The sequence below is a fragment of the Macaca mulatta genome, chromosome 16, assembly GCF_049350105.2.
Source record: "Macaca mulatta isolate MMU2019108-1 chromosome 16, T2T-MMU8v2.0, whole genome shotgun sequence".
Classification (NCBI taxonomy): domain Eukaryota; kingdom Metazoa; phylum Chordata; class Mammalia; order Primates; family Cercopithecidae; genus Macaca; species Macaca mulatta.
In genome coordinates, this window is record NC_133421.1 from 46,144,264 (window position 1) to 46,215,183 (window position 70,920).

The following is a 70,920-nucleotide window of genomic DNA, read 5'->3' on the forward strand; positions in this document are numbered from 1 at the left end:
CTTTCTTGCATGTCTTTCTAGGTTTCTTTTGCATATTCAAATGTGAATAGACAAATGTTTACTCCCTCCATCTTTATACAAATGGGTTAATATTATATACTCTTCTGCATCTTAACTTATTTCACTGAACAATTTACCTTGTTTTGTTTTGTTTTTGGAGATTTTTCTTTTCTTTTTTCTTGAATTTTCTTTTTTTATTTGAAGCTTCGCTCATTCGCCCAGGCTGGAATGCAGTAGTGCAGTCTCAGCTCACTGCAACCACCACCTTCTGGGCTCAAGCGATTCTCCTGCCTCAGCCTCCCAAGTTGCTGGGATTACAGGTATGCGCCACCACGCCCAGCCAATTTTTATATTTGTAGTAGAGATGGGGTTTCATGATGTTGGCCAGGCTGGTGTTGAACTCCTGACCTCAGATGATCCTACTGCCTCGGCCTTCCAAAGTACTGAGATTACAGGCGTCAGCCTCCGCACCCGGCATGAACAATTTATCCTGTTATCAGTACAGAGCTTTCTTTTCCTTTTTAACCATGTTATCTAATTGATCAGTTGTTGATTCACTTTCTGATCTTCTACTTTGATGACTAACTCTTGTATATGTTTCATTTGCTTGTATACAAGCATATCTATAGGATTATTAATTTCCATAGGTGGAAACATTGGGTCAAAGGAGTGTTGCAATTAATTTTGATAGATAGTGCCAAATTATTCTCCCTATAGTTTTACGAATATGTCTTCCCAGTTTTACCAATATATGAATAAAAAAGCTGTTCTTCATACCTTTGGTAATCTAACAACAGGTAAAAGTTTGTATATCCAACAGTAGTTTTGCATTTCTGTTAGTATTAGTGAAGTTGACATTTTTTAATAGTTTGAAGAGCAATTTGTTCTTTTCTGTGGTCTGCTTTTTGACTTGGTTGTTGATTTTTTTTTTTTTTTTTTTTTTTTTTTTGAGACAAGGTCTCCCTCTGTCACGTAGGCTGGAGTGTAGTGGCTTGATCTTGGCTCACTGCAGCCTCTGCCTCCCCCGTTCAAGGGACTGCCCTGTCTCACTCACCCGAATAGCTGGGATTATAGGCGCACGCCACCATGCCCGGCTGATTTTTTTATTTTTAGTAGAGACGGGATCCACCCACCTCAGCCTCCCAAAGTGGTGGGACTACAGGTGTGAGCACCGTGCCCAGCCACAGTTGTTGATTTTTTTAGTGTGATTTACTGGAGCTTTCATAAGGAGCCCCTCATATATTATTATGCTGTTTTCATATGAGTTGGACTAATTTTTGCCCATCTGGCTAGTCTTTATTTATATTGTGCTTTTGAAAAAAACTTTTTTTTTTTTTTTTTACTATGCATGGGTTTTTTACTTCATTTTGTTCAATTTATTAATCTTTCACGGTGTCTGTATTTTGAGTTATTAGTTAGAAAGGCCTTCACTATTCCAAACTTCTGTTTTGTTTTGTTTTGTTTTGTTTTTAAATGACAGGTTTTCATTCTGTTGTTCGGGCTGGAGTGCAAGTAGCAGGATCCTAGCTCACTGTAGCTTTGTAGTCCCGGGCTCAAGTGATCTTCCTGCCTCAGCTTTGAGAGTGTTGGGATGACAGGAATGAGCCACTGCACCTGGTGTAAACCTTCCATCTTATTACATGTTTTGCATTTGTCTTTCCTATTCTGGTTTGTTTCACTCATTCCATTCTACCCTCTCTATTAGCTTAAAAAAAAGTTAATGTTACTATATACTTTTTTCCTCCTTCTGAATCCTCTGAAACTCTTAGGATACTGTAAATTCACTTGTCCATCTCCTGACATGTATTTTATTTTTGTCATGTACTTTCATTCTCTGTTTCTTTAAGAATTATAGTGGTTTTGTCAGGTGTTTGTTGAGGATTATGCTTGTCACTTAAAATGAAACAGTTTGTGTAAATTTGATGTCATTTTTCTTTGAATTCTATATAGAACTTCGTGAGAAACTGAAACTTTTCTGGGAAAATTTCTGATAAATTTGTTTTCTGGCAAAATTATAGGGACATTCCTTTTTCTCTCCTTTCTCTTTTCTGTCCTCCCTCCCTCCCTTCCTCTCTTTCTCTCTTTCTTTCTTTCTTTTTTTTTTTTTTTTTTTTAGCAGTGTATCACTTTGTTGCCCAGTGAGCCAAGATCAATATGCGAGAGTGCAGTGATGCAGTCATAGCTCACTGCAGCTTGAAACGCCGGGTTCAAATGCTCCTCCTGCCTCAGCCTCCTGAACAGGTGGGACCACAGGCGCACCATGCCTGGCTAATATTTTTTCTTTTTCTATTTTTTGTAGAGACAAGCGGTCTCGCTTTGTTGCCGAGGCTGGTCTTGAACATCTGGGCTCAAGCTATCCTCCTGTCTTATCCTCCCAAAGTATTGGGATTATAGGCCTGAGCCCTTGGGCCCAGCCTATTTTTATATACTTAAGTCAATTTTGGTGCGCTCTATTTTTCCAAGACTACTTTGTACAAGTTGCTGAAACTGTTGGACTAACATTGCCAATAGTATTTATTTATTTATTTATTTATTTTTGAGATGGAGTCTTGCTCTGTCACCCAAGCTGGAGGGCAGTGGCACGATCTCGGCTCACTGCAGACTCCACCTCACAGGTTCAAGTGATTCTCTGCCTCAGCCTCCCAAGTAGCTGGGATTACAGGCAGGCACCACCACGCCCAGCTAATTTTTTTATTTTTAGTAGAAAGAGGATCTTGCCATGTTGGCCAGTCTGGTCTTGAACTCCTGTCCTCGGGTGAACCACCCGCCTTGGCCTCCCAGAGTGCTGGGATTACAGGCGCACACCACTGCACACGGCCGCCAATAGTATTTTATTATTATTTTGTTAATTTTGCTGGCATTGGTGGTTGTTACCCCATTGTTATTCCTGATGTTGGTGAATTTTTTTTTAACTTAATTTTTTTTTTTTTTTTTTTTTTTTTGGAGATGGAGCCTTGCTCTTGTTACCCAGGCTGGAGTGCAGTGGCAGGATGTCGGCTCACTGCAACCTCCGCCTCCCTGGTTCAAGTGATTCTCCTGCCTCAGCCTCCTGAGTAACTGGGATTACAGGTGCACACCACCACACATAGCTAATTTTTTGTATTTTTAGTAGAGACGGGGTTTCACCATGTTGGCCAAGCTGGTCATGAACTCTGGACCTCACGTGATCCACCCGCCTCGGCCTCCCAAAGTGCTGAGATTACAGGCGTGAGCCACCACACCCGGCCAGATGTTGGTGATTTGTGTTCTGGATTTTTCTGTTTTAATTTTAATTTTTATTTTTTTGACCAGTCCAAATAGAATTGCTCAGTTTTGTTGACCTTTTTAAAGAAAGTTTTGGGCTTGTTAATTTTTTATGCCATCTCCCTGTTTTCTATTTTGTTAAACTTCTGCTCTTTATTATTTCCTTCCTACTACTTACTATGTGTTATATTTTCCTCTTCTTTTCTAACTTATAAAGGTGGAAACTTAAGTCTTTTCTTTTAGATATTCTTTTCTAATGAAAATATATATGCTGGAAGTTCCTCTCTGTTGCTTTTATTGAATCCCACAAGTTGTGTTTTTTTGTTTTTGTTTTTGCCACTGTTGTTGTTGTTTTGAGACGGGGTCTCAATTTGTCACCCAGGCTGGAGGGCAGTGGTGTGATCTCGGCTCACTGAAGCCCCAACCTCCTGGGTTCAAGCGATCCTCCTGTCTTAGCCCCTCAGGTAGCTGGGACTGCGGGTGCACGCCACCTTATCTGGCTAATGTTTTGTATTTCTCGTAGAGTCAGGGTTGCACCATGTTGCCCAGGCTGGTCTCAAGCTCCTGAGCTCAAGCCATTAACAGGCGTCAGCCACCACTGCCCCAGCCTACATCTCAAGTTTTGATAAATTTCATATTTGTTGTCATTCCGTTCAAGACATTTTCCACTTTCCCTTGTGCCTTTCTCTTCACTATCTTAGTCTGTCTTGGACAGAAGTAGAAGTCTTCTGCTGTTTGTTCTTAACATTGATTTTCCCTCTTACTTCTCTTCTGTTTTTTTGTGATTATTTTTTAGTGCTGTATTTTAATCAGTTTAACAATGCAGCAGTTAGTATTGCATTTAAATTTAATTAATTACATTAAATTGCCTTAAATTGCCTTTTGGCCATATCTCTTCCTATATAGATAAGTATTTATATTTACATAGTGGTTGCTGTAGGGATTATAATTTTCTTATCAGTAAATTGAGTCTACTGAGTGTGTCCCTTTTTTGTTTTTTTTTCTTTTTGAGACAGAGTCTTGCTGTGTTGCCCAGGCTGGACTGCAGTGGCAGTATCTTGGCTCACTGCAAGCTCCACCTCCCAGGTTCAAGCAGTCCTCCTGCCTCAGCCTCCTGCGTGGCTGGGACTACAGGCACACACCACTGCACTCAGCTAATTTTTGTATTTTTAGTGGAGACATGGTTTCGCTGTATTGGCCAGGCTGCTCTGAAACTCCTGACCTCAAGTGATCTGCCCGCCTTGGCTATCCAAAGTGTTGGGATCACAGGCGTGAGCCGCCGCACCCGGCCTGTGTGTACCACTGAACACGAAATGTAGAATGAAACCCTAGAGACTTCTTTCACCTGTTGCGTTTCCAGTCTTTGTTATAGTTTTATCAGAAAGCTACACACATTCACAAACCAACCAGTGTTTTAATCTTTAATGTAAATGGTCATTTGCGTTGTAAATGAGTGGGAAGGCATTAACGTTTTATATGTTCATTATGTATTCAGTGTGCCTACGTGTTTATCGCTCTTCATGTTTTTCTTCAGTCCTGAGCTTCCTTCTGGAATCATTTTCCTATTACCCAAGGAAAATTGTTTGGTGTTCCCTTTAATGGGAATCTTTTAAAAAATGTTTTCTATCTTTATTTAGTTATCTACTTTTTCGTTTGATAACTTGCCTTTTGTTTTTAAAATTTTCATTTCTTTCCCTTAGTTTTCTGTAGTTTTATTAATGTCCCTTGGTGTATATCTTTCTTTACTTTGATTTATAGTGGTTCTTCAGTCAGTGGCTTTGGGTTTTCTGTTCTGGAAAATTTTTAGGTATTATCAATATATAAAAGAATATTAATATTGATAGTGAATCTTGGTATACATTTAGTGAATAAAATTAATCTGTAGGAAACTCTTTATATTTTTAACACCTTTAGTTAGTTGGATTTTGGCCCCAATTATACATTTTGGGATGATGACTTTGTTTCTCATATTCTGCTGAATTCCTATCACCCATTTATTTGTTTTCATTTTTCTTTACTGGGAAACAGTAAAATTGAAGTAAGGCTGTTTTGTAACTCGCTTAAAAACCTTCAGAAAAATATATTTCAATACAACTTTGGGAATTCTTTAGATTTGGTCACTATTTGCTGTCACACAGGATCCTGGTGTTGGTACCATTTGATTGGGTGTTACATATTTGTATCCATGTTCCTTTGAAGGGTCAGTATGTCTGATGTCCCGAGTGTCTATTTCTCATTCTGTTTAATGGTAGATATTCATACACTGAAGCTTTAAGGCTTATTTTTCTTTTAGTTTCTAATTTTAAATTATGATCTTTCCCTTGTTGAATGGGGCTATTTCTTTTTAAAATAAATACTACAAGGGTCCCCTGTCTTACAAAATGAGCAGCTTAGGCCTCTAATACTCTGGTCCTTGTATATGAATTACTTAAGAGTGTGTATCTGTATATCCTTTGATGCTGAATGCTTTGATTTATTTTAATGACTAGCAAAAATTTTGAGATTATAAAATTGAACATTTTTCTTCCTAGGTGTAATAAGCATATTGAAATGTTCATTTTCTAAATGAGAGATGATGTGTATAAAATTTTAAAAATGGACTTTGAAGAGTGTGCAAATAGAATTTTCTTATTGCTAATTATAGACTTATTGCTAATTATGATGTTATCCCATTTGGTAGTTGAGAAAAAATGTCTAACAATTTAATAAGATTGTATAATCTTTACATTTGCATGGAATTTGAATTTTTTATAGTGATTTTTATCTAGTTTACACCAGTTAGATGTGGCACCACCAACTTTTAAACACCTCAAATAACTCTCATCTTCATACTTAATTATGCAATGGTACAAGTGTTTTAAACAGAAATGTGAGATGCTCTTTAGTAATGCTTTGAAAAGTGCATGAGTCTAATACTGACATTTCCTTTCATGTTTTTATTTTTTTCTTTGTTTGCTCTATCAAATATAATGTGCAGGAATTTTTTCTTATTGAACTGCAGAGATAAATTTTTAGAAAACTGTATACCTTAATACTGATGGTATAAAAGTCTTCTTGCTTTCCCTAGTGGCATAAAGTAACACTTCAAATATTTACCTTTCTATTCTTCACTGGTACAATCATGGCTCACTGCTTCCTGGAAGTCATGGGCTGCAGCAGTCCTCCTGCCTCAACTTCCTCACTAGGTGGGACCATAGACACATGCCACCAGGCCTGGCTAATTTCTTTGACTTTTCTCTAGAGACAGGGTTCACCTGTGTTTCCCAGCCTGGTCTCAGACTTCTAGACTCAAGTGAACCTGAACCTCCCGCTTTGACCTCTCAAATTGCTGAGATTACACGTATTAGTCACCACATCCGGCCTAAATTTCTTATGTGCCATGGTACTGCAAAACGCCATAATTAGGGGCAGCTGGATGGAAGGTGTAGGAGGACACTGTAGTGCCTTTTCAATATTTCTGTATATCTAAAATAATTTAAACAGAAAACATTTATTTTAAAACATGAAGGGGGTTATCCTTCCATAAGGGTAGAGTACAAAGGCAGGCTCACGGTGTTGTTGGAATTCAGAATGCTGGTGGCAGGACTGGGGGTGCTGGGAGGGGCTGGACATGGTTGACTTTGTGATCTGGGGACTAGTGTGTTCCATGCGTGAATGTCTTTCGAGGTGCACACTTTCTTAATAAATTTTCATAAGTTTAACAAAAAATAAAATGAGAATGTGAAGCTGGCTCGGGTTGTTCAGAAGGGACGCGGACCCAGCAGCTCTGTTCGAAATCATAATGGGGGAACCAAGGGCCCCCTATATCCAAGTCCGTCGGGAGCCGGGGCATCGAGTTCCACTCCAGGAATCTCCAGGAACCCTGAGGTCTTCCCTGAGCCGGGGCCGGGCTGGGCACACCCTGAGTGTCCACAGGGTAGGTGTCTTCCCACACAGCTCCACCAGGACAGGATGTGGAAGAACGAGGTGCCCACGGTGGGGAAACTAACCAAATGGGCCGCTGGAACCGGGCTGGTGGGCCTGGAGGGGCCTGCCTGTCCCCCTTGCAGAGGGTCGTCCTGCCACTTGAAGCCAGCACAGGCCTAGGTGCCGAGAACCCTTGCTCCAGTTTGGCTGAAAGGAAAACAGTCGTGGTCAGCGTCTCCACTGAGCCCATGCAGGCCTTTCCCGGCCAGGCCCCACCTGCCTAGGTCTCTGGAGTCCTCAGGGTCTCTGTGTGGCCCCGTGGTCTGACACTGAGGACGCACCTGTAGTCTGCTGATCCCAGGGGAGAGGTGTGTGCCACCTGGCATGGGGAAGCTGTGGGGGGATGGCAGGTGGCTCCTGGGACTGCCCCCAGGGTTCAGACTGGCTGGGGGCTTCCTACCACACACCCTCGTCCCAGGACTATTGGGCCAGGGATACAGCCCCCAGTGAGAACTCAGGTGGGAAGGGACTTGGATGTCACCCAGCCCTTTGCCACCTCACATGGGGACCCATCTCCACAGTGGGTGATTGGACCCGGACATGGGTCACCCTCTGCCCTCCTGGGCTGCCCAGTCCATGCCAGGACTGACCGTTCCCACATCTGGCTGAATTCTTGGCTCTAGCTCTCACCCGGGGTCCCGCTTGTGCCCTCTCCCTGAGTGCTCTGGGGTCAGGGACACCCGATTCCCTTGTCTCCCTGGCTCAAGGCTGGTTGTCCTGGCAACCTTGGAGGAGCGTGCAGCAGTGAGGGGCCTCTGCTGCTGTCTGAGGCTGTGGGTGCTTGCAGGGAGGGGTGGGGTTTCCCACAAATGGGTCTGGCTCATCTAGTGCCCTAGAGGGTCCTGTGATGGGGCGACAGAGACACTGTGGAATGTGGGAGGGGGCTTGTTGGAGGGTCATGCCCACATCCTCCTCCTGCGGGCACAACACATCCAGTACACACGCACTGAGCGCCTGCCCTAAGGACCGGTGGCACGCCTCCTGTACTTTCTTAGAGTCCAGGAGGAAGAGGAGGAGGAAAAGGTGAAGAGGAAGGCCCAGGTAGTAGGGTTGCGGGTCTGGGGCACTCCCCCACTATTGACTGCCCCAGAGGGTGACATGGGAGGGGACATGGCACTGGAGCCCACCTGGGGGTGGCAGGTCCCCTTGCTTCCTTGTTAGTTTCTTCATAGAGGCCCTAAGATGCTTGAGCACAGCGTCATCATCCAACTCCCAGGTATAGAAGAACTGGTTCCGAAACCGTGCCCACAGGCCACACCTGGACGTCTTCGTGAGGCGCTCTAGGGACAGGGTGGACATCAGGCCAGGAGAGTTCCCTGGGAGGGGGCACAGCTGATACCCTGTGACCACTTCAGTCTCCCACTGGGCCGTGCCAGAACCTTCTGTGGCCACCCCAGGGGTCCAGATGTGCACAGGAGCCTGTGGCTGGGGGACAACCTGGGCAGGGAAGTGCTCAGGACACGCCTGACTTTCATCTGGGCCATGTGGGGGGCGGGCTCGGTGTCACTGTGCCTTGCCCAGCCCACCTGGTCAGACCTCCCTCTGGGCCAGAACAGAGGATCATGAGGACAGTGTGAGGAAGCTGCCCTCGGGTAAATCGGGGTCTGACCCCAGGGCTCCCCACGCCCCACTGGGCACACGGAGACTTACTCCTCTGAACTTTAAAGGCAATGCTTCTCATCGGCATCAACACCTGTTCTCCTTCCAGCAAATACACGTCCCACAGGCGCAGGATGAGCCCAAGAGAGATCTGTGGGGATAGCGGGTGTGGGAGACGGTAGCCCTTCCAGGCTGGGGTAGGTGGCTCGAGCTGAGCCCACTGGGGCTTCAGTCCCCAGAGTCAGTGACCTTCCCCATGAGGGTTTCCTGAGCCCTCCAGGACGCTGAGTCAGACAAGGTCTTGCAGCTCCTCATGGGGGGCACTCATTGGAGTGGGGGTGTGGCTCCTGGAGAGAGGGGCTTGCCCAGGGCTTGAGGCTTCCCTGATCCCTGCCAAGTTGGGTCCTGGCCCAGTCTCCCTGTAAGGCGGGGTCTGAGTCCCAGTTATTGCCCTGGGATGACCCCCCTTGGGCAGAGGGTTTTGTTTGGGTGTCCTGTGGGGACCCCCCTGTGGGCAGAGCCTCCTGTGGGCTGTGGGTGAGCCAGAGCCCCGGGCTGGGGAAGCAGGGCACTGCAGGGCAAGGAGGGTCCCTGAGCCAGGGTCTCCCTGTGCCTTCTTACCCCGTCATTCAACATCTGGAGAAGCCAGCCTAATGAGGAACTCTGCGCGAAAAGACCTTCCTTGTCCTGATGGGAGGAACAGAGATGCTCAGGGCCCCCTGGGCTGCCCTAAAAACCTCCCTCTTCCAGGGCCTCTGAAGACCCTTCCCTTAGTGCAGAACAATGGGCGGTGTCCAGGGCTCCCCACAACACCGTCCCCTTCCCACACTCCCGGTGGACACACTGCCCTTTGCCCTGCTCTGCGGGAGCTGGGCCCCCATCCCTGTGCCTCTGTCCTATAGACCAACTCCCGGCCCATGGAGAACCCGACATCCCAGGTCAGCCAGTGGCTGGGACTCAGCCAATCACCAGCGCCACGGGATGCATGGCCTCTGGAGAAGAGCCCAAGCTTGCTCACCAGACGCCATAAACTCACCAGACGCCACATGGTCTTGGGTTGTGACGCGGGGACCACATGCTCCTGATGGTCTTGGAGCCCCTGGACTGTCCCGCCATTTGGGCTGTGGAATCCTGAGAAACCCCCAGCCCATCACGGAATCAGAGCCTTTCCCCAAGATGTGGAGCCATCAGCTGGAAGAGCTTGGCAGCTGGAGAGGCCCCCAAACCGCAAGGCCTTTCACCCTCCCATCTGGTGACCCAACCATGCAGCCTTTGCCCTGGGGACGTGGGGCAGGAACATCCCCTGGAGTCTGGCTGCAGGTTTCCCTAGAGGCCTCCTGGACCAGGGTGCAAAAAGGGCAAGCCTGACTTGAGGCCACCACATGGCGGCCAGAACAGGGCGGGTTCTGGGTTTCCTGGTCGTCTCCTGGAAGTGGGGTCGGGCCAGGGGACACAGGATGGGGAGATGCTGCCACCTGGGCTTGGTCGGCCCATTCGTGGGCACCAAGGGCAGCAGGAGCCTGGGCAGCTGGAGGGCAGGAGGACTCTCAGTGAGGGGAGAGTGAGCTGCACAGAATCAGAGCCAGAGGGCGTGGCAGCAGGACACAGAGGGTGGCCACGGGGAGGATGACATGCCCTCCACTGATGGGGATGAAAGGCGTCTGACTTGGGCTTTGGGGGTCAGCCGCGGACTCCTGTGGGACCCTCAGCAGAGACACCCTGAAGACTCCCAAGGAGCTGGCTACACAAGGAAGGTGTCTTGGCTGAAAGCCGAGATCACCTGGCCAGGGTGGCCGTCTCTGGGTCTGGCTGCATGAGGTCCCTTGGGCAGCTGTCCACCTACCCTGCAGGGAGTGCCTCTCACTGGCCAGCAGCTGCACCAGTGCCCAGAATGCATCCTCCTCAGGCAGATACAGGAGAAACAAGGCCGCGATGGGGCTCAGGTCCCTGCAGTAGCCCACCTCCTGCAAGAGCCAGAGTCACCGTGAAAGGACATCACCTGGGAGGACTGAGGTCACCTGGGAGGACTCATGGCATTGGAGAGGGCAGAGGTGACTGGGGAGGCTTCCTCTGAAGAAGAGGCTTCCTCAGGGTGCAAATTCATTTCATGACAAGAGCCAAGTCCATCAGGCACTTCAGCACCTTGTCCATACTAACCTTAAAAGAAGCGATGGCACCCCACCAGACACCCACTCCTGTGAATAGGGAAATACTGCCCGGGAACGTCACTGCCGGGAATACTCACCGGGTTATACTCCGAATATGCCAGGAGGATGTAGAATAGTTCCCGCTGCCTAGGAGACAGAGAAAGGAGGCTTTTGTTTGTTTTGTGCAGATGCCGTTGGTTTCACTTTGTCCACAAAGCCTAACAACGAATCCCATTTCAGGTTCAGATGATTCACCAGATAAGCAGTGAGCTTCTCAGGGCCTTTGAAGAAATATTTCAGTAAAATCCACATCTGTGACATGCAGATAGCCCAGTCGTACAGTGGCTTGCCTGATCCTTTTCACTCTGAATGATTTTCTTTATTTTTTTTCAGTTTGCACACACACCAGTTCAGTCTTTGGATGTACAGTTCCTCCACGGTTCTAAACCAATGGGCAGAGTCTCCCGGCCACTGCTCCAGCCCCTCCTGGAGTGACTCCTTCATCTTCCAAGTCTCCAGGGTGGCCCCTATGCACCCAGCCTCTCCCCAGTCTGTCAACCCTTGGCCACCCAGACTACTTCTCAGTCCCTATGATTTGGTCTTTTCCAGAATGACCCAGGAAGGGGAATCCTACGTGGTAGCTTATTGGGGCTGGCTTCTTTCCCTCAGCAAAATGCATCTAGGATCCACCCACATTCATCCGGCCATCACTGGCTCGATCCCTTTTCTCACTGGGTCTTCCGTTTGGAGGGAGGACCGGTCTTGCTCTCCCCATTCCCGTGTTGAAGGCCATCCCCGATGTCTCCGTGTATGAGTGACAATGAATTAATCAGTGAACAACTTATGTGGATGTCAGTTTTCAAATCAGTGGCTTCAATATCTGAGACACTTTGGGGACACGTGGTTGAAGTCCATTGAGCTTTGTGAGTCACTGCCCAACTGGCTGCCAAAGTGGCTGTGCCATGTCACGTTCCCAGCAGACAAGGATGACAGTTTCCAGGACCCCTTATTGCCCCAGCATTTGGTGATGTCAGTGTTACCTCGGGAGGCTCTAGGGCCCTCTGTCCTGCCACCCTCCCGTGAGTCCTACCGTGGGTCCCCGTGGGTCAGGGAGAGCACCTTTCACCATTGTGCATGATTTTGTTTGCTGCCTTCTGTCTCCTCAGGATCCTCCTGGGTTCTGGCCCCACGTGTTCCAGTCTGGCCCAGGGCTTGGAACCAGGGAGGTGCTTATTTCGTGGTGCCAGCTGTTCCCTGGGCCAGGAGAGCTCTTGGCAGCTCTGTCATCCCTCCTAGGTGACCCTGGCTTCTGCTCTGGGGAAGGCCCCATCCCTTTCATTCACTCCATGTCTGCTGTGATCCTGTGGCTCCCATAGGCTTACTTGGCTCTGTATCGATCCCTGAAGAAGATGTGAGTCCTTAGTGTCTTGCTTATGTCCACGTTGATCTGGTGGATGTGTTCAGATGACCTCTTGCCCTTCTCCTTCATGACCTGTAGGGCAGGGCCCAAAGGAGGAAGCAGCCTCAGAACAGATGGAAGACTCCCGGCCCCAAATGGCAGTCCGCCCACAGTCAGCACTCCGGGAAGGAAGGAAAGCAGGAAGGTTTCCTTCTGCACAAAGCTGCTTTTTGGCTTGTTACTAAAGCCGGGGAGGGTCACCAGAGCTGAGTTTGTCTGTGGTGACTATGTCACCGTCCGTGCCCAGGATGTGCATCTGACCATCCCATTCACCCCCCTGGCTGGGCTTGATGCTCCCTCCAGCTGGAGACCTGGGCCCCTGACACGGCCTGTCCTGTTTGTTGTGCTCTGCCTGAGCGTACCTTGTATGTTCTGGGGTTTATCGACTTGACTTCCTGTATGTTCAGCAGGACTGACCACACTTGGCCCCGGATGTTCATGGGAATGCCCTTATATACTCGATCTATCAGCTGTGGGCAGAAAACAACCTGGTGTCACAGGCCACGGGGCGACCCCTGTGAGGACCAGAGCCCGAGGATTCTGGAAATGGTTGGTTTTGATGCTGTGATTCCTCGTTAGAGGTGACATTAAGCTGGGACACAGTCTCCCTTCCCAGGATTGAAAAAGTGGATGGACACTCAGAGTCGGGACTCTGATCTGAACATTTTCCTTCCTTTGGGTCACCAGGGCATCTCTAGCCTTGAGCTCCGGGTGGTCCCAGCCCTAGATTCAGATTCCCTCCCAGCAAGGTGATGCTTGCACAAATTGGCAGGCAAACCACCGACCAGGTCCACAGTCCTCTGGGTGAGGACAGTGTGCCACCCGCTCTCTGAGAGACTGATGGCGCCAGGCCACAGCCATGGGTGCCCGTCCCCTGTCTCTGCAGAGAGTGGTTCCGGGGGCCTCTCCCTCCACACATTACTTTTTTACTGTTCTTGTATGTCTCCCATTGTCCCAGCATTTCCATCCACTTGCTCTTTCGTGTTATCTCCCGTCGCATTTGCTGTCAAATGAGGAATGTTGGCGTTAGGGGAGCTGCCAGGCTTCCCTGAGCCGCCCATGAATGCTGGGTCTTGGGCTCTGGAGCCCTGGTGGACCCAGCTGGAGGGAACCAGGGAAGGACAGACCCTAAGGGCTGAGAGCCTTTGTGCAAATGAGCGCCAGTGGGCTGGCTTTGGGACCCCGGGACGTGCCATCCTCAGGCCACAGACACAGCAGTCTTAGGTCAGGTCCCAGCCTCTGTGTGGGGTCCTGTCCACCCCCAGGCCACAACTGTGGTTCTCACTTTGGAATGTTATCAAACTGCCCAAGTTACCGCAACTTGGGGTCAGATCCAGCAGGGACTGCTGCCCCTCCCAGTGAGAGCATGTTGCCCTCACCGGCCACCGCCCCGGCCAGCTGCCTCCTCTGCCTCACCGACCACCCGTCCAGTCCCCACCCCCCTGAACCAGCCCCTCCAGGCATCAAGTTCTTACCTTCACCTCCCGAGCAGTGGCAGGAGGCAGCTGTGTCTCACTGTAAGGCAACCCAGGCAGAACTGAGGACCTGCACAGGGCCTGGAGCTGCCCCAGACTGGGAGCCAACCCCCAGAAAGGACAGGCTCTGTCCCTATCCAGCTCAGGGCTCAGCCCAGGAGAAGACACAGGGAAGGGAGGACAAGGGCCTTCCTGTGGGGCTGACTCCCAAGAGGGGCAGGAGCTGGGAGGAGAAGGAGTGCGGGGCCAGTCTGGGCGGGGTTACTGGGGCCCCTGGCATGGGGGGCGGTCAGGCTGCATAATGGAGCTGCCTGTCCTGGACTGGAGGTGGTGCTTTCCACTGGAGCTGAGAAAGGTCAGGCCTGAGATGGCATGGGGGCTGCCCAGGGTGGGCGACAGGGCCCTCACAGGAGTCCCTCAGGGAGTGACTGCATCACCCCATCGGGGTCAAGGGAGCCTGCCCTGAGACCTGCCCGGTGTACTCCTGGTGTACCAGGGGCCCATCCCACTTGACAGCCCCAAGGCCCTTGCAAGTTCTGACCTCCCAGCCTCCACCTGCCTCTCTCTGCACCTGACCCACACACCCTGCGTTTTAGAAGTGGCACCGCTCATCAGCTCCCTCCCACCCTACCTCCCCCGGGATCCTCTGTCTCTTCATCCTGTGATCCCTAAGGGATGGTCTCCTGGCTGGGCTCCTCTTACCTGGCCCCAGATCCCTTCCCAGCACCAGACCCAGGGTCTGTAGCCACAAGCCCTGCTGCCTCCCTGGCCTTAACATGAGATGCCCAGAACGGGACCCTGCCCGTCTTCTCCCCCATTCCCCTAGGGCCACAGCCCCCACTGTCTCCATGCCTTTCCATCTTCCCGATGGGGGCAGTGAGGGCTGTAGCTCTAGGGAAATGAGGGAGGACAGGGGCAGGTGGTCCCTCAGAGACCTGCTGGACAACAGCCCTGAGGCTAGGCCAGGCGTCCCCTCACCCTGTGGCCACAACACATGGATCTCACTGGGGTTGTCTCCAAGTAGACATGGCCAGACCCTCAGGCTGCCGCGCTCCTCTTGTGCTGACTTGTGGACAGAACTGCTGAGAGTCCAGGGGCCTGACCTAGCCCAGTCTCCATTCCCACCCGCTCCCTAGATGGGCCCCGCACCTCTGGCCTAACAGCAACCTCAGGCTGGACCTGCAGGGGAGCCAGGGAGGAGTTCTGACCCTGGAAAGGAGGTTGACCTGACCTGGTGAGACAGTCCTGCCTCAGAAAGGCCTTTCTGAAAGCAAACCCATCCCTGAGCTGAGACAGGTGCTTCAGGGGTGAGGGGAGCACAGAGGACTCACTGCAGAATCCCGAAGCGATCAATGTTGTTGTAGATTCCAACAGGCTCAGGCCCCATGTCCTCGGGCAGCCCAGCTCGGTGTCCCTGCAACCCAGAGGGAGGCTTGGTGAGGGGTCCAAGGTAAAGAGTGCAAGGGCCTGGAGGTAGTGGCCACCCGTGCCCACCCTGTGCTCCTAGGGAGCCCAGGACCCTTTGACCAGGGTGCACTGGAAGAAGCCTCCCTCCAAGGAGCAGACCGACCTGTACCTTCTCATAGTTCATAATGATGTTCTCTCGCTCCTGTGCCCGCAAACTATCTGCATCCTCTGCGATTTCCATCCTGTGAGCCAAAAATCATCTAAAAGTTACATTGTACCCGAGAGCTTCAGAGAACACCTGAACCGCTCTCATCGGGCTCCCAGATGCTGGCTGGCTGCGTAACCCCCATTCCACCACCATCCCCAGGTAAAAAGGGGCCAGACTCAGTGGCCCACACCCGCATGAGTCTCTGGAGTCTCAAGCCCCAAGCAGGGGTGGGCATCATCCCAAGGACTTGAGGACAGTGCGACCTGGACAGAGAGTCCAGTTGTCCCCAAATGCCATGAAATGGGGATACACCTGCCCCAGCAGGTTGAATAGTGTCCACCTGCCAAGGGTGAAGGGCCGATGGTGGGCTATTCCAGGGATGTGGAGGCAGACTGGGTGCAGCGATCAGAGGTCTCTGTACAGTTGGCCTCCTGAGATGCTCAGGGACCACAGAGATGCCCAGTTTCCTACAGGGATCAAAATATCTACTGACTGCTCTGTTCTTCTCCGCTCATCACTTTGGCTCCCGTGGCCCTTCAGTCTGAACAGTGAAGCCACTTTAGGAATAATGCCAGTTGAGCAGGAGGGTGTTCGGTTTGGGGGATGAAAATGATCTATTGTGCTAGGGGAAACCCTCACTCGGGGAGGGACTGTGGACTCCAACATTCTGAGCTGTCCCTACAGGAGGGGGCTTCATTTTCCCATGTCACTGAGGAAGGACTGTGGGTCCTTGGTCCCGGAGAACACCTGGATGGACCGTCCCTCCTGGGAACACTTGGGGCAAAAGGAGGGCAAGGCCTCGAGAGGACCAGACAGAGCAAGAAATACGTGAAGAGAACCCCAGTGCCTGGACCCCTTTGAACAGAAGGGAAGAGGGTCTCCCCCCAGCCAGCCCTCCAGGGCTCCTTCATTTTCCACAGCTGCCCAAGGGCAGAAGGTTCCCCAGGATAAGGGACCTTGTGTGTTCAGTGGGGCCCACAGCCACCATCAGGACCCAACATAGAGCACAGAGCTGTTCTGAGGACCCTCCTATCCCCCCACCCACAGTGGATCCATCCCAGTGACTCTGCCAGGACCAGGCTCTGCCCCGTCGGGATGGGAAAACTGGGAAGACTTGGGACCTAGGGCAGGGAGGTCACAGGGTTCAGGCCTGAATTCCAGCACAGTACACAGCAAGGCTGAGAGCAAAACCCAGGTTCATGTCTGGATTCCCAGGCCGGTTACCGCCTCTCTGACCCCAGACGTCTCACCTGTCGAATGGCTACACTAGGGAATGGCACTCACTCTATGAAGCCACCATGAGGACGAAAGAGCCAATCGTCTACACTGGCAGTGTAGAACGGGCGACCGGTGAGTGCTCAGGGATGACCCTCCTCGGTAGCTGCCCAGAGGCCAACACCGCCCACAGCATAGCCACTGTCCCCAAGTCAGCCTGGAGGGAAGACAGCAGGTCGCACTCACCTGATTCTGATGAATCAGCTGACCTGCGTTATGCCTCTCAGGTAGAAAACCTTCGAGTCCACAAAACTGTTCCCAGATACCACTGTGCGTGTGTAGCTGATACCACTGTGCACGTGTAACTGCTGTAGAACACAGAGGCAGGCCTGAGAGCGGATTGGTGCTAAGCACCAGTGACACTCTGAGGTCATGGCACGCATCACAGTGGGGCCTTGCCCGGGTCAGCAGGGCCCAGAGACGGGGTCCTCCACTGCCTGAGGCGGCCACATGCCTGCCTGCAATGTGTTTGTGTGCACGCGTTCACAAGTGTACATGGGTAAACACATCTGTACACGTGTGTGTGCCTTCTCTGGCCAGGCCTGGCTGCCCCACTCGTGTGCACCCAGTTCCTCATCACTGTCATCCTCGAGGTCCAGGACCAGTATCAGAGCATCCACGGGTGTTCACTAACCTCAGCCCTCCTCGCCCAGGGTGGTCCTGGATACACATAAGGGTGGAGGGAAGTGACCACTACTGTTGAATCTCAGAATACAAATGCTAATACTATTACCTAGTGGTCTTTTGCGTGTCTCTAATGGTATCTCTTTTTTAATTTCTGATATTTTAACTGAGTATTTCTCTCCATGACCCTTGAATGTTCTAGCTAGAGGATCCTGTGGGGAAAGTGCCAGGCACACAGTAGGGCCTCACTCTATTCTAGACATGTTATCTAAAATCTGGTTCATCTGTCCTTCCTGCCAGGGCCTAGGGGATGCCAAATTCCAGGCTCCAGAAAGAGCTTGGGATAAAATGAAGCTTCAAGGGGTGGACTTTGACCGGGGCTGAATCTGCCTGTGCCATACAAATGGAGTCTCAAGTCCCGAGATAGGGAGTCCAGATGCCTCAATGCAGGGACCTCTGATTGACACCTGCTGCCCTGTACTCATTAGCAACCTCACTCACCCTACTCTCAAAGCACACTTGGCCGTCATAACCGGGAGCTCTGCATCTGTGGATTCAGCAACAGCAGATGGAAAATATTCAGAAAATAAATTGGATGGTTATGTCTCTACTGAACATGTGCAGACTTTGTTCTTGTCATCATTCCCTAAAGAATACAGTATCACAACCGTTTATGTAGCATCTGCATTGTGTTACAGATCATAAATAATCTAGTAATGGTCTAACGTCTATGGGAGGATGTGCATAGCTTATATGTAAATACTAGGCCATGTTATATCAGAGATTTGAGCATCCATGGATTTTGGCATCCCCAGGACCCTAAAACTAATCCTCCATGGATACCAAAGGATGACTGTATAAACTCACTCAGGAAGTCTTCTTATTGGAGGAAGGGCCCAGGTCAGTACAGACAGGGACATCGTCCTTGGACTACTGTCCATCCGTTCATCCATTTATCCAGTGGCACTACCCTCTAGGACTGTCCCAGTGACAGCCCTAGCAAGTGGAGACATTAAAAAAGACTGACTCACGTTGTCCAGCTTTGAGGTCATGGAAGAAGTTGCACCAGTGTGAGAATAGGGGGTCAGTTTCCTCCAGGATCCAAAGAGCATATCAGGGCCCCTTGGGCTGAGGAAAGGAGCGCAGCCTCTCCAGCAGCCACACGGGCTGCAGTAGGATGGGGCTGGAGCTGGCCATGTGGATCACCTGAGCCTCATGAGGGCAAAAGAAAGACCAGGGGGTAGAACAGGAGCATGGGGTAGCTGGATGCCTAAGGAGAAGGCACCTCAGGGAAGGGGTACTAGTTTGTTTTCACACTTCTGTAAATACTCGAGACTGGGTAATTTATAAAGGAAAGAGGTTTAATTGACCTGAACTTCAGGGAACTTACAATCATGGCAGAAGGTAAAGGGGAAACAGGCACCTTCTTCACAAGGCGGCAGGAGGGAGTGAGTGGAGAACGAGGATGTGCCACACTTTGAAACCATCAGCTCTCCTGAGAACTCCCTCACTCTCAGGGGAGCAGCACGGGGGAAACTGTCCCCAGATTCAATCCCCTCCCACCAGGTTCCTCCCTTGACACAGGAGGATTACAATTCCAGATAAGTGTTGGGTGGGGACACAGAGCCAAACCTATCCGGGTCTCAGCCTGTCTTGCAGCTCCCCGGGGCTGAGGCTGAGTACAGATCTGCTGGCCCTGCCATGCAGCACTGGGGGCTCTGCCTGTGCGCCCCCATCTGCTGCTTCCTGGGGTGGTGGCTGCTTCCTCAAGAGGAGGTTGGATCTGCTCTCCTGCCCACCCCTTTCCAGGACCTTGTGGAGCCCTGGCCACGTCCTCCCAGGGTAAGGGCAGGAAACTGGGCTCCTTGCCCTTCTTGTTGCTTGGGTGACAATCCTGGGGTCATTCGTAGGCCCCATCACTCTTCCTCCTTCTAAATGGAGAACATTTTGGCAAATCTTTCCGGCAGAGGCCGGGGGCTCATCCCTGCTATTTGCTGTAGCTTGGTAAAGCCAGGTGAAGACATCTGGACAAGCAGATAGTAGAGTGGCCCCCAGGAAGGGTGGGGCGAGGGTGCTGGCCTTTGGGCTTGCCTGGACCAGGCTGGGAGGGGGCAAGGTTACTAGGAAGCAGGGTTGTGAGGGCTAAAATCAGGAGGCGGGAATAATGCTGGTGGAAGATGGGGTGTGTCCTGGCTTGGGGTGGGGCATGAGAGCCAAGGTTTGTCAGCACACAGAGGAGTGGCTGACTCATGGACTAGAGGCTGTGGAACTCAGTGGTTGCCCTTAGTTCCTGGATCCTGGGAGACCTCTGGAGCCTGGGGCTGGGGCAGCCTAGGGGTGGAGGTGGTGGGAGACAGGGGTAGGGGTGGGAGAGGCCTTGCATGGTGAAGGGTAGGAAACCAGCCAGGGGCCAGTTTGCATTGGCGGTTCCCATCTCCACCCCCAACCCCAAGCCCACCCCTACCCCCACCCTGCTGCAGAGACCGGCCTGGGCTGGTGTCCTCTGCTTTGGCCTCAGCAGATGGCACGATGGAAGCTGGCAGCCCCATGGGTGCGCCACTCAAGCCAGCTGTGACTTGCAGTTTCTGCTTCCTGGAGTGTGGGGCGCCCACCCAGGAGAGCACGGGCACACCTCACACCCCTCATTTTGAGGATGCTGGGAGGTGGAGGACCAAGGGCCTGCAGCCCTGTGCTTGTGCTGTGACGGGTAGCCTAGGAGTCCTGTGTCCGCCCATCCACGTGGGGCCCCAGGAGCCTGAACAGTGGCAGGCAGAGAGATGAGAAGGGAGAGAGAAGTGGAAAAGAAGGAGAGAGAAAGAGAGATGGGAAGAAGGGAGTGAGAGAGAGAGAGGAAGAGAGATAGGGAGAGAGACAGAGGAGGTTGAGAGGAAAAGGAACAAGAGAGATAGGGAGAGAGACACAAAAGGCAAAGAGAGAGACAGGGAGAGACGAGCATGAGTAGGGGGTCAGGTCACTGTTGATCTCAGTTCCCAGTGAAAACTGGAGCTCGCCGTCACCTCACTGCGCATGCCATGAAGTCTTCTGCCTGCTGCTTATAGCCCAAGAACCCCTTCTCCGGGAGAGTCAAATCTTTGACCCTTGCCCTTTCTCACTGGAGTTTGCTTGTGTCTTCTGATGAACTGCGATGTCTCACCTATCGCCTTCCTGGGCTCAAGGATCCATGAAAAGCCGACACCTCTTTTAGGGAGGCTGTGCAGTGCATTCATCTCACAAGGCTCCCCAGGAAGCTTGCGAACTTGGCTTGAGCCCTAAGCAGCTGAGTATGTGCCAGGCCTCTGCTTCTGTCTTTCAGTAAGAGGGAGAACCAAGAAAGACACTGAAGCATGGTCTGCAGAGAAGGCACTTGTGCAAACACCAGGAGAATGAGGGGCCTGAGTTGTCTTCATTTCTCCTAAAAACACGCGTTCCCTCCCTGGCCACCCTAGTGAGGGCATGAAGCGCAGCGTGCGTGTGTTTCTGTGTGTGTGTGTGTCTGTGTGTGTATGTGCGTCGTGTGCATGCAGATATATGCATGTGTATGTATGTTCGTGTGTGTGTGCAGGTATGTACATGTGAATATACTTATGTATGTGCATCTGTGTCTGTGCGTGCATGTGTGTGCCTGTGTGTGCGTGTGTGTGCAGGTATGTACATGTGAATGTACTTATGTATGTACATCTGTGTGTGTGTGCATGTGTGTGTGCAGGTATGTACATGTGAATGTATGTATGTGCATCTGTGTGCATGTGTGTGGGGGGGCACGTGTGTGTGTGTTGCAGGGCTTTACAGTGGACAGGATGTGGGAGGACAGCTGCAGCTCCAAGCAGCAAGTCTTTCTGATAGAATGGTTAAGATTCCCTGGACCACAGAAAGAGTGTTTTCATTTGCACCCATTTTTATTAGTATTTAAACCTGTATTTTTTGTAGCATGTAAAGCTTAAGTTGCTTAACTATTCTTACAAACATTTAAATCATTGGTCCCGAAACTTTTTGGCACCAGAGACCAGTTATCTTGAAGACAACTCTTCCACGGACCTGGGAGAAGGGGAAGGGATAATGCGGAGGTGATTCAAGCCCATTATATTTATTATGTGCTTTATTTCTATTATTATTTCACTGTAATATATAATGAAATAATTACACGACTCACCATAATATAGAATCAGTGGGAGCCCTGAGCTTGTTTTCCTTTAACTACATGGTCCCATCTGGAGGTGATGGGAGACAATCACAGATCATCAGGCATTAGGTTCTCATAAGGAGCACGCAGTCTAGATCTCTGGCATGAGCAGTTCACAGTAGGGTTCATGCTCCTATGAGAATATAACGGCACTGATCATCTCACACAAGGCAGAGCTCATGGGGTAATGCGAGGGATGGGAAGCAGCTGTTTCTACAGATGAAGCTTTGATCACTGGCTGACTGCTCACCTCCTGCTATGTAGCCTGGTTCCTAACAGGTCAGGACCCCTGATTTACCCAGCAAGATACACACGTTTTATGTCAGTTGAAATTATTCATCCTGCACCACCCAAAATTATCTTGCATACCTACACCCACCCGAGGGTCCCATAGTGCACATTGGAAGCTGTAGACAGTAAGCCTGGAGCTCCGTTGCACGTTCCATCCCTTCACCATCTGTGGGCTAACAGGCTGTGTTAGTTTCCTAGGGCTATTTTACAGGACCACAGACTGGGCACTCTCAACAACAGAATCTTATTGTCTCACAGTCCTGGAGGCCATGAGTCCGAGATCAAGCAGGATGGGTCCCTCTGAGGCTGTGCAGGAAGGCTCTGTTCCAGGCCTGTCTCTTGGCGTGTGGGTGGCCGTCTTCTCCCTGTGACTCTTGGTTAAGGGTGACTCTGGCCAGGGCTCAGAAGAGGAGAGCTGGACAGAATGTCAGTAGCATATGAAGGGGTTCGTGTGTAGTGTCTCATGCCTGGAATCTTAGCACTTTGGGAGGCCAAGATGGGAGGATCGCTTGAGGATGAGGCTTCAAGACCAACCTGGCCAACATAGGGAGACTCAGTCTCTTAAATAAATAAAAATATGAAAGGGAAAAGTCATTCAGATGAAGCCTCAGATGGCAATGAAGAACATGTTATTGGAAACTGGAGGAAAGGTGATGCTTGTCATAAAGTGACAAAGAACTTGGCTGCATTGTGCTCCTAGTGTTTTCTGGAAGGCAGAGCTTGCGAACGGTGAACCTGAAATTTGGCAGAAGAAATATCTAAGCAAAGTATTGAAGGAGTACCTCCATTCTCTTGAATGTTTCTAGGAAAATGAAAGAAAAGAGGAATGATTTACAGACAGAACTTGTAATCAAAAGAGAAGCAGAACTTAAACATTTGGGAAATTTTTAGCCTTCTCAGCCTGTCCATATTGAACAGATAAGAAAGTGTGTTTGGGAGAGAACACGAGGGTGTGGGTCAGGAGGCCTGTATGGATCAGGGCTGTGCTCTTCACCAGGACAATGGAAGAGAAACCCTGCAGGCAGTTTGTAGATCGCTCAGGCTGCACTCTCATCACAGGCCCATGGTGCCAGGGCACTGACAGCAGTACGGTTTCCAAGAAAGGCCCTGGGGCGCCCTGAGGACCTTGGGACTTGCTGCCCAGCACTCCCTGACATCACTGGTCCCCACGTTCTGGTGTGGCACTCCTTGACTCCTCCAAGTGTTGCTTAACGGGCTCCTGTCCAGGGGAGAAGTGATGTCCCCCCTCCAGGGGACACAGGCAGAAAACCCTTTGGCAGCTTCCATGTGGTGCTAATTCTGCAGGTGTACAGATTTTGCTTTTCCCTTATAGAAATGGTGGAGTCAATGAAGAAAGTAGCAGGGATGGATGTGGAGCTGACAGCTGAAGAAAGAAACCTCCTCTCTGTTACATGTAAGAATGTGATTGGAGCTAGAAGAGCCTCCTGGAGAAGAATCAGCAGCCTTGAACAGAAAGAAGCAAACAAGGGAAGAGAAGACAAGCTAAAAATGATTCAGAAATACCGGCAAATGGTGAGACTGTTGTACCATAGTCCCCCCTTATCCGCAGTTTTAGTTACCAGTGGTACAGTACAATAAGATATTGTGAGAGAAAAAGAGACTACGTTCATATAACTTCTATTAGAGTACATTATAATTGTTCTGGTATTCATCTTTCACTGTGCCTAATTTATAAATTAAACTTTACCATGAGTATGTATGTATAGAACAGAATATAGTATATATAAGGTTTGCTATTATCCATGGTTTCAGCATATTTACTCGGGGTCTCAGAATGGATCCCTCTCAGGTAAAAGGGAACTATTGTATTTTCAAGAAAAATGATGAGTGTTTTTGGTTAAATTTGTCTCGTTCTTTTTTTATTGAAAGACTCAAGTTTCTTTAATCCAATGTCATAGTTTTTAATCTTTGGGTTTTATGCAACAGAAATTATCTGGGGGAAGGAGGTTGTTGTTTCCTGAATATGTCCTAATTTTTGCCTTTTATTTTTATGGTTCTAGAAAATGTCTCTGAAAAGGGAGGCTTGTTTGAGTGTCTGGCTTAGTTCTCAGGCTTATGTCTGTTAGTAATTTGGCCATAGTCGTTGGCATTTGAGGTCACAGTCTAGTACTCAGATGACTGTATATATAGTACACATTTTACATCTTGGTAGATTTTTGTCTTTTGCTCACGTGGATTAGGCTATAGAATATTTCAGGGCAGAGATGAGTAACTTTTTCTCCTGGAAGCTGCAGTAGTGGGCAAAAAAGTGAGACCCTGTCTCTAAAAGTAAAGTTGTAAGCTGGGATTGATGTTACCATTACCATGAAATATGTTGGGTGAAAGAATTTCAATGACCAATAGACAAGTTTTGTGTCCCAGTGGAATGAGGAAGTGAGAAAGTTGAAAAAGCTGAAGAAAGAAGTCCATGAGTTACACTGTGGGACTTGGGCTAGCTAGGAAAGGGAAGCAGGAAGCAAAGACAGCAACTGATACATTGGGAGAAGATGTGAAAAGTTCGAGTCTGCATGTGTTACATGAGATACATGCATAAAGAAGGAAGGAAGGAAGGAAGGAAGGAAGCAAGGAAAAGGAAAATATAAAGAAAAAGGAAGGAAGGGAGAGAGAAAAAAAAAGAAAGAGAGAAAGAAAGAAAAAAGCAAAAAAGAAAGAAAGAGTGTAGATGTCTTGATCAGTTCCTAAATAGAAACAACAAGAGAAAAGGAATTAAAAGAGGAAGCCATGGCTAAGAGTGGAGCATTACAATATAAGACTTCTAGTATGGAGCGGCACAGTTAGGGGTATGGACAAGTGCAAGTCTTGGAGTAGAAAGCAAAGAACTCTGTTGACGGGAACGTGGCCACACCATACTTTGGTGTGATCTCAGGTATAGGATAGTTTGCCTGTAGATAGTCAATGAATGTGGGAGAAGGGCCTAGAGATCTATTGATGACAGAAATGGAGAAATGGAATGTAGAATATCGGCTTTTGAGGAAGAAGGGTTTGGAGAAACAGGAGAGCAGTCATTGAGTATGTGAGGAGCTAGGAGAACATGGAAACCTTTCGTCTCCTACAGCAGTCTCTATTTGAAAAGCTATCAGGGAGATAGTTGATTCAGAAAACAGTTTTGCTTAGCTAAGATAAGGATGCAATTACGGAAAAAAGACTGAGAGAATGTTTTACAGAAATGAGGTTCCAGGGACATGAGAGGAACCTAGAAAGGTTCAACAGTGGTGCCATGAGTTCACAGAAAATAGAAAGCAAGTGGCCGGGGCATGGTGGCTCATGCCTGTAATCCCAGGACTTTGGGAGGCTGAGGCGGGTGGATCACAGGGACAGGAGATCGAGACAATCCTGGCTAACATGGTGAAACCCTGTCTCTGCTAAAAATATTTTTAAAAAAGGGGAAAAAAGCCGGGCATGCTGGTGGGCGCCTGTAGTCCTGGGTCCAGAATTGGTGGGTTCTTGGTCTTGCTGACTTCAAGAACGAAGCCGCAGACCCTCGCAGTGAGTGTTACAGTTCTTAAAGATGGTGTGTCCAGAGTTTGTGCCTTCCGATGTTTGGACGTGTTCGGAGTTTCTTCCTTCCGGTGGGTTCGTGGTCTCGCTGGCTTCAGGAGTGAAGCTAAGCTGCAGACCTTCGTGGTGACTGTTACAACTCTTAAGGTGGCACATCTGGAGTTGTTCATTCCTCCTGGTGGGTTTGTGGTCTCGCTGGCCTCAGGAGTGAAGCTGCAGACCTTCAAGGTGAGTGTTACAGCTCACAGTGGACCCAGAATGAGCAGCAGCAAGATTTATTATAAAGAGCAAAATACAAAACTCCCACACTGCGAAAGAGCACCCAAGAGGATTGCCACTGCTGGCGCTGGCAGCCTGCGTTTATTCCTGTATCTGGCCCCACCCACATCCTGCTGATTGGTCTATTTTACAGAGAGCTGATGGACCATTTTGACAGAGTGCTGATTGGTGCGTTTACAATCCTTTAGCTAGACACACAGTGCTAGACAGAAGTGTTCTCCAGTAAGGACTGGTGTATTTACAAACCTTGAGCTAGACAGAGTACTGATCAGTGTATTTACAAACCCTGAGCTAGACACAGAGTGCTAAGAGTGCTAGACAGAAAAGTTCTCCAAGTCCCCACTAGGTTAGCTAGATACAGAGTACTGATTGGTGTATTTACAAACCTTGAGCTAGACACAAAGTGCTAAGAGTGCTAGACAGGAAAGTTCTCCAAGTCCCCACTAGGTTAGCTAGATACAGAGTACTGATTGGTGTATTTACGAACCTTGAGCTAGACACGGAGTACTGATTGGTGCATTTACAATCCCTCAGCTAGACATAAAGGTTCTCCATGTCCCCACCAGACTCAGGAGCCCAGCTGGCTTCACCTAGTGGATCCCCCACTGGGGCTGCAAGCAGAGCGGCCTGCCAGTCCCGCGGTGCACCTGCACTCCTCAGTCCTTGGGCGGTCCATGGGACCAAGCGGCATGGCGCAGCGGGCAGCGCTCCTCTGGGAGGCTCGGGTAGCGCAGAAGCCCACGGAGGGGTGCAGGGAGGCTCGGGAATGGCAGGATGCAGGTCCCGAGCCCCCGCCCTTCGGGAGGCAGCTGAGGCCCGGAGAGAATTCAAGGGCAGCGCCGGCGGTCCGGCACTGCGGGGACATGGCGCACCCTCTGCAGCTGTTGGCCCAGGTACTAAGCCCCTCACTACCCGGTGCTGAGTGCGGGCACCGCCGAACCCACGCCCACAGGGAACTCGCGCTGGCCCGCGAGTGCCGGGCGCAGCCCCGGTTCCCGCCCGCGGCTGTCCCTCCACACCTCCCGGCAAGCAGAGGGAGCCAGCTCTGTCCTCGACCAGCCCAGAGTGGCTCCCACAGTGCAGTGGCAGGCTGAAGGGCTTCTCAAGCGCCACCAGAGTGGACGCCGAGGCCCAGGAGGCGCAGAGAGCGAGGGCTGCTAGCAGGTTGTCACCTCTCAGTCCCAGCTACTCGGGAGGCTGAGGCAGGAGAATGGCGTGAACCCTGGAGGTGGAGGTTGCAGTGAGCTGAGATTGCGCCATTGCACTCCACCCTGAGGGACAAAGTGAGGCTCTGTCTCAAAAAAAAAAAAAAAAAGAAAAAGAAAAAAAATAGGAAGCACGCTAAGAATGTGCGTTTAGAGGTGGTGTACATTTTCAGCATTATAAATGAATTGAGATTAGTAGCAATAGTTTTTTTGGTCCATAGATTTTTGGTATCTTAACTAGTTTTGGATCTCTTCCACTAAAGAGATTGCCTGTGGAACCTTGTTAGAAATGTAAGTACTGAAGGCAAACTGCTTGGGTTTGAATTTTGTTCTGTCCCTTGCACCCTGCCTGGGTTCAAATCCTAGCTCTGCTTAGTAAGTTCTTTTAAGGGGGTGATCTTCGAGCAAATGTCTTAGCTCCTGTTTTCCCAAGTAAATGGACAGAGTAGTTGCTACCTTGTGAAAGATTCACGTAATTGACCAGCATTTACCAAGGAGCATCAGTGTTTAGTTTTAGTCATTGGTGATTGTGTAGTTGGACTGTGAGGCGGTGCTGGGGTGCGGGGTGGTGTGTGTGTGTAGCACTTAATTGCATGCGGAAAGGAAAAGATACTTTTGATGACCGAGAGGCAGCTTTTCTCTGCTTTTGTATCAAAAGGGAAGAAGGGAGTTTGGAGAGGGAAAGGAATTCTGTTCAATACTAAGCTCTCTTCCTCAAAATCAGAGGTACATAGAATGTGTAATAATTTACAGAATTTCTAGACTTGAGCAATCTGATTTTTAAAAATTTTTTTTATTTTTTCAGGTCGAGGCTGAGCTGGAGTTAATCTGTGGCGACATGCTGGAGGTACTAGACAAACACCTCATTCCAGCAGCTACCACTGGTAAGTCCAAGGTTTTCTATTATGAAATGTAGGTTATATACTAGAAAGGAAAATGTAAGATTCAAAGTTGGCCTTTTTAGAATCATGACTTTCTTTTATGTAGGTTTCCAATTTTTATTTAAAAATAATTGTTTAATGTTAGAAGGATAGTTGATGTTGGAATAAAAAGATGGTCAGGCTATTATAAAAATGCATTAGCTTTTGCTTTAGTTATTTATATTCTTTTGCTTTCATGGAACCTATCTCATTTCCCTCCCCCAAACGGCCACACATTGCACAGTCCTGGCTGAATGTTTCGTGTAGAAATTTTATGTTATGATTCATACACTTGTGGCATTTCTTGGAACCACTTGCTTGTTTAATTCTAGTCTATGGAGTGATAATTTTGTTGATACTTGGAAGCTCCTCAGTTAATTTCTGTGGGATTTTTGGTTATATTTAATAAGGAAAATAATAGGAAATATCCAAGAAAAAAAGAAACAAAGCCAATTATTCTTGAGAGTGTTTAAAATTATTGAAGTACACTTGTTAGTTCTTAGTATAGAACCTACATTTCATAATAGGAAACCTTGGACTTGCCAGAGTGGTAGCTGCTGGAATGAGGTGTTTGTCCAGTGCATCCAGAACGTCACCACAGATTAACTGTAGCTCAGTCTAAACCTAAAAAAAAAAATAAATTTTAAAAAATCAAATTGTTGAAGTCAAGAAATTCTGCAAATTATTACACATTCTGTGTACCTCTGATTTTGAGGAAGAGAGCTTAGTATTGAACAAAATTCCTATGCCTTTCCAAAACTCCCTTCTTCCCTTTTGACACAAAAGCAGAGAAAAGTGACTTCTCCCTTATCAAAAGTATCTTTTCCTTTCTTAAGTGCTACACACACACACCACCCCCCACCCCAACCCTCTCACAGTCAAATACAGAATCACCAATGACTAAAACTGAAGGCTGATGCTACTTGGTAAATACTGGTCAATTACATGAATCCTTCCACAAGGTAGCAACTATTGTGTCCATTTACTTGGGAAAACAGGAGCTAAGACATTTGCTCGAAGATCATCACCTTAAAAGAACTTACTAAGCAGAGCTAGGATTTGAACCCAGGCAGGGTGCAAGGGATAGAACAAAATTCAAACCCAAGCAGTTTGCCTTCAGTGCTTCCATTCCTAACAAGGTTCCACAGGCAATCTCTTCAGTGGAAGAGATCTAAAACTAGTTAAGATACCAAAAATCTAGGGACCAAAGTAACTATTGCCACTCATTTCTATTCATTTATAATGCTGGAAATGTACATACCACTTCTAAAGGCATATACCCAGTTTGTTGCTTTTTTTTTTTTTTTTTTTTTTTTGAGAGGGAGTCTCACTCTATTGCCCAGGCTGGAGTGCAGTGGCAGGACCTCGGCTCACTGCAAGCTCCACCTCCCGGGTTCACGCCATTCTCCTGCCTCAGCCTCCAGAACAGCTGGGACCACAGGCACCCGCCACCATGCCCTGCTCATTTTTTGTTTTTTTAGTAGAGATGGGGTTTCAACGTGTTAGCCAGAATCATCTCGATATCCTGACCTCGTGACCTGGGCCTCCCAAAGTGATAGGATTACAGGCGTGAGCCACCACGGCCTGCCTTTTTGTTTTGCTTTTGTTTTTGTTTTGTTTCGTTTCCCCATTTTTTTTTTTTTTGTTTTGTTTTTTTTTTGAGACGGAGTCTTGCACTGTTGCCCAGGCTGGAGTGCACCATCCCCGCTCACTGCAAGCTCCACCTCCCGGGTTGAGGCTATTATCTTGCCTCAGCCTCTATAGTAGTTGGGACTACAGGCACCTGCCACCACGTCCGGCTAATTTTTTTTTTTATTTTTTATTTTTTTTATTTTTAGTACAGACAGGGTTTCTCTTCACGTCGTGATCCGCCCGCCTCGACCGCCAAAACTACTGGAATTACAGGCATGTGCCACCACACCTTGCCAATAGACTCTATTTTTTTATTTTTTTTTATTTTTTTTTATTTATTTTTTTATTTTTATTTTTTCTTTTTGTTGAGACAGAGTCTCGCTTTGTCGCCCAGACTGGAGTGCAGTGGCCGGATCTCAGCTCACTGCAAGCTCCGCCTCCCGGGTTCACGCCATTCTCCTGCCTCAGCCTCCCTAGTAGCTGGGACTACAGACGCCCGCCACCTCGTCCGGCTACGTTTTTGTATTTTTTAGTAGAGACGGGGTTTCACCGTGTTAGCCAGGATGGTCTCGATCTCCTGACCTTGTGATCCGCCCGTCTCGGCCTCCCAAAGTGCTGGGATTACAGGCTTGAGCCACCGCGCCTGGCCCTATTTTTTTAAAAAAATTATTTTTTGTAGAGATGAGGTCACACTTCGTTGCTTAGGCTGGTCTTGAACTCCTGACTTTAAGTGGTCCTTCCATTTTGGCCTCCCAAAGTGCTGTGATTTTATGTGTGAGGCACTGCACCCGGCCTCAGTAGGCTTTTATGGCTTATGCCTTCTGTCCTTTTAAAACTATTTCAACTTAATTTTCTACTCTAATTGTTTGTTGTAGTTTATATATATATGTAAGTGTATATATATTTGTAGGGTGTGTAAATATAGTGTGTGCATATATATATAGTATCTGTGTATATGTGTGTGTGTCTGTGTGTGTGTATATATATAGATATATATATATACACACACACACACATTTTTTGTTTTTTCGAGATAGGGTCCATTCTGTCACCCAGGCTGGAGTGCAGTGGTGTAATCATAGCTCACTGCAGCCTTGACCTTCTGGGCTCAATTGATCTGCCCGCCTCAGCCTGCTGAACAGCTGGGACAACAGGTGTACCACCACCATATCCAACTAATTTTTTTTTTTTTTTTTTTTGTAGAGGTGGGATTTTGCCATATTGCCCAGGCTGGTCTTGAACCCCTGGGCTCAAGCGATCTGCCTACCTCAGCCTCCCAAAGTGTTAATATTACAGGTGTGATCCGCTGTGCCCGGCCTATATTACTATGTCGTATGCTGCAGAACCTCTTTTGGAAACAAACTGGGATATAAATAATACTCAAGTGTGACTTTCAGGAACTTATTCTTCACAGTAAGACAATGCCATTGAAAGTTACTGTGTTTCATAAGAAGGGGTAGTACTGGCTCGACATTTATTTTTGCTTTTCCATTCTGAGGATGGGAGGGAGAGGGATCTAAAATAAATTTTGAGTACCATTGCATTTGAACAATAATAGCTGATCAGCCTAATTCCTTTCAGAAGGGAAATCAGCATGCATGACATCATTTCTTGCCACTTAAATTAAAATTCTAAATTCGTGAGTTTGGCTCTTTAAGAGAAACCAGACCTACTTGACTGCAGTCATCCTAGCTGGCCATAAGACAGGAAGTAAAGGGCCAGGCGCAGTGGCTCACGCCTGTAATCCCAGCACTCTGGGAGGCTGAGGCGGGCGAATCACAAGGTCAGGAAAACGAGACCATCCTGGCTAACAGGGTGAAACCCCGTCTCTACTAAAAATCCAAAAGATTTAGCCGGGCGTGGTGGCAGGCACCTGTAATCCCAGCTACTCAGGAGACTGAGGCAGGAGAATGAACCCAGGAGGCGGAGCTTGCAGTGAGCCGAGATCGCCCCACTGTGCTCCAGCCTGGGCAACAGAGTGAGACTCCATCTCAAAAAAAAAAAAAAAGGACAGGAAGTAAACAGGTAACAGGCAGATGTTAAAAGCTTTGCTTCATTCTTGTGTTGAGAGGACCTTTTTGATTTTTTTCTCCCTCTCCCCAGGTAAATAATCCCAGCATCCTTGTGTTTTCATTCACGTAAGATTTAAAAACTTGCGGCAGGAGATTTTGTTTTGTTTCGTTTTGTTTCTTTTAGATGGAGTTTCGTTCTTGTTGCCCAGACTGGAGTGCAATGACACGATCTTGGTTCACCGCAACCTCTGCCTCCCGGGTTCAAGCAGTTCTCCTGCCTCAGCCTCCTCAGTAGCTGGAATTACAGGCATGCGCTGCTACTCCTGGCTAATTTTTTACTTTTAGTAGAGACGGGGTTTCTCCATGTTGGTCAGGCTGGTCTCAAACTCCTGACCTCAGGTAATCCACCCGCCTCGGCCTCCCAGAGTTCTGGGATTACAGGCATGAGCCACCACGCCTGGCCTGTGGCAGGAGTTTAAAAGTTAAAATGTACTTTATTTCTTTGTTTATTTTATTTTATTTTTTTTGAGATGGAGTCTGGCTCTGTTGCCCAATCTCAACTCACTGCAAGCTCCGCCTCCTGGGTTGTCGCCGTTCTCCCGCCTCAGCCTCCCGAGGAGCTGGGACTACAGTTGCCCGCCACCATGCCTGGATAATTTTTGTATTATTTTAGTAGAGACGGGGTTTCACCATGTTAGCCAGGAGGGTCTTGATCTCCTGACCTCATTATCCGCCTGCCTTGGCCTCCCAAAGTGCTGGGATTACAGGTATGAGCCACTGTGCCCGGCCACAAGTATCTATTTCTACCAAACACGGTTCAGTTCTCTGAGAAAGATTTCACAGTAACACGTAACATGGAACAGAAAGGTGCAGAATGTAGTCACTTTTTTGTGACTATTGCCGTTGGAAAAACTTTTTTTTTTGAAGATGGACTTTCGCTCCTCTCGCCCAGGCTGGAGTGCAGAGGTATAATCTCAGCTCACTGCAACCTCTGCCTCCCAGGTTCAAGCGATTCTCCTGCCTTAGCCTCCCGTTTAGCTGGGACTACAGGTATGCGCCACCACACCGGGGTATTGTTTTGTATTTTTAGTAGAGTTGGGCTTTCACCGTGTTGGCCAGGCTAGTCTTGAACTCCTGACCTCAGGTGATCTTCCCGCCTTGGCCTTCTAAAGTGCTGGTATTACAGTTGTGAGCCATTGTGCCTGCCCGGAAAAACTTTATTTTGACATAATTTCATACTTAAACAGTTTCAAGGGTAGTATAAAGAATTCCTATGCCAGGCTCAGTGGCTCATGCCTATAATCTCAGCACTTTGGGAGACCAAGGTGGGTGGATCATGAGGTCAGGAGTTTGAGACCAGTCTGGCCAACATAGTGAAACCCCGTCTCTACTAAAAATAGAAAAATTAGCCGAGCATGGTGGTGTGCTCCTGTAATCCCAGCTACTCAGGAGTCCTTATTTTATAAATGGAGAAACTAAAGCATAAAATCACATAGCTCACTTATTATCACACAATAAGTTAATGGTGGAAACACAGGCTTCCTTCTAGGACACTGCTACTTCCTCTGTCCTGTTGCTTAAAAACTGCACTTCTGCCAGGCACAGTGGTGCGTGCCTGTAGCCCAAGCTACTCAGGAGGCTGAGGCGGGAGGATCATTGGAGCCAAGGATTATTAATAGAATCTAGCCTTGACAACATAGTGAGACCCTGTCTCTAAAACAAAATAAAAGTCTTTAGCAGTTAGCCTATTTCACAGCATACATTTCTGATCTCCATGCATAACTAATTCAGGAAATAGATAATATTGTTATTTAAAATTTGTTTCTTATATGCTAATATTTTTCACTCCCTGCTAATATTTTTCACTTGTCTTCTACTCTTAGCCCCCATTCACTGGGGAGAATGGAAAGAAAACAACTGACAACATCCTCAAATGTAAACTCAATTTGCCTCCCTACCTCACACAAGAAGCCAGAGATCTGCTTAAAAAGGTAAGGTTCTTAAATGGTCACCAACACTATAAGATTCAATGACTAGGATTTAACTAGATAGAATTTAATGTATATTTTGAATAATACATATTGAACAAAAAAAGTCTTCAGTTTTTGAAGGCGAAGTACAGATTTATCTAACGACTTTCTTTTCATATTGGTTTTTATAATTCTTTTTTTTTTTTTTTTTTTTTTTTTTGTGACAGAGTCTCGCTCTATCACCCAGGCTGGAGTACAGTGGCGCGATCTTGGCTCACTGCAACCTCAGCCCCCCAGGTTCAAGCGATTCTCCTGCCTCAGCCTCTGGAGTAGCCGGGATTACAGGCGCCCGCCAGCACGCCTGGGTAATTTTTGTATTTTTAATAGAGACAGGGTTCCACCATGTTGGTCAGGCTGGTTTGGAATTCCTGACCACAGGTGATCCAGCTGCCTTGGCCTCCCAAAGTGCTGGGATTACAGACCCTTAAACAATTACTCAGTAGTAATTAGTAAACTCTATTTTCTTTTCTTTCTGAGATGGAGTCTTGCCCTGTCATCCAGGCTGGAGTGCAATGGCATGATCTTGGCTCACTGCAACCTCCGCCTCCCAGGTTCCAGTGATTGTCCTGCCTCAGTCTCCCTAGTAACTGGGATTACAGGTGTGCACCACCATGCCGGGCTAATTTTTGTATTTTTAGTAGAGAAGGGGTTTCACCATGTTGGCCAGGCTGGTCTCGAACTCCCAGCCTCAGGTGAACCACCTGCCTCAGCCTCCCAAAATGCTGGGATTACAGGCATGAGCCACCGTGCCCGGCCAGTAAACTATATTTTCTCAAGGCAAAGTAGACAAGCGAGTCTAAAAAGGAAAAAAATCAGTTTGACTAAGGTTCTTTATCCAGGCTTTTTTTCCTCTATCAAGCTGCTTCTCATCTGGGAGCTGGGCCTGGGGACCCTGGAGAAGTTCAAGTAGGGATTGGCATGTTTGGTGTTTTGTGGGGAAGATAGTGCTAGTTTTATGTATTTCTCAGGGTTATATGTAGTTGCTTTTAAGTTTAGCTTATTTTGTGACTTATAATTTCAAAAAGGTGATTAATTTCTCAATCCAGCAAAGTCTATTCCCCTCAACTTTTCTTTCTGCTTTTTTTTCCCCTAGGCTCATCCATTCTTTAGACACATTAACTGGGAAGAACTTCTGGCTGGAAAGGTGGAGCCCCCCCTTTAAACCTCTGTTGGTAAGTATACATGAAAGCATATAATTGGGTGCAAGGGCTCATACCTGTAATCCCAAAACTTTAAAGGGCTGAGGTGGGAGGATTGTTTGAAGCCAGGAGTTCAAGACCAGCATGGGCAACATAACAAGACTTCATCTCTACAAAACATTTAAAAGTTAGCTGGGCCGGGCGCGGTGGCTAAAGCCTGTAATCCCAGCACTTTGGGAGGCCGAGGCGGGCGGATCACGAGGTCAGGAGATCAAGACCATCCTGGCAAACACTGTGAAACCCAGTCTGTATTAAAAATACAAAAAATTAGCCGAGCGTGGTGGCGGGCGCCTGTAGTCCCAGCTACTCGGGAGACTGAGGCAGGAGAATGGCGCGAACCCGCGAGGCGGAGCTTGCAGTGAGCGGAGATCATGCCACTGCACTCCAGCCTGGGCGACAGAGGGAGACTCCGTCTCAAAAAAAAAAAAGTTAGCTGGGTGTGGTGGCGTGTGCCTGTGAGTCCCAGCTACTTGAGAGGCTGAGGCAGGTGGATCGCTTGAGACTTTTTTGGAATAAGAAAAAACGCGGCCGGGCCCGGTGGCTCACGCCTGTAATCCTGGCACTTTGGGAGGCCCAGGCGGGCGGATCACGAGGTCAGGAGATCGAGACCATCCTGGCTAACACGGTGAAACCCCGAATCTACTAAAAATACAAAAAATTAGCCGGGTGTTTTGGCGGGCGTCTGTAGTCCCAGCTACTCAGGAGACTGAGGCAGGAGAATGGTGGGAACCCGGGAGGCGGAGCTTGCAGTGAGCGGAGATGGGGCCACTGCACTCCAGCCTGGGCGACAGAGCCAGACTCCATCTCAAAAAAAGAAAAAAAAAGAAAAAATCTCAGAGCAGACAGAAACATTATTTTCATTAGCAGTTCAGAGATCTCTGGTTTATCCTCTCTTCAGCATCTTTGTTTTTATTTTTTATTTATTTTATTTTGAGATGGGGTCTCACTCTGTCACCCAGGAACCCAGCATGGAGTGCAGTAGCACGATCACAGTTCAATGCAGCCTTGACCTCCCCAGAATCAGGTGATTCTCTCACCTTAGCTTCCAGAATAGCTGCGACTACAGACATGTGTCACCATGCCTGGATAATTTTTTGCAGAAACAGTTTCACCATGTCACCCAGGCTGGTCTCGAACTCCTGGACTCAAGTGATCCACCCACCTCAGCCTGTCAAAGTGCTGGGATTACAGGTGTGAGTTTATTCAGTAGTAATTAGTAAACTCTATTTTCTTTTCTTTCTGAGATGGAGTCTTGCACCCAGCCAAGCATCTTTTATTTTTGTACTGTTTTTTTAAAGAACTAAAGCCAGTGGCAGTTGACTGTATGAGCTATTTTTAAATCAGTTTCCTAAGACAATTAAGTATTTCAGGTAGTTGGGACTTTTCTTTTTTTGGTTTATTTTATTTTGCTTAATTTAACCATTTTAAATATGATTTTCTGGGAATTCTTTCTTCAGACTATAGAATATATGTGCATTCGTTTGCTAGGCTTGCTGCAACAAAGTACCACAAACCGGGTGGCTGAGACAACAGAAATTCATTATCTCATAGATCTGGAGACTAGAAGTTCTACATCATGTTGTTAGAGTTGGTTTCTTTGACGACTGTGAGGAACTGTATGTTCCTTGCCTCTCCCCGGCTTCTGGTGGTTTGCTGTAATCTCTGTCATTCTTTGGCCTGTAGGTGCATCACCCGGATCTCTGTCTTCATGTTCACATGGTGTTCTACCTGTGTGCATATCTGTGGCCAAATTTCCCCTTTTTGTAAGGATACCAGGCATACTGGATTAGGGTTCCTCTCTACTCCAGTAGGACCTCATCTTCACTAATTATGTCTGCAATAACCTTTTCCAAATAAGGTCACATTCTGAGGAGCTAGAGGTTAGAATTTCAACATACGAAATTTTTGGGGGAGTGGGTAAGGCACATGCTTCACCCCATAGCAATATGTTTATGAGTAAATGAGTTAGTATGTTAGTTATTGTCTTTCTCCCACCTCAGAATCTGAGAAAATACAGTTTCTTTTTCCATTCCTTGGGATGTAGGTGGAGAAGGAGGAGGAGGATGATGGTGATTGTTTTTTGGTCATGGAGCATAATGTGACCCACTTTAAAAAGCAACAGACAATTGTAAGGAGGAGAACTGTCATACACCTACCGCCCAGCTTAAAAAATGATTAGGTCATCTTGTTTAAACATAACTACCGTCCCAGCATCACACCTCAGAAGTTGACAGTTTGCCCGGGTTTTTTTTTTTTTTTCTTTTTTTGAGATAGGATCTTTCTCTGTTGCCCAGGCTGGAGTGTGGTGGCATGATCATGGCTCATGGCAGCCTCAACCTCCCAGGCTCAAGGGATCCTCCCGTATAGCTGGGACCACAGGGGTGTATCACCACACCCAGCTAGTTTTTTCAATTTTTCTAGAGATGAGGTTTCCCTGTGTTGCCCCACCTAATTTTGTTGTTGTTGTTCCATTCTTTTTTTTTTCTCGTCCTGTTTGTAAGGATTTAATCAAGGTCCCTATATAACTTGGTTACTATGTCTCTTAAGTCTTTTGTCATTTACAGATTCCCCTTGTGATTTACTGACGAAACCGGGTCATTTGTCCTGCAGAATCCTCAAATTTTGATTTTGCTGATATTATCCTCATAGTTTCACTGACCATGTTCATCTGTTCCCTGAATTTCCAAAAACTGGTAGTTAAATTTAGGTGGTTGATCTGATTCAGATTAAACTCTCAGTATTGCATGCTTTGATCAGGAGGCATAATGTGTAGTTGTATTTGTGTGTGTGTGTGTGTGTGTGTGTGCGTTTGTGATGTTAGTGGTCACTGATCATTGCCTGTGTCAGCATTTCACCACCAGGGTAATTTGGCAATGTCCGGAGACACACTGATTGTCACAGCGTGGGGGAGGGAACGCCATAGGTACCTTCAGGGGTAAGAGTCGGTGCAGCACAGCCCCCCACAGGAAAGTATTAATAGGCCTAAAAAGTCAGTAGCACTGAGGTTGAGAAACTCTGGCCTACTTTTGTAATTTCGTCAGGTGTTCATGAAATGGTCTTTTTCTAACTGTTATTTCTTCTTTCTTTGTTAGCTGGAATTCTTTCATAAAGAGAAAGTCTTTGATCAGTTAGTTACTCAAGGTAGACTTCACACAGGAAAGACAGGATGTATGTTTGATTCTTTCCTAGTTTTCAAAATAATGAATTAGTTCCCTAGCATCTCCCAAAATTGACCAATGAACTTTGTGTGTGTGATTTTTTCTTTTTTATTTTACTATGAACTTACACGTTTTAACGTATTTGTGTTTCATTTCATTGCAGTTGTTTTTATTTTATTTTTATTTATTCATTTATTGTTTTGAGGCAGGGTCTTACTCTGTCACCCAAGCCGTAGTGCAGTGGTATAATCTCTGCCCACTGTGGCCTTGACTTCCCAGCCTCCAGCAATCCTCCCACCTCAGCCTCTTGAGTAGCGGGGACCACAGGTGCACCACCATGCCCAGCTAATTTTTGTGTTTCTGGGAGAGACTGGGTTTTGCCATGTTCACCAGGCTGGTCTTCAACTCCTGGGCTCAAAAGCAGTCCGCCTGCCTCTGCCTCCCAAAGTGCTGGGATGATGGGTGTGAGCCCCCGCACTGGCAGTTGTCTTTATTGATGCTCAGTTTTTCCGTTTGTTGAATGCTGGCTGCAGTGAACGCTGGGTGCGTCTTCCTGTTGGTTTCTGAGTCTTTTGACATGAGCACATGGGCCGGTGTTGTACCAGAGAGCAAAATAAGGAAACTGGTGTTCTGTGCTTATCTTGTGCATTTCCCCACACCTGGAATCAGCCGCTCCTCCAGGGAGTGCGGTTCACAGTCTGGGCTCTGGGAGAATTATAAGGTCAGTGTGGTCACCTTTTAGGATGAAGTCAGATATTCTAAATTATTATTTATTTCCTACATTTAGCCCAAGAGTCTAACCAGATATTTTGGGAAGGAGAGAAGGAATTAAATAAATCAATCTCATGGTTAGCACTGAAGTGATAACTACACTTTCACAGGGAAATACAACTTATAACCCATGCAGAATAGAGAATTAGTTTTGCTCCTTTAGATTTCTAAAGGAATGGGATAATCTGTGGGAAGAAACTTTAACTGGAGCATCTTACCAGTTAAACACATGAATTAAAAAATTTGTGTTTTAACTCTGCTTCAGTAGTTTTTCAGGTTTATTACAAACCTGCAGTAGCCAACTGAACTAATTATCTCTACACAGGGATTTAGCCAGTGGACTAGGCACACTGAAGCTTTGTGAGAGGGGAAATTGGTATTGACATTTTTTCCAGCTTGTTTTGAGTTCCATATATTCACTTTTTTTTTAATTGAGACAGACTCTCACACTGTCGCCTGGGCTGGTGTGCAGTGGCACAATCTGTGCTTGCTGCAACCTCTGCCTCTCAGGTTCAGGCAATTCTCCTGCCTCAGCCTGCCGAGTAGGTAGAATTACAGGCGCCCACCACCATTTTGTATTTTTAGTAGAGATGGGGTTTCGCTATATAAGCCAGGCTGGTCTCGAACTCCTGACCTTGTGATCTGCCCGCCTCAGCCTCCCAGAGTGCTGGGATTACAGGCATGAGCCACCATGTCCAGTTGATATATTCACATTTTTAATAGGAATAACTGTACACTAAAATCTATTCGAGTGCATGTTTAAGATTTGAAGATGTAATTTGACTCAGTACTATCCACCTGCATTTTTTCCTTCATTCTGTGCCTGCTAAGACTATTCTAATACTTCATTGTAGTTAACCCCTGCGAAAAGAGCTCCCAGAGCTTAAGGTGCATTTGATTGATGTCATATGGACTATTTGTTATTTTCTAAACTATTTTGTTTGTATAAGGCAATCTGAAGAGGATGTAAGTCAGTTTGATTCCGAGTCTACACATCAGACACCTGTCGACAGCCCAGATGACTCAACTCTCAGTGAAAGTGCCAATCAGGTCTTTCCGGTAAGTGAAAGAATTTCCACGTAGTCATGGGAAATTTTAAGTATGAGGATGGGCTCTTGGATAAGAAAATTCAGTTTGCCTGCTTTGCAGTTCATGTAGGTATCCTGGCCCACTATTTATTTTTTTTAAAATAAGCCATGCTTTCGTAACTCATTGATACCTACAGAATTGATTTTCATAAGGCAACATTTTATTTTAGCAATTAGAGTGGAAGGTACAATTTTTGGAGAGTATGATTCCCTTTTTAGGTTGGGCCACAGACTTAAAATGGTGTTTGGCTTAGCATCTCAACCAAAAATTAGTCATAGCAGTGGGGGAGAAAAACCTCACTAACTGCATGTATTTTATTCCTGAAACAGCTGTAGATTTTTGATACTTTCTCTTTTTTTTGAGACAGGGTCTCACCTTGTAGCCCAGGTTGGGTGTAGGGTGTAGTGGTGTGATCACAGTTCTCTGCAGCCTTGACCTCCCAGGCTCAAGTGACCCACCCATTTCAGCCTCATGAGTACCTGGATTACAGGTGTGTGCCACATCCAGCTAAGTTTTTATTATTTTGTAGAGACAGAGTCTCACTATTTTACTCCTGGACTCAAGCTATCTTCCTGCCTTGGCTTCCCAAAGTGCCAAAATTATAGGGATGAGCCATCATTCCTGGCCCTAGTTTTGGTACTCTTAACATAAGTAGGGGATTTTTTTTTTTTTTCATACGCAGTCTCGCTCTGTCACCAGGCTGGAGTGCAGTGGCATGATCTCAGCCCACTGCAACCTCCGCCTCCTGGGTTCAAGTGATTCTCCTGCCTCAGCCTCCTGAGTAGCTGAGACTACACGCACGCACCACCACGCCTAGTTAATTTTTGTATTTTTAGTAGAGGCGGGGGTTTCACCGTGTTGGCCAGGATGGTCTCCATATCTTGACCTCGTGATCCTCCCACCTTGGCCTCCCAAAGTGCTGGGATTACATGCATAAGCCACCACGCCCAGCCTATAGATTATTGTCTTTTAAGACTCTAGGTTTGGGGCAATTGGTTTCATAACAAGATTAACTGATAGCCTAACTGACCAAGTATATGGGGCAGGTAAGAGGAATAGTCTAAGACAAACCTTCATTTTTCAGCGTGGATAGATGGATCAGTCAACATTGGGAAGCTCTATTAGAATAAGTAACTTGATGGCATTACCAGAGGAATAGGGAATTTTTTTGAAAGACCAAGTTTAGACAGATATCAATAATTTGGGCTTGGAAATACTGAGTCTTAGGAGTTCCTGGGAAACATACAGGTGAAGATATCCAGTTGGCAACTTGATATAAGGATCTGGAGCTAGAAGATTTGATGTAAAAGCTGTGGCTTTGAATAACATTGCTCATTTATGCGTTTTCAGAACCTTTTTTTGTAGATTCTTTGTAGACAGTGTTGTCTACAAATAGAAACAGCTTCTTCCTTTCTGATGCCTAAGCCTTTTATTTCTTGCTTTATTATATTAACTGTAACTGCCGATATGATGTTATTAATAAATTAAATGGGAATGGCGACAGTAGACATCTGTGCCGTGCTCCTGATTTTAAGGGGAATATATTCCACCTTTTACCATTAAGTATGTCAGCTCATTTGTTTGTTTCCTTTTTTTTTTTTTTTTTTTTTTTTTTTGGGAGACAGAGTCTGACTCTGTCATCCAGGCTGGAGTGCAGTGGTGCCATCTCAGCTCACTGCAACCTTTGCAACCTTCATCCCCAGGGTTCTAGCAATTCTCCTGTCTCAGCCTCCCAAGTAGCTGGGATTACAGGCAGCTGCCACTACGCCCTGCTAATTTTTTTTTATTTTTAGTAGAGATGGGTTTCTCCATGTTGGCCAGGCTGGTCTCGAACTCCTGACCTCAGGTGATCCACCCACCTTGGCCTCTCAAAGTGCTGGGATTACAGGCATGAGCCACTGTGCCTGGGCTGTTTGTTTCTTTTTTTTTGAGATGAAGTCTTACTCTGTCGCCCAGGCTAGAGTGCACTGGTGTGATCTTGGCTCACTGCAATTTCCACATCCCACTTTCAAGCGATTCTCCTGCCTCAGCCTCCCCAGTAGCTTGGATTACAGGTGTCTGCAAGCACACCTGGCTAATTTTGTATTTTTAGTGGAGATGGGGTTTCACCATGTTGGCCAGTCTGGTCTTGAACTCCTGAGCTCAGGCGATCCACCCACCTTGGCCTCCCAAATTACAGACAATGAGCCACCATACCTGGCCTGGACAATTTCTCTTGATCCAGCTTCACTAACTCTTTGCTCTGTTGGTAATCTTTATCCTATTATTGATACCTTCTAGTGAAATTTTTTATTTCGGATATATTTTTTCAGTTTACATTCTGTTTACATTGAGTTTACATTACAGTTTATATTCCGTTCAGTTCTTTTTCATAGATTTTTCTTCTGTTGAGAACTTATATCTTAACGTTTACTTCAAGCATGCTCACTTTTATCTTATAGAGCATGATGATAATAGCTGTCTTAAAGTCTGGTAATTCCATCGTCTTGGCATTGGTGTCTGTTGATTATCTTTTTCGCTTGAGAATGGTCACTTTTTCACGACTCTTTGTATGTTGAATAATACCAGTTTGTATGCTGAACAGTTGGAATATTCCTTTGTGACTCTCTGGTTCTATTAAAATCCTCCAGAGAACGCTGATTTTAGTTGTTGTTTTCAGCATTCGGTCATCCTGCTTGGATTCAGACTGCAAGGTCTGTCTGGCCTTTTTTTCTCCCTGTGGATTCCAATGTCATGACAGTTTTCAAAGCCTGTCCTGTGCTGCTTTAGATCATCCTGCATCGATCTGTGTCCTTTGGGGGTTAGACTTGGACTTGTAAGCCTTATGTCGTTGTTCGGTTTTCGAGGCTTTTGCTGTGCTGCTTTGGGGTATTCTGTGTCTATGCACCTCAGGAATGAGCCCTGGACAGATGCTTGTTCGTGCACAGAAGTAGGAGAACTCTCTTCTAGGTCTCCTCTCTGGGATTCTTCTCAACTTCCTGCCTGCCCTAGAGCCGGAATGATGGGGCTTCTCAAGGAGGGTTAGTTGCCCATGCCACTGCCACAGCAAGAGAGAGAGGGAAAAAATGGACATTTCTCCCTTCAGCTCTGAGACCCAGGGACTCATTTTCTGAGTTCCTTGATCTACACAGACAGGGCTTGTCTGGGAGTTTTAGCTGTCCACACTGCACTGCCACAGCTCACTGCGTGCCTATCCTCAGATCACACACACACACGCACACACACGCACACACGGAAGTTCACTCCCATGTGGGCCCCTTTCTCCAAGTATGACTCTGCATTTCTTTTTTTTTTTTTTTTTTTTTTGAGATGGAGTCTCGCTCTGTCGCCCAGGCTGGAGCGCAGTGGCCGGATCTCAGCTCACTGCAAGCTCCACCTCCCGGGTTCTCGCCATTCTCCTGGCTCAGCCTGCCGAGTAGCTGGGACTACAGGTGCCTGCCACCTCGCCCGGCTAGTTTTTTGTATTTTTTTTAGTGGAGACGGGGTTTCACCATATTAGCCAGGATGGTCTCGATCTCCCGACCTCGTGATCCGCCCGTCTCGGCCTCCCAAAGTGCTGGGATTACAGGCTTGAGCCACCGCGCCCGGCCCAGGGTCTCACTCTTTTGCCCAGGTTGCAATGCAGTGGCATTGTCACTGCAGCCTCAATCTCCCAGGCTCAAGTGATCCTCTAGCTTCAGCCCCCTGAGTAGCTGAGACTACAGGCGCACACTACTGCATCCACTAATTTAGTTTTAGTCTATTTTTTTTTCTTTTTGAGATGGAGTTTTGCTCTTGTTGCCCAGGTTAGAGTGCAATGCTGCCATCTTGGCTCACTGCAACCTCTGCCTCCTGGGTTCAAGCAATTCTCCTGCCTCAGCCTCCTGAGTAGATGGGATTACAGGCCCCCACCACCATGCCTGGCTAACTTTTTGTATTTTTAGTATAGACAGGGTTTCACCATGTTGGCCATGTTGGTCTCAAACTCCTGACCTCAAGTGATCCACCAGCCTCAGCCTCCCAAAGTGCTGGGATTACAGGCGTGAGCCACCGTGCCTGGCCCACTAATTTATTTTTTATAGAGATGGGGTCTTGCTTTGTTGCCCAGGCTGCTCTTGAACTCCTGGTCTCAAGCTATCCCCTCATCTTGGCCTCCCAAAATGTTAGGATTACAGGTGTGAGCCAGCACATCCAGCTTATTTCTTAAATGAGTCATTAAATGTATGTCTCTTTCGCTATACTAAATGTCAGTAGGGACAATTTTGATTTTGTTTATTTTATTTTGTTGTATTGTATTGCATTGTATTGTATTGTATGACGGTGTCTCACTCTGTTGCCTCGGCTGGAGTGCAGTGGTGTGATCTCAGCTCACTGCAATCTCCGCCTCCTTGATTCAAGTGATTCTCCTGCCTCAGCCTCCCGAGTAGCTAGGATTACAGGTGTGTGCCACCAAGCCCAGCTAATTTTTGTATTTTTAGTAGAGTCGAGGTTTCTCCGTGTTGGCCAGGCTGGTCTCAAACTCCTGGCCTCAAGTGATCTGCCTGCCTTGGCCTCCCAAAGTGCTGGGATTATAGGTGTGAGCCATTACACCCAGCCTATTTTATTTTATTTTTTAAACTCATTTATTTTATTTTGTTTTGTTTTGTTTTATTATTTTATTTTATTTTTTTGAGACAGAGTCTTGCTCTGTCGCCCAGGCTGGAATGCAATGGTGCGATCTCAGCTCACTGCAACCTCCACCTCCTGGGTTCAAGCAATTCTCCCACCTCAGCCTCCCTAGTGGCTGGGATTACAGGCACCTACCATCATGCCCTGCAAATTTTTGTATTTCTGTAGAGACGGCGTTTCACTATGTTGGCCAGGCTGGTCTTGAACTCCTGAGCTCAGGTGATCCTCCTGCCTCAGCCTCCCAAAATGCTGGGATTAGAGGCCTGAGCCACCAAGCTCAGCTTTACTTTTATTTTTATGTTTTTGAGACAGAGTCTCACTTTGTCACCCAGGCTGGAGTGCAGTGGTGTGATTTTGGCTCACTGTAACCTCTCCCTCCTGGGCTCAGGAGATTCTCCTGTCTCAGCTTCCCAAGTAGCTGGGATTACGGGCATGCACCACCACTCCTGGCTAAATTTTGTATTTTTAGTAGAGATGGGCTTTTGCTAGGTTGGTCAGGCTGGTCTCAACTCCTAACGTCACGTGATGTGCCCACCTCAGTCTCCCAAAGTGCTAGGATTACAGGCATGAGCCACTGCGCCCGGCCTGGCTTTGTTTATTACTGTGTCTAATGCCTAATACAGTTCTTGGCATCTACTAAGTGGCCAATAAATATTTATGGAATAAACCTCATCCTGCTTGACATTTTTGCAGCATTCTACACTATAGGTTGTTCCCACCTCCTGGAATCTTTCTTCCCTAAACTTTCATATTCTACTGATTTCCCCACTTCTGTAGACTTTCCTCACAGGCAAGCTGCTTCTTCTTTATGAATCTTACAGCTTCAGATATTGCTGTGAAAATGGCGACACCTACATAGTCACTCACATAGGCACAAGTACAAACTTAGAGAATAATAAATGCTCAGTCACCATTTCCTCATCCGAGAAGAGAGTGGATATGTCATCCCTCAGTATCTCTAGGGAATTGGTTCCAGGACCCCATGTGGACACCAAAATCCACAGATGCTCAGGTCCCTTATATACAATGATGCAGTATTTGCATGTAATCTATACATATCCATATGCTTTAAATCAGATTATTTAAAATACTTAATACAATGCAATTGCTATATAAATAGTAATTATACTATTATTACTTAGGGAATAATAAGGAAAAAAGTCTATACATGTTTAATTCAGACATACCCATCCTTTATTTCCCCCCCAATTTTTTTTTTGAGGTGGATTTTCACTCTGTCATGCAGAGTGTGACCGGGTTCAAGGGATTCTCTTGCCTTAGCCTCCCAAGTAGCTGCGATTACAGGTGTGTGCCACCATGCCTAGCTGATTTTTATATTTTTAGTAGAGATGGGGTTTCACCATATTGGCCAGGCTGGTCTCCAACTCCTGACAAATGATCCGCTCACCTCGGCCTCCCACAGTGAGCCACCATGCCCGGCCTGCCCCTACATATTTTCAGTCTTTGGTCGGCTGAATCCATGGATACAGAAACCACAGAGGTGGAACACATGGATACAAAGGGCTATTTGTGGCCAGGTGTGGTGGGCTCACACCTGTAATTCCAACACTTTGGGAGGCCACGGTGGGAGGATCAGTTGAGCTCAGGAGTTTGAGAATAGTCTGGGCAACATGGTAAAAGCCCATCTCTACTAAAAATACAAAAATTAGCCAGGCATGGTGGCGCACACCTGTGGTCCCAGCTACTCAGGAGGCTGAGGCATGAGAATCACTTGAATCCAGGAGGTAGAGGTTGCAGTGAGCCAAGATTGCATCACTGCACTCCAGCCTGAGCAACAGAGTGAGCCCCTGTCTCAAACAAAATAAAACACCAACAGTCTGAGCACAGGGGCTCACACCTGTAATCCCAACACTTTGGGAGGGCGAGGCAGGCAGACCACTTGAGCCTAGGAGTTTGAGACCAGCCTGGCCAACATGTTGAAACCCCATCTCTACTAAAAAAAAAAAAAAAAAAAAAAAAAACCGAAATTATCCAGGTATGGTGGCAGGCGCCTGTAATCCCAGTTACACGGGAGGCTGAGGCAGGAGAATTGCTTGAATCAGGGAGGTGGAGGTTGCAGTGAGCCGAGGCTGTGCCACTGCACTCCAACCTGGGTGACAGAGCAAGACTCTGTCTCAAAATAAACAAACAAACAAAAACAAAAACAAGCCAAAACACCAATGGGCTCTTTGCTAACTGCATGGTGGCTCTCCTTTGTTGTTCGCCTGTTGCCTATTGTTATTGAATCCAAAGTCTTCTAGGTCCTCTTTTTACCTGCTTCTTAGCTAATCATTATATTCCTATACAAATTCTTGTTAAGATAAAAATGTTCATAAGTTAAAAACTTGTCTCTTACGCAAATATAAACAGAAAATAAGTCAGGTCAAGTGCGATGACTCACGTCTGTAATCCCAGCACTTTGGGAGCCCAAGGCCAGAGGATCTGTTGAGTTCAGGAGTTTGAGACCACCCTGGCCAACACGGTTAAACTCCCATCTCTACTAAAAATACAAAAATTAGCCGGGCATGGTGGTGCACACCTGTAATCCCAGCTACTTGGAAAGCTGAAGTAGGAGGATCACTTGAACCGGGGAGGCGGAGGTTGCAGTGACATAAGATCACACCACTACACTTCAACCTGGGCGACAGAGTGAGACTCCCTCTCAAAAAAAGAAAAAGAGAAAAAGAAAGAAAATCCGATTACTATGCACACACCTAAATAATCAGAAAACTCCCAGAGTCTAAACAACATCCTGCATTCTGTGGAAAAGACTTAGTCATCTCTTCTGCTCATTTCCACATTTTGGATATTATTTTCTTAATATTATTTTAAACTTTTATTGTTATTATTATTATTGTTCTGAGACAGGGTCTCACTCTGTTGCCCAGGCTGCAGTGCAGTGGCATATCATGGCTCACTGCAGACTCAAACTGCAGGGCTCAAGTGATCCTCCCACCTCAGCCTCCCAAGTAGCTGGGACCACAGGCGTGCACCACCACGCCTGGCTGACGTTTTGATTTTCGTAGCTCAAGGTCTCCCTGTATTGCCCAGGCTGGTGTCAAACTCCTGGGCTCATGTGATCCTCCTGCCTCGGCCTCCCAAAGTTCTAGGACTGCAGGTGGGAACCACAGCACCTGGCCAGTTTTCGTAATATTCTTCACCCAGATAGGAAAATTTTACTTTCTCTTTTTCTTTGTATGGGTCTCTCTTTCCTCAGAGAATGTTTCTTCCTCTCTTCCTGCCCAGATGTGTACTTTATTTTCTTTACATCTGGCCCCAGCTTCCTTCCTTTTAACACAAATTTCTGTTTCTCTCCTCTTTTATCCTTACATGAAACAGCTGATGGCCCAGGTATTCATTCCTGAAACATTCCAGGAGTAACTTGGAGTGTTAATTTTTCTTTTCTTTTCTTTTCTTCTTTTCTTTTCTTTTGTTTTCTTTTCTTTTGAGATGGAGTCTCGCTCTGTCACCCAGATTGGAGTGCAGTGGCGTGATCTCGGCTCACTGCAACTTCTGCCCCCTGGGTTCAAGTAATTCTCCTGCCTCAGCATCCCCAGTAGCTAGGATTATAGGCATGTGCCACCACACCTGGCTAATTTTTCTATTTTTAGTAGAGATGGGATTTCACCCTGTTGGCCAGGCTGGCTGGTCTCAAACTCCTGAACTTGTGATCTGCCTGCTTTGGCCTCCCAAAGTGCTGGAATTACAGGCATGAGCCCCGCGCCCAGCCACGCCTGAGTTTTTAAAAAGATCTGGGTGTTTATTCTGGGATGTCAGCCCCTGTTTCCTTTTACTGTTTTTAACGTGACTGCTAAAAATTGTAAACTACACATATGGCTCACGTTATATTTCCATTGGACCTTGCTGCTCTGAACTAACAGATGAGGACCATAACTCTGGCTTTAAAAATTGTGTAATATGGCCCGGCATAAGCCTGTAAACCCAGGAATTTAGGGGAACTTGGCCGGGCACTGTGGCTCATGCCTGTAATCCCACTACTTTGGAAGGCCGAGGCAGGCAGATCACTAGAGGTCAGGAGTTTGAAACCAGCCTGGCCAACATAGTGAAACCCCGTCTCTACTAAAAATGCAAGACGATTATCTGGGCCTGGTGGTGGACGCCTGTAATCCCAGCTACTCGGGAGGCTGAGGCAGGAGAATCACTTGAACCCGGCGGGTGGAGGTTGCAGTGAGCCAAGATCACACCCCTTCACTCCAGCCTGGGCAAAAGAACAAGACTCCATCTCAAAAAAAAAAAAAAGAAAAGAAAAGAAAAAGGAATGCATTGGCCAGATTAATGGCTAATAATAGCTTCACACCTAAAGCCATGTTAATCTGCTCTAACAAAAATACCATCGGTTGAAACTGGAAGGTGGAGGTTGCAGTGAGCCAAGATCGCACCACTGCCCTCCAATCTGGGTAACAAGAGCAAAACTCTGTCTAAAAAAAAAAAAAAATTAGCCAGACATGGTGGCACACACCTGTAGTCCCAGCTACTCGGGAGGCTGAGGTGGATCACTTGAGCTTGGGAAGCAGAGGTTGCAGTGAGCCGAGATGGTGCCACTGTACTCCAGCCTGGACAACAGAGCAAGACTGTCTCAGAGAAACAAGAAAACCAAACCAAACCAAAACAACAACAACAAACCTCCTAGCAGCAGGGAACTGGAATGGGAAACTGATGGGAGAGAATAGACTGGAGAGGAATTTGAGAGTTTCAAAGGCAATAGTAATTATATTAATATAAGGACTTGAGAATTGGATGGCTGTTTCTTCTGGCTCTTGCTGCATTGGAGGAAGACATGAAAGGCTGAGGGTGATTAATCGCCTGTAAGTTGAAGTGTGAAAACCAGAGGCCCTCCTTGGCAGCATATAAAGAGACTCATCGCCTGCAACGGGAGAGCAGAAAAGGCTGAGGAACAGGACCAGGCCTTCATTATAAGAGCAGCAAAGTTCCAAAGAAGGCTGTGTTCTCTATCACGTTCAGGTCCAGTATACACCAAAGGAGCTGCAGGACCCCGATCACAGATTCCAGCAGGCGTCAGGAAAGTACATCTGGCATTGTATCTTGAGGGTGGTGGATCAAGGAGCACTGAATAAATTTGGATAACAGAGTTTATCAATGTGGGACCAATAGCCCATGACACAAAATGTAACAACTATTGAAGATCCCAGGAGATGGTGCTATTCAGCTGCTCGGTTGCCTCCCAAAGTTTGGGAAAAGCAACCGTCCATTGTAAGTGAAGTAGAAACGCTAGAACTATCATGGACCATGGTGGAGGAAGGGATCAAAAGGTTGAGTGCGGTGGGCACATTAGAGTGGATATTCTGCATAATGCCAGCCTACCATGGCATGGGAGGGTCTAGAGGGTACTCTATTTACAAAGTAATAAGGAATGCGCTGACTGAGGGGCACTGGCATTGTTGGGAAACTCACTGAGGCTGTTACATATGGGTCAGTGTTCATGGTAGCAAATGCTGCCACAGAACGGGCAGGATCCTGTCAGGGACTAGCATTTAACCCTCAGATGCAAGCTGGGCACACTTAGCACAATGAGTGACACCAGGGAGGATCAGATTCAAGGAGAGCTATGGAGAAAATTAACAAGAATATGAATTTTTGGCTGGGCATGGTGGCTCACGCCTGTAATCTCAGCACTCTGGGAGACCGAAGTGGGCAGATCATGAGGTCAGGAGATCGAGACCATCCAGGCCAACATGGTGAAACCCTGTCTCTACTAAAAATACAGAAATTAGCTGGGTGTGGTGGCGCATGCTTGTAATCCAGCTACTCAAGAGGCTACGGTAGGAGAATCACTTGAACCTGGGAGTCAGAGGCTGCAGTGAGTCGAGATTGCGTCACTGCACTCCATCCTGGCAACAGAGTGAGAATCCATCTCAAAAAAAAAAAAAATTAATTAATTTAATTGTAGCATTTAACAAAAATGCCATCTCACATCAGTGGGGAAAAGATGTACTATTCAATAAAAGAATAAATCCAGTGATGGAATCAGGTGATGGTGGAGCAATTGGAACGCCATCAGGATGTAAACTGGAGCCATGGTTCGTATCACACTCCCAAATCACTCCAATGAATCAAACAGAAAAAGTGAAAGAATAAAAGTGCCAGACGGAAACAAAAAAGAACATTATGTTCCCATGGTAAGATCGATGGAGCAGCCAAAAAGCCAATTGTTCAATCTGCACAACCAGAAGAAATCAAAGATGGGTGATGAGGAGTTTGAGGGTAGTCACCCCAATAACCCAGAACCCAGAACCTGACTGAAGGAGAGAGTCGGTTTCCAGGAAGAAGTGCCACAGCAAATGTATATGATCGTGATTCCCCCAGTCCTTCTCCAAAGAAACCGATGGCCATCTCCTCAGGAAAGGGTAATTCCCAGCCTTTTTGAGGGCTATTGGATATAAGGCCTGAGTTCACACTGATGCCTGGAGACCCAAAGCTTCATTGTGGTCTCCCTGTTAAAGTGGGAGTATATTGGGGCTAGGTAATAAATGGAGCCTTTGACCCAGGTCTAGTTCGCAGGGGGTCCAAAGACCCACCTGATATTCCAACTCCAGATGTATAATCACAATGTAATATGACATGGAAATACTTGGGTGTTGGAAGAACCACCTCTGCTCCCCATCATTGCTGTCAGGGACTAGGATTTTGCCCTCCTTAAAAGCCATTAGTCTGTTATTGTTTCATGTTTGCTGGTTGAATACAAGACTCTTGCGTCAGAGACAAAGGACTTTATCAGACCACAGCAAGCAGTATCAGGGTCATGTCTGCATCCGTTCACCTTGCCCCCAGTTCCCACAGAGGCGATGCAGAGGATCCAGATTGATGCCTATACATAAAGTGGGTTGTGTTACAGGGGGAAAATCACTGAGTTTAGGGAATCCACCATTTTTTTTCCTTCAACTTTTGTTTTAAGTTCCAGGGTACATGTGCAGGATGTGCAGGTTTGTTACAAAGGGAAACGCGTGCCATGGTGGTTTGCTGCCCAGATCAACCTATCACCTGGGTATGAAACCCACCATCCATTAGTTGTATTTCCTGATACTCTCCCTCCCCAAAACCTCTCCAACAGGCCCCAGTGTGTGTTGTTCCCCACCATGTTTCCTGTGTTCTCATTCTTCAACTCCCACTTAGAAATGAGAGCATGCTATGTTTGGTTTTCTGTTCCCGTGTTAGTTTTCTGAGGACAACGGTTTCCAGCTCCATCCATGTCCCTGCAAAGGACATGATTGCATTCCTTTTTATGGGAATCCACTGTTTCATTTTCTTTCCCCTCCCTCCCTCCCTCACTTCCTTCTCTCTCTCTCTTTGTTTCTTTTCTTTCTTTCTTTCTCCACCCAGGCTGGAGTCCAGTGGCTCAATCTCAGCTCGCTGCAACCTCTGCCTCCCTGGTTCAAGCAATTCTCCTGCCTCAGCCTCTTGAGTAGCTGGGATTACAGACACCCACCACCACACCCAGCTAATTTTTGTATTTTCGGTAGAGACGGGGTTTCACCATGTTGGTCAGGCTGGTCTCAAATTGCTAACCTCATGATCCGCCTGCCTCGGCCTCCCAAAGTGCTGAGATTACAGGCATGAGCCACCGTGCCTGGCTGGAAATCTACTATTTTTATAAGCAGTATGCAAGTCTACTCTTTGTCCTGGAAGGAGATGTTAGCTCATCTCTCAAGGTTCATTGCTGTGTGTACAACACTGAGAAATCTCCTAAGTAGAGAGAAGTCAAGGTCTTGTCTTCCCAGCATATTAGTAAGAATGTGCAGAGATACTCAGAATCCAGGGTAGATGGCTTCTCCCAATAATTTCTTTAGACTGTAAAATTACGGCCATCTTAGTGGAGAAGGCCAAGTAGAAACCTCTGAAACTTCTCCCTCCTCCTCCATCCAAGAGAGTAAATAAAAGACAGTATGACACTCCAGGGAACACAGCAGAGATTAAAGCCACCTTTGAAGACTTCATGAATGCAGGAGTCATGTTTTCCTCACTTAATTCTGACCTTAACCAGAATGCAATGGTCCATTGTAAGTGGAGTAGAAATGGTAGAAATGCAGGAACTTCAGTTCCTGAAGGATGTGGCAAACTCATCCAAGGAATAGCCCCAGTTGTGCTTGCTGGGTTACAAATGGTATTTTTGTTACAGCAGATTAACATGGCTTTAGGTGTGTGCTATCGTTAGCCATTAATCTGGCCAATGCATTTTTTTTTTTTTTTTTTTGAGATGGAGTCTTGCTCTTTTGCCCAGACTGGAGTGAAGGGATGTGATCTTGGCTCACTGCAACTTCTACCTCCCAGGTTCAAGTGATTCTCCTGCCTCAGCCTCCTGAGTAGGTGGGATTATAGGTGCCTGCTACCATGCCTGGTCAATTTCTGTATTTTTACTAGAGACAGGGTGTTGCAGGAAGTCAAAGACCCCGAACAGAGGGACCTGCTGAAGCCGTGACAGTAGGACATAAATTGTGATGATTTCATGGACGTTTATCACTTTCCCAATCAATACTCTTATAATGTCCTATGCCTGTCTTTAATCTCTTAATCCCATCATCTTCATAAGCTGAGGATGTATGTCACTTCAGGACCCTGTGATGATTATGTTAACTGCACAAATTGTTCATAAAGCACGTGTGTTTGAACAATATGAAATCTGGGCCTCTTGCAAAAAGAACAGGGAACAAGGGAGATAACCATTAGGTCGGACTGCCTGGGAGCCGGACGGAACAGAGCCATATTTCTGTTATTATCGATAACGGGTAAGAGAAATATTGCTGAATTCTTTTCCCAGTAAGGAATATTAATAATTAGCAGCCCTGGGAAAAGAATGCATTCCCAGGGCGGGTCTCTAAAATGGCCACCCTAGGAGTGTCTGCCTTATGCAGATGTAGATAGGGAGGAAACACGCCCTAGTCTCCTGCAGCGCCCCCAGGCTTGCTAGGATTAGGAAATTCCAGCCTGGCGAATTCTATTCAGACCGGTTCTCTGCTCTTGAACCCTGTTAAGATGTTTATCAATGACAATGCGTGCACAGCGGGATATGGAAGTTCATTAGTGATTCTAGTTTCGCCGTGACCTTGCAATGTCGCCCTGACCTTCTGCCTTGTGATCTTTTGTTGCCCTTGAAGTGTGTGATCTCTGTGACCCACACCCTATTCGTACACTCCCTCCCCTTTGAAAATTGCTAATAACAACTTGATGGTTTTACAGTTCAGGGGGCAACACAGAATCTGCCGACATGTGATGTCTCCCCAGGACAGCCAGCTTTAAAATTTCTCTCTTTTGTACTCTTTCCCTTTATTTCTCAGACTAGCTGGCACTTAGGGAAAATAGAAAGGAACTTACGTTGAAATATTGGAGGCTGGTTTCCCCTGATAATGGGGTTTTGTCATGTTGGCCAGGTTGGTCTTGAACTCCTGACCTCAGGCGATCGACCCACCTCAGCCTCCCAAAATGCTAGGATTACAGGCATGAGCCACGGCACCTGGCTGCATTCTTATCCATTCCTAACTGGAAGAAGTTTACATTCATGTGGGATGCACAACAGTACAGATTTCCAGTCCTGCCCTGGGGTTGTGTTAACTCTCTTGCATTCTGTAGAAATATATTCTGAAAGGACCTTGACCATCTGAACACCCCGGAATATGACACTGGCCCACTATATCAATGACATGATGTTACTTGGACCAGATGAGCAAGAAATACAAATACTTGTTGGAGGCCTGGGTAAGACATGTGTTCCAGAGGCTTCTACAAAGATCCAGGGGCCTGCCACACTAGTGAAGTTTTAGTGGCTTCAGGCATAGTGGGATATCTCCTTCCAAAGGAAAGGTCAAATTATTCCATCTTGCACTTCCCACCACTAAGAAGCAAGCATAATGCCTACCAGGCCTCTTTGGGCTCTGGTGACAGCATATTCCCCACTTAGGAACACTGCTTTAAACCTTACCAAGTGACAAGGAACTCTACCAGCATTGTGTGAGGCCTAGGACAGGAAAGGGCTACATAGTGGTTTCCGGTTACAGGAGAAGCAGTCCTGCTTCTTGGGCTATGCGACCCATTCTATCATATGGTTTTAGAGGCGAGATCAGCCTGGCCAACATAGCAAAACCTCGTCTGTACTGAAAATACAAAAATTAGCCGGGTGTGGTGGCACACACCTGTAATCTTAGCTACTTGGGAGGCTGAGACAGAATGGTTTGAACCCTGGAGGCGGCGGTTGTAGTGAGCTGAGATGGTGCCACTGCACTCCAGCCTGGGTGACAGAACAAGACTCTGTCTCCAAAAAAAAAAAAAAAAGAAAATGCATTGACCAGGCACAGTGGCTCACACCTGTAATCCCAGCACTTTGGGAGGCTGAGGCAGGCGGATCACAAGGTCAGGAGGTCGAGACCATCTTGCTAACATAGTGAAACCCCGTCTCTACTAAATATGCAAAAAAATGAGCCAGGCTTGGTGGTGGGTGCCTGTAGTCCCAGCTGCTTGGGAAGCTGAGGCAGGAGAATGCCATGAACCCAGGAGGACGAGCTTGCAGTGAGCCAAGATCGTGCCACTGCACTCCAGCCTGGGCAACAGAGCGAGACTCCATCTCAAAACAAAGAAAAAAAGGAAGCAAACTGGGTATGTGCCGTTAGAGGTGGTGTATGTTTTCAGCATTATAAATGAATAGAAATGAGTGGCAAAAGTTTCTTCGGTCCATAGATTTGTGGTATCTTACCTAGCTTTGGATCTCTTCCACTAAAGGGATTGCCTGTTGAACGTTGTTAGGAATGAAAGCACTGAAGGCAAACTGCCTGGGTTTGAATTTTGTTCTGTCCCTTGCACCCTGCCTGAGTTCAAATCCTACCTGGTAGTAAGTTCTTTTAAGGGGATGATCTTTGAGAAAATGTTTTAGCTCCTGTTTTCCCAAGTAAATGGACACAATAGTTACTACCTTGTGAAGGATTCATGTAATTGACCAGCGCTTACCAAGTAGCATCAGTGTTCAGTTTTAGTCATTGGTGATTCTGTATTTGGACTGTGAGGGGGTGTTGGGGTGGGGGGTGGTGTGTGTGTGTGTGTTTAGCAGATAATTGCATGCAGAAAGGAAAAATACTTTTGATAACCGAGAGGCAGCTTTTCTCTGCTTTTGTGTCAAAAGGGAAGAAGGGAGTTGGGAGAGGGAAAGGAATTCTGTTCAATACTAAGCGCCCTTCCTCAAAATCAGAGGTATATAGAATGTGTAATAATTTACAGAATTTCTAGACTTCAATAATCTGATTTTTTAAATTTTATTTTTTATGTTTTCAGGTTGAGACTGAGGTAAAGTCAATCTGAGGCGACGTTCTGGATGTACTGAACAGACACCTCATTCCAGCAGCTACCACTGGCAAGTCCAAGGTTTTCTATTGTGAAATGTAGGCTCTACACTAACAATTAACAAGTGTACTTCAATAATTTTAGAAACTCTCAGGACTAATTGACTTTGTTTCTTTTTTATTTCTGAGACATTTCATACTATTTTCCTTATTAAATGTAACCAAAAATCCCACTGAAATTAAGTGAGGAGCCTCTAAATATCGACAAAATTATCACTTGATAGACTAGAATTCAACAAGCAGGTGGTTCCAAGAAATGGCACAAGAGTATTAATCGTAAAATAAAATTTCTACATGAAACATTCAGCCAGCACTGTGCAATGTGTGGCCGTTTGAGGGAGGGGAATGAGATAGGTCCCATGAAAGCAAAAGAATATAAGTAAAGCAAAAGCTAATGCATTTTTATAACAGCCTGACCATCTTTTTATTCCAACGTCAACTATCCTTCTAACATTAAACAATTATTTTTAAATAAAAGTTGGAAACCTACATAGAAGAAAGTCATGATTCTAAAAAGGCCAACTTTTAATCTTACATTTTCCTTTCTACTATAGAACCTACATTTCACAATAGAAAACCTTGCTGCTGGAATGAGGTGTCTGTCCAGTGCATCCAAAACGTCGCCACAGATTAACTTTAGCTGTCTCAACCTGAAAAAATAAAAAATAAATTGTAAAAAATCAGAGTGTTTCAGTCTAGAAATTCTGTGAATTATTACACATTCTATCTACCTCTGGTTTTGTGGAAGAGAGCTTGTATTAAAGAGAATTCCTATCCCTGTCCAAACTCCCTTCTTCTCTTTTGACACAAAAGCAGAGAAAAGCTGCCTCTGGGTTATCAAAAGTATCTTTTCTTTTCTGCCTGCAATTAAGTGCTACAGGCACACACCACCTCCCACCCCAAAACCGCCTCACAGTCCAACTACAGAACCACCAATGACTAAAACTGAACACTGATGCTACTTGGTAAATGCTGGTCAATTACATGAATCCTTCACAAGGTAGCAGCTATTGTGTACAATGACTTGGGAAAACAGGAGCTCCACATTTGCTCAAAGATCATCCCCTTAAAAGAACTTAATAAGCAGAGCTAGGATTAGAACTCAGGCAGCCTGAGAAGGCTAAAAATTTCCCAAAGTTTTAAGTTCTGCTTCCCTTCTGATTATCAGTTCTGTCTCTAAGTCATTCCTCTTTTCTTTCATTTTCCTAGAAACATTCAAGAGAATGAAGGTACTCCTTCAATACTTTGCTTAGATATTTCTTCTGCTAAATTTCAGGTTCATCGCTCACAAGCTCAGTCTTCCAGAAAACACTAGGAGCACAATGCAGCCAAGTTCTTTGTCACTTTATGGCAAGCATCACCTTTCCTCCAGTTTCCAATAACGTGTTCTTCATTGCCATCTGAGACTTCATCTGAATGATTTTTCCCTTCCATATTTTTATTTTTTTAAGAGACTGAGTCTTCCTACGTTGGCCAGGTTGGTCTTGAAGTCTCATCCTCAAGCGATCCTCCTGTCTTGGCCTCCCAAAGGGCTAAGATTCCAGGCATGAGACACCAGGCCTGACCCCCTCCATAGGCTACCGACATTCTGTCCGGCTCTCGTCTTCTGAGCCCTCACCAGAGTCACCCTTAACCAAGAGTCACAGGGAGAAGACGGCCACCCACACAGCAAGAGACAGGCCTGGAACAGAGCCTTCCTGCACCGCCTCAGAGGGACCCACCCTGCTGACACCTTGATGGTGGACTCATGGCCTCCACGATTGGGAGACAGTAACATTCTGTTGTTGAGGGTGCCCAGTCTGTGGTCCTGTAAAGCAGCCCTAGGAAACTAGCGCAGCCTGTTAGCCCACAGATGGTGGAGAGATGGAATGAAATAATAATAGAAATAAAGCACACAATAAATGTAATGGGCTTGAATCATCTCCGCATCATTCCTTCCCCTTCTCCCGGGTCCATGGAAGAGTTGTCTTCAAGAAACCTGGTCTCTGGTGCCAAAAAGTTTGGGGAACGCTGGTGTAAATGTTTCTAAAAATAGTTAAGCAACATAAGGTTTACCTGCTACAAATAATGCAGATTTAAATGCTAATAAAAATGGGTGCAAATGAAAACACTCTTTCTGTGGTCCAGGGAATCTTTACCATTCTATCAGAAGGACTTGCAGCTTGGAGCTGCAGCTGCCTTCCCACATCCTGTCCACTGTAAAGCCCTGCAACACACACACATGCACACACGCACACACGCACACACACACATGCACACACGCACACACATGCACACACACACACATGCACATACGCACACACAGATGAACGCACACGCACACAGATACACATTCATAAATACATTCACATGCACAAACCTGTGCACACACATGCACATACATACATACGCATGCATATACCTACACACACACACACACACACACACACACACCCTGTGCTTCATGCCCTCACTAGGGTGGCCAGGGAGGGAATGCGTGTTTTTAGGAGAAATGAAGACAACTCAGGCCCCTCATTCTCCTGGTGATTGCACAAGTGCCTTCTCTGCAGACCATGCTTCAGTGCCTTTCTTGGTTCTCCCTCTTACTGAAAGAGAGAAGTAGAGACCCCTACCCCATCAGCCACCACCTCCACCCCTAGGCTGCGCCAGGCCCAGGTTCCAGAAGTCTCCCAGGATCCAGGAACTAAGGGCAACCACTGGGTTCCACAGCCGCTAGTCCATGGGTCAGGCGCCTCTCTGCGAGCTGACAAACCTTGGCTCTCATGCCCCACACCAAGCCAGCCACACCGCCGTCCCCCCACCAGCATTATTACTGCCTCCTGATGTTAGCCCTGACAACCCTACTTGCTGATAATCTTGCCCCTCACACGCTGGTCCAGGCAAGCCCAAAGGCCAGCACCCTCCACCCACCCTTCCTGGGGGCCACTCTACTTTCTGCTTGCCCAGATGTCTTCACCTGGCTTTACCAAGCTAGAACAAATAACAGGGATGAGCCCCCGGCCTCTACCGGGAAGATTTGCCAAAAGGCTCTCCATTTAGAAGGACAAACAGTGATGGGGCCTACGAATGACCCCAGGATTGTCACCCAAGCAACAAGAAGGGCAAGGAGCCCAGTTTCCTGCCCTTACCCTGGGAGGATGTGGCCAGGGCACCACAAGGCCCTGGAGAGGGGTGGGTAGGAGAGCAGATCCAACCTCTTCTTGAGGAAGCAGCCACCACCCCAGGAAGCATCAGATGGGGGTGCACAGGCAGAGCCCCCGGTGCTGTAGAGCAGGCCCAGCAGATCTGTACTCAGCCTCAGCCCTGGGGAGCTGCAAGACAGGCTGAGACCCGGATAGGTTTGGATCTGTGTCCCCACCCAAAACTCATCCCTCCTGTGTCAAGGGAGGAACCTGGTGGGAGGGGATTGGATCTGGGGACAGTTTCCCCCGTGCTGCTCCCCTGAGAGTGAGGGAGTCCTCAGGAGAGCTGATGGTTTCAAACTGCGGCACTTCCTCGTTCTCCACTCACTCCCTCCTGCCGCCTTGTGAAGAAGGTGTCGCTTCCCCTTCGCCTTCTGCCATAATTGTAAGTTCTCTGAACTGTGAGTCAATTAAACCTCTTTCCTTTATAAACTACTCAGTCTCAAGTATTTCTTTTTTTTTTTTTTTTTAACAGAGTTTGAATCTGGTCACCGAGGCTGGAGTGCAATGGCACCATCTAGGCTCACTGCAACCTCTGCCTTCCAGGTTCAAGGGATTCTCCTGCCTCAGCCTCCCGAAGTAGATGGGATGACAGGCGCCCGCCACCACGCCCAGCTAGCTTTTTTTGTATTTTTAGTTGAGACGGAGTTTCACCATGTTGGCCAGGCTGGTCTTGAACTCCTGACCTCAGGTGATCCACCTCTCGGCCTCCCAAAGTACTGAGATTACAGGTGTGAACCACCACGCCCGGCCTCAAGTATTTCTTTACAGCAGTGTAAATACAAACTAAAACCCCTTCCCTGAGGTGCCTTCTGCTTAGGCAACCAGCTGCCCCATGCTCCTCCTCTGCCCCCTGGTCTTTCTGTTCCCCTGATGAGGGCCAAGTGATAAACAGGGCCAGCCCCAGCCCCATCCTACTGCAGCCCATGTGGCTGCTGGAGAGGCCGCGCTCCTTTCCTCACCCCAAGGGGCCCTGATATGCTCTTTGGATCCTGGAGGAAACTGACCCCTTATTCTCACAGTGGTGCCACTTCTTCCAAGACCTCAAACCTGGACAACGTGAGCCGGTCTTTTTAAATGTCTCCACTTGCTAGGGCTGTCACTGGGACAGCACTAGAGGGTGGTGCCAATGGATGAATGGATGGATGGATGGATGGACAGTAGTCCAGGGATGATGTCCCTGTCTGTACTGAACTGGGCCCTTCCTCCAATGAGCAGCCTTCCTGAGCGAGTTTATACAATTGTCCCTTGGTATCCATGGAGGATTAGTTCTAGGGTACCGGGGATGCCAAAATCCATGGATGCTCAAGTCCCTGATATAACATGGCCTAGTATTTACATAAAAGCTATGCACATCCTCCAATAGACATAGACCATTACTAGATTATTTATGATATGAAATACAATGCAGATGCTACATAAATGGTTGTGATACTGTATTCTTTAGGGAATGATGACAAGAACAAAGTCTGCACATGTTCAGTAGAGACATAATCATCCAATTTATTTTCTGAATATTTTCCATCTGCTGTTGCTGAACCCACAGATGCAGAGCTCCCGGATATGAGGGCCAAGTGTGCTTTGAGAGTAGGGTGGGTGAGGTTGCTAATGAGTACAGGGGAGCAGGTGTCGATCAGAGGTCCCTGCATTGGGGCATCTAGACGCCCTATCTCCGGACTTGAGACTCCGTTTGAATGACACAGGCAGACTCAGCCCCGGTCAAAGTTCACCCCTTGGAGCTTCATTTTATCCCAAACTCTTTCTGGACCCTGGAATTTGGCATCCCCTAGGCCCTGGCAGGAAGGACAGATGAACCAGATTTTAGATAACGTGTCTGGAATAGAGTGAGGCCCTACTGTGTGCCTGGCACTTTCCCCATAGGATCCTCTAGCTAGAACATTCAAGGGTCATGGAGAGAAATACCCAGTTAAAATATCAGAAATTTAAAAAAAGATACCATTAGAGACACGAAAAAACCATTAAGTAATAGTATTAGCATTTGTGTTCTGAGGTTCAACAGCACTGGTCACTTCCCTCCACCCTTATGTGTATCCCAGACCACCCTGGGCGAGGAGGGCTGAGGTTAGGGAACACCCGTGGATGCTCTGATACTGGTCCTCGGCCTTGGGGGTGACAGTGATGAGGAACTGGGTGCACATATGAGTGGGGCAGCCAGGCCTGGCCAGAGAAGGCACACACACATGCACAGATGTGTTTACCCATGTACAGGTGTGCATGCAGCACACAAACACATTGCAGGCAGGCATGTGGCCACCTCAGGCAGCGGAGGACCCCATCTCTGGGCCCTGCTGACCCGGGCAAGGCCCCACTGTGATGCGTGCCATGACCTCACAATGTCACTGGTGCTTAGCACCAATCCGCTCTCAGGCCTGCCTCTGTGTTCTACGGCAGTTACACGTGCACAGTGGTATCAGCTACACACGCACAGTGGTATCTGGGAACAGTTTTGTGGTCTCAAAGGTTTTCTACCTGAGAGGCATAACGCAGGCCAACTGATTCATCAGAATCAGGTGAGTGCGACCTGCTCTCTTCCCTCCAGGCTGACTTGGGGACAGTGGCTATGCTGTGGGTGGTGTTGGCCTCTGGGCAGCTACCGAGGAGGGTCATCCCTGAGCACTCACCGGTCGCCCGTTCTACACTGCCAGTGTAGACGATTGGCTCTTTCGTCCTCATGGTGGCTTCATAGAGTGAGTGCCATTCCCTGGTGTAGCCATTCGACAGGTGAGACGTCTGGGGTCAGAGAGGCGGTAACCGGCCTGGGAATCCAGACAGGACCGTGGGTTTTGCTCTCAGCCCTGCCGTGCGCTGTGCTGGAATTCAGGCCTGAACCCTGTGACTTCCCTGCCCTAGATCCCAAGTCTTCCCAGGTTTCCCATCCCGATGGGGCAGAGCCTGGCCCTGGCAGAGCAACTGGGATAGATCCACTGTGGGTGGGAGGGATAGGAGGGTCCTCAGAACACCTCTGTGCCCTAAACTGGGTCCTGATGGTGGCTGTGGGCCTCACTGAACACACATGGTCCCTTGTCCTGGGGAACCTTCTGCCTTGGGTAACTGTGGAAAATGAAGGAGCCCTGGAGGGCTGGCTGGGGGGAGACCATCTTCCCTTCTGTTCAAAGGGGTCCAGGCACTGGGGTTCTCTCCACGTATTTCTTGCTCTGTCTGGTCCTCTCGAGGCCTCGCCCTCCTTTTGCCCCAAGTGTTCCCAGGAGGGACGGTCCATCCAGGTGTTCTCCAGGACCAAGGACCCACTGTCCTTCCTCAGTGACATGGGAAAATGATGCCCCCTCCTGTAGGGACAGCTCAGAATGGTGGAGTCCAGTCCCTCCTCGAGTGAGGGTTTCCCCTAGCACAATAGATCATTTTCATCCCCCAAACTGAACACCCTCCTGCTCAACTGGCATTATTCCTAAAGTGGCTTCACTGTTCAGACTGAAGGGCCACGGGAGCCAAAGTGATGAGTGGAGAAGAACAGAGCAGTCAGGAGAGATCTTGTTCCCTGTAGAAAACTGGGCATCTCTGTGGTCCCTGAGCATCCCAGGAGGCCGATTGTACAGAGACCTCTGGTCGCTGACCTCAGTCTCCCTCCACATCCCTGGAATAGCCCATCATGGGCCTTTCACCCTTGGCAGGTGGACACTATTCAACCTGCTGGGGCAGGTGTGTCCCCATTTCATGGCAATTGGGGATGACGGGATTCTCTGTCCAGGTCCCACTGTCCTCAAGTCCTTGGATTGATGTCCACCCTGCTTGGGACTGGAGACTCCAGACACTCATGCAGGTGCGGGACACTAGGTCTGGCACCTTTTTACCTGGGGAAGGTGATGGAATCAGGGTTACATGGCCAGCCAGCATCTGGGAGCCTGGCGGGAATGGTTCAGGTGTTCTCCGAAACTCTCAAGTACAAGGTAACTTTTAGATGATTTTGTCTCACAGGATGGTAATCATAGAGGATGCAGATAGTTTGCGGGCACAGGAGCGAGAGAATATCATCATGAACTATGAGAAGGTACAGGTCGGTCTGCTCCTTGGAGGGAGGCTTCTTCCAGTGCGCCCTGGTCAAAGGTCCTGGGCTCCCTAGGAGCACAGAGTGGGCACAGGTGGCTACTACCCCCAGGCCCTTGCACCCTTTGCCTTGGACCCCTCACCAAGCCTCCCTCTGGGTTGCAGGGACACCGAGCTGGGCTGCCAGACGACATGGGGCCTAAGCCTGTTGGAATCTACAACAACATTGATCGCTTTGGGATTGTGCAGTGAGTCCTCTGTGCTCCCCTCACCCCTGAAGCACCTATCTCAGCTCAGGGATGGGTTTGCTTTTAGAAAGGCCTTTCCGAGGCAGGAATGTCTCGCCGGGTCAGGCCAACCTGTTTTCCAGGGTCAGAACTCCTCCCTGGCTCCCCTGCAGGTCCAGCCCCAGGTTGCTGTTAGGCCAGAGGTGCGGGGCCCATCTAGGGAGCGGGTGGGAATGGAGACTGGGCTAGGTCAGGCCCCTGGACTCTCAGCAGTTCTGTCCCCAAGTCAGCACAAGAGGAGCAGGGCAACCTGAGGGTCTGGCCATGTCTACTTGGAAACAACCCCAGTGAAATCCAAGGGTTCTGGCTACAGGGTGAGGGGACGCCTGGCCTAGCCTCAGGGCTGTTGTCCAGCAGGTCTCTGAGGGCCCACCGGCCCCTGTCCTCCCTCATTTCCCTAGAGCTACAGCCCTCACTGTCCCCATGGAGAAGGGGGAACGGCATGAGAACAATGGGATCGGTGGCCCTAGGAGAATGGAGGAGAAGATGGGCAGGGACCTGTTATGGGCATCTCACCGTGAGGCCAGGGAGGCAGCCGGGCTTGTGGCTACAGACCCTGGGTCTGGTGCTGGGAAAGGAACTGGGGCCACGTAAGAGGAGCCCAGCCAGGAGTCCATCCCTTAGGGATCATAGGATGGAGAGACAGAGGATGCCGGGGGAGGTAGGGTGGGAGGGAGTTGATGAGCTGTGCCACTTCTGAAACGCAGGTGTGTGGGTCAGGTGCAGGGAGGGGCAGGTGGATGCGGGGAGTCAGAACCTGCAAGGGCCTTGGGGCTGTGAAGTGGGATGGGCCCCTGGTACACCAGGCGTACACCGGGCAGGTCACAGGGCAGGCTCCCTTGACCCTGCTGGGGTGATGTGGTCACTCCCTGAGGGACTCCTGTGAGGGCCCTGTTGCCCACCCTGGGCGGACCCCATCCCGTCTCAGGCCTGACCTTGCTCAGCTCCAGCAGAAAGCACCACCTCCAGTCCAGGACAAGCAGCCCCATTGTGCGGCCTGACCGCCCCCCACGCCAGGGGCCCCAGTTACTCTGGCCAGGCTGGACCCGCACTCCTTCTTCTCCTAGCTCCTGCCCCTCCTGGGAGTCAACCCCACAGGAAGCCCCTTGTCCTCCCTTCCCTGTGTCTTTTCCTGGACTGAGCCCTCAGCTAGATAGGGACAGAGCCTGTCCTTTCTGGGGGTTGGCTCCCAGTCTAGGGCAGCTCCAGGCCCTGTGCAGGTCGTCAGTTCTGCCTGGGTTTTCTTACAGTGAGACAGAGCTGCCTCCTGCCACTGCTCGGGAGGCTAAGGTAAGAGCCTGATGCATGGGGAGGGGGCTGGACCAGGGATGTGGGGACTGGGCGGGTGGTCGGTGAGGCAGAGGAGGCAGCTGGCCTGGGGGGTGGCAGGTGAGGACAACACGATGTCCCTGGGAGGGGCAGCACTCCCTGCTGGACCTGACCCCAGGTTGCTGTAACTTTGGCAGCTTGATAAGATTCCAAAGTGAGAACCACAGTTGTGGCTTGGGGGTGGCTGCCTGCCTGTGTCAGGACCCCTCCTAGAGGCTGGGACCTGACCTAAGACTGCTGTGTCTGTGGCCTGAGGATGGCACGTCCTGGGGTCCCAAAGCCAGCCCACTGGTGCTCATTTGCTCAAAGGCTCTCAGCCCTTAGGGTCTGCCCTTCCCTGACTCCCTCCAGCTGGGTCCACCAGGGCTCCAGAGCCCAAGACCCAGCATCCACGGGCGGCTCTGGGAAGCCTGGCAGCTCCCCTAACGCCAACATTCCTCATTTGACAGCAAATGCGGCGGGAGATAACACAAAAGAGCAAGTGGATGGAAATGCTGCGACAATGGGAGACATATAAGAACAGTAAAAAGGTAATGTGTGGAGGGAGAGGCCCCCAGAACCACTTTCTGCAGAGACAGGGGACGGGCACCCATGGCTGTGACCTGGCACCATCAGCCTCTCAGAGGGCAGGTGGCACACTGTCCTCACCCAGAGGACTGCAGGCCTGGTCGGTGGTTTGCCTGCCTATTTGTGCAAGCGTCACCTTGCTGGGAGGGAATCTGAATCTAGGACTGGAAACACCCAGAGCTCAAGGCTAGGGATGCCCTGGTGACCTAAAGGAAGGAAAAGGTTCAGATCAGAGTCCCGACTCTGAGTGCCCATCCACTCTTTCAATCCTGGGAAGGGAGACTGTGTCCCAGCTTAATGTCACTTCTAATGAGGAATCATGGGGCCAAAACCAACCATTTCCAGAATCCTCGGGCTCTGCTCCTCACTGGGGTCGCCCCGTGGCCTGTGACACCAGGTTGTTTTCTGCCCACAGCTGATAGATCGAGTATATAAGGGCATTCCCATGAACTTCAGGGGCCAAGTGTGGTCGGTCCTGCTGAACATACAGGAAGTCAAGTGGAAAAACCCCAGAACATACAAGGTACGCTCAGCCAGAGCACAACAAACAGGACAGGCCGTGTCAGGAGCCCAGGTCTCCAGCTGGAGGGAGCATTAAGCCCAGCCTGGGGGGTGGGTGGGATGGTCAGATGCACATCCTGGGCACAGACGGTGACATAGTCACCACAGACAAACTCGGCTCTGGTGACCCTCTCCAGCTTCAGTAACAAGCCAAAAAGCAGCTTTGTGCACAAGGAAACCTTCCTGCTTCCCTTCCTTCCGGAGTGCTGACTGTGGGCCGACTGCCATTTGGGGCAGGGAGTCTTCCATCTGTTCTGAGGCTGCTTCCTCCTGTTGGCCCTGCCCTACAGGTCATGAAGGAGAAGGGCAAGAGGTCATCTAAACACATCCACCAGATCGATGTGGACGTGAGCAGGACATTAAGGACTCACATCTTGTTCAGGGATCGCTACGGAGCCAAGTAAGCCTATGGGAACCACAGGGTCTCAGCAGAGATGGAGTGAACGAAAGGGATGGGGGCTTCCCCGGAGAAGAGGCCAGGGTCACCTAGGAGGGATGACAGAGCTGCCAAGACCTCCCCTGACCCAGGGAGCAGCTGGCACCATGAACTGAGCACCTGGTTTCAAGCCCTGGGCCAGACTGGAGCATGTGGGGCCAGAAATGAGGAGGACCCTGTGGAGACAGAAGTCAGCAAACAAAATCATGCACAATGGTGAAAGGTGCTCTCCCTGACCCACGGGGACCCATGGTAGGACCCACGGGAGGGTGGCAGGATGGAGGGCCCATGAGCCTCTCCAGGCAACACTGACAGCACCAAATGCTGGGGCAACTAGGGGTCCTGGAAACTGTCATCCTTGTCTGCTGGGAACATGACATGGCACAGCCACTTTGGCAGCCAGTTTGGCAGCGACTCACAAAGCTCAATGGACTTGAACCACGTGTCCCCAAAGTATCAGAAATATTGAACCCACTGATTTGAAAACTGATGTCCACATGAAACCTGCATGCCACGTCCACTGCTTGATTCCTCGTCACTCACACAAGGAGCCTTCGGGGACAGTCTTCAACATGGGAATGGGGAGAGCAAGGCTGGTTCTCTCTCCAAACGGAAGACTCAGTGAGAAAAGGGAAGGAGCCAGTGATGCCCGCACGAACGTGGGTGGATCCTAGATGCATTTTGCTGAGGGAAAGAAGCCAGACCCAATAAGCTATCACGTAGGATTCCCATTCCTGGGCCATTCTGGAAAAGGCCAAACCATAGGGACTGACAAGCAGTCTGGGTGGCCGGGGGCTGAGGGATCAGGGAGAGGCCGGGTGCATAGGGGACACCCTGGAGACTTGGAAGATGAAGGAGTTGCTTCACGAGGGGCTGGAGCAGTAGCCAGGATACTGCCCATTGGTTTAGAACCACGGAGGAACTGTACATCCAAAGACTGAGCTGGCGTGTGTGCAAATTGAAAAAAAAAAAAATTATTCAGAGTGAAAAGGATCAGACAAGTCACTGTACAACTGGCTATCTGCATGTCACAGATGTGGATTTTCCTGAAACATTCCTCAAAGTCAAAGACCCTGAAGAGCTCACTGCTTATCTGGTGAATCATCTGAACCTGAAATGGGATTTGTTGTTAGGCTTTGTGGACAAACTGAAACTAACGGCATCTGCACAAAACAAACAAAAGCCACCTTTCTCTGTTTCCTAGGCAGCGGGAACTATTCTACATTCTCCTGGCATATTCGGAGTATAACCCGGTGAGTATTCCCAGCAGTGATGTTTCCAGGCAGTATTTCCCTGTTCACAGGAGTGGGTGTCTGGTGGGGTGCTCTCGCTTCTTTTAAAGTTAGTATTTGTGAGCCACCAGGATATAGGAGGTAGAACTCCAGCTCACTGCTGGCATAAACCTCCAAGCAAGGGGATGGTCTCAAGGAGTCAAGCTGAGACACAAAGGAGTCGGGGCCTGGACTCCTGGTGTCACCTGGGTCTGACCACCACTTCAAAGAACAAGAAATGATGCCCTCCTCCTGGGGCTGCCCCAAAGCCCAGGAGCTTGGCAGGGTCACACGCAGGACGGTGCCATCAGGAGACATTTTGGACAAAGTGCCGAAGTGCCTGATGGACTTGGCTCTTGTCATGAAATGAATTTGCACCCTGAGGAAGCCTCTTCTTCAGAGGAAGCCTCCCCAGTCACCTCTCCCGTCTCCAATGACATGAGTCCTCCCAAGAGACCTCAGTCCTCCCAGGTGATGTCCTTTCACGGTGACTCTGGCTCTTGCAGGAGGTGGGCTACTGCAGGGACCTGAGCCACATCGCGGCCTTGTTTCTCCTTTATCTGCCTGAGGAGGATGCATTCTGGGCACTGGTGCAGCTGCTGGCCAGTGAGAGGCAATCCCTGCAAGGTAGGTGGACAGCTGCCCATGGGACCTCATACAGCCAGACCCAGGGATGGCCACCCTGGCCAGGTGATCTCAGCTTTCAGCCAAGACACCTTCCTTGTGTAGCCAGCTCCTTGGGAGTCTTCAGGGTGTCTTTGCTGAGGGTCCCACAGCAGTCTGCGGCTGACCCCCAAAGCCCAAGTCAGACGCCTTTCATCCCCATCAGCGGAGGGCATCTCATTCTCCCCGTGGCAACCCTCTGTGTCCTGCTGCCACGCCCTCCAGATCTGATTCTGTGTAGCTGACTCTCCCCCCCCAGAGTCCTCCTGCCCTCCAGCTGCCCAGGCTCGTGCTGCACTTGGTGCCCACAAATGTGCCGACCAAGCCCAGGTGGCAGCATCTCCCCATCCCCTGTCCCCTGGCCCGACCCCACTTCCAGGAGACGACCAGGAAGCCCAGCACCCACCCTGTTCTGGCCGCCATGTGATGGCCTTAAGTCAGGCTTGCCCTTTTTGCACCCTGGTCCAGGAGGCCTCTAGGGAAACCTGCAGCCAGACTCCAGGGGATGTTCCTGCGCCACCTCCCCAGGGTAAAGGCTGCATGGTGAGGTCACCAGATGGGAGGGTGAAAGGCCTTGCGGTTTGGGGGCCTCTCCAGCTGCCCAGCTCTTCCAGCTGATGACTCCACATCTTGGGGAAAGGGTCTGATTTCGTGATGGGCTGGGGGTTTCTCAGGATTCCACAGCCCAAATGGCGGGACAGTCCAGGGGCTCCAAGACCATCAGGAGCATGTGGTCCCCACGTCACAGCCCAAGACCATGTGGCGTCTGGTGAGTTTATGGCGTCTGGTGAGCAAGCTTGGGCTCTTCTCCAGAGGCCCTGCATCCCGTGGCGCTGGTGACTGGCTGAGTCCCAGCCACTGGCTGACCTGGGATGTCGGGTTCTCCATGGGCCGGGATTTGGTCTATAGGACACAGGCACAGGGATGGGGGCCCAGCTCCCGCAGAGCAGGGCAAAGGGCAGTGTGTCCACCAGGAGTGTGGGAAGGGGACGGTGTTGTGGGGAGCCCTGGACACCGCCCATTGTTCTGCACTAAGGGAAGGGTCTTCAGACGCCCTGGAAGAGGGAAGTTTTTAGGGCAGCCCAGGGGGCCCTGAGCACCTCTGTTCCTCCCGTCAGGACAAGGAAGGTCTTTTCACGCAGAGTTCCTCATTAGGCTGGCTTCTCCAGATGTTGAATGACGGGGTAAGAAGGCATAGGGAGACCCTGGCTCAGGGACCCTCCTTGCCCTGCAGTGCCCTGCTTCCCCAGCCCGGGGCTCTGGCTCACCCACAGCCCACAGGAGGCTCCGCCCACAGGGGGGCCCTCACAGGACACCCAAGCAAAACCCTCTGCCCAAGAGGGGTCATCTCAGGGCAATGACTGGCGCTCAGGACCAGCCTTACAGGCAGACTGGGCCAAGACCTGATTTGGGAGGGATCAGGGAAGCCTCAAGCCCTGGGCAAGCCCCTCTCTCCAGGAGCCACACCCCCACTCCAATGAGTGCCCCCCATGAGGAGCTGCAAGACCTTGTCTGACCCAGCGCCCTGGAGGGCTCAGGAAACCCTCATGGGGAAGGTCACTGACTCTGGGGACTGAAGCCCCAGTGGGCTCAGTTCGAGCTACCAGCCCCAGCCTGGAAGGGCTACAGTCTCCCACACCTGCTATCCCCACAGATCTCTCTTGGGCTCATCCTGCGCCTGTGGGACGTGTATTTGCTGGAAGGAGAACAGGTGTTGATGCCGATGACAAGCATTGCCTTTAAAGTTCGGAGGAGTAAGTCTACATGTGCCCAGTGGGGCCTGGGGAGCCCTGAGGTCAGACCCCGACTTACCCGAGGGCAAATTCCTCACACTGTCCTCATGATCTTCTGTTCTGGCCCAGAGGGAGGTCTGGCCAGGTGGGCTGGGCAGGGCACAGTGACACCGAGCCCGTCCCCCACATGGCCCACATGAAAGTCAGGAGTGTCGTGAGCACTTCCCTACCCACTTCCCCCGGCCACAGTCTCCTGTGCACATCTGAACCCCTGGGGTGGCCACAAAAGATTCCAGCATCCCCTAGTGGGAGACTGAAGTGGCCATGGAGTATCAGCTGTGCCCCCTCCCAGGGAACTCTCCTGGCCTGATGTCCACCCTGTCCCTAGAGCGCCTCACGAAGACATCCAGGTGTGGCCTGTGGGCACGGTTTTGGAACCAGTTCTTCCATACCTGGGAGTTGGATGATGACTCTGTGCTCAAGCATCTTAAGGCCTCTATGAAGAAACTAACAAGGAAGCAAGGGGACCTGCCACCCCCAGGTGGGCTCCAGTGCCATGTCTCCTCCCATGTCACCCTCTGGGGCAGTTAATAGTGGGAGAGTCCCCGAGACCCGCAACCCTACTACCTGGGCCTTCCTCTTCACCTTTTCTTCCTCCTCTTCCTCCTGGACTCTAAGAAAGTACAGGAGGCCACTGGTCCTCAGGGCAGGCGCTCAGTGCGTGTGTACTGGATGTGTTGTGCCCACAGGAGGAGGATGTGGGCATGACCGTCCAACAAGCCCCCTCCCACATTCCACAGTGTCTCTGTCTCCCCATCACAAGGCTGTCAAGGGCACTAAAGAAGCCAGACCCATTTGTGGATAACCCCAGGCCTCCCTGCAAGCACCCACAGCCTCAGACAGCAGCAGAGGCCCCTCACTGCTGCACGCTCCTCCAAGGTTGCCAGGACAACCAGCCTTGAGCCAGGGAGACAAGGGAATCGGGTGTCCCTGACCCCAGAGCATTCAGGGAGAGGGCACAGGCAGGACCCCAGGCGAGAGCCAGAGCCCAGAATTCAGGCAGATGTGGGAACGGTCAGTCCTGGCATGGACTGGGCAGCCCAGGAAGGCAGAGGGTGACCCACCTCCAGGTCCCGTCACCCACTGTGGAGATGGGCCCCCATGTGAGGTGAC

At 48.6% G+C, this 70,920-nt stretch overlaps 1 protein-coding gene and 1 long non-coding RNA gene across 2 annotated transcripts; one reads left to right on the plus strand and one right to left on the minus strand.

The window, feature by feature from the left end:
• Positions 1-6,940: 6,940 nt before the first annotated feature.
• LOC106992474 (TBC1 domain family member 3G-like) lies at positions 6,941-15,537 on the minus strand. Its single transcript, XM_028836219.2, has 13 exons — positions 15,466-15,537; positions 15,221-15,303; positions 13,890-13,929; positions 13,337-13,417; positions 12,777-12,884; positions 12,338-12,447; positions 11,054-11,102; positions 10,652-10,772; positions 9,845-9,939; positions 9,430-9,495; positions 8,860-8,959; positions 8,337-8,489; positions 6,941-7,356 (listed from the first exon to the last, which is right to left on the minus strand). Exons 1-13 carry the CDS (start codon positions 15,535-15,537, stop codon positions 6,941-6,943), a joined length of 1,494 nt encoding a protein of 497 aa, XP_028692052.2.
• Positions 15,538-27,679: 12,142 nt separating this feature from the next.
• LOC114673103 (uncharacterized) lies at positions 27,680-34,698 on the plus strand. The gene is made up of 3 exons (XR_003723701.2): positions 27,680-27,761; positions 33,325-33,432; positions 34,565-34,698. It is a non-coding gene; the product is annotated as an uncharacterized LOC114673103 (long non-coding RNA).
• Positions 34,699-70,920: the final 36,222 nt, after the last annotated feature.

What these genes read in the sequence shown, in the direction of transcription:
- LOC106992474 (XM_028836219.2), bottom strand. Translation starts at nt 15,537, where the DNA reads ATGGAAATCGCAGAGGATGCAGATAGTTTGCGGGCACAGGAGCGAGAG. An exon ending in TGAGAGGCACTCCCTGCAGG is followed by an intron (nt 9,940 to 10,651) that starts GTAGGTGGACAG and finishes GGGGTTTCTCAG; the next exon opens with GATTCCACAGCCCAAATGGC. An exon ending in TCCAGATGTTGAATGACGGG is followed by an intron (nt 8,960 to 9,429) that starts GTAAGAAGGCAC and finishes CTATCCCCACAG; the next exon opens with ATCTCTCTTGGGCTCATCCT.